Here is a 71,703-nt window from a genome sequence, read left to right as displayed (position 1 = left end):
GTGTGCAGAAACTTGTAGAGACAAGAAGAAAGCATCTGGCCCCCTGGAACTGCCATGTCAGTGCTGGGGACCAAAACACAGCTCCTCTGCAAGAACAAGTGTTTGTAACTGCTGAGCCATCTCCCCAGCCCTTTTGTTAAAAGACATACTATCAATACATATACTGGGCAAGAACTCAGTGTGTAGCTGAGGAGGGCCTTGAACTTCTGATCTCCATGCTTCTGCATCTCAGGTATTGCTGTGGATATCGCTCTGTGTAAATAAAGTTCTGATTGGCCAGTGGCCAGGCAGGAAGTATAGGCGGGACAAGAGAGAACAGAATTCTGGGAAGTAGAAGGCTGGGGAGGAGACACCGCCAGCTGCCACCATGAAAAGCAACATGTAAAGACACTGGTAAGCCACAAGCCATGTGGCAAAGTATAGACTAACAGAAATGGGTTAATTTAAGATAGAAGAAGTAGATAACAAGAAGCCTGCCACGGCCATACAGTTTGTAAACAATGTAAGTTTCTGTGTGCTTTCTTGGTTGGGTCTGAGCAACTGTGGGACTGGCGGGTAAGAGAGATTTGTCCTGACTGGGCCAGGCAGGAAAACTCTAACTACAAAGTATTGAGATTATAGGTGTACACAGTTCTGCTCAGCTGTTCCGCATTTATTAAAATGATTTATATAATTAAGTGCTTCTAAAATTAACTTTACTAAAGTGGCTGTTATGGTTAAAAGACCATACTACCCAGATTAGACCAACCTCCTCATATTTTCTTTCTCTCTCTTTCTCTTTGAGACAGGTTTTTCTCTGTGTAACCCTGGCTGTCCTGGAACTCGCACTGCAGACCAGGTTGGCCTTGAACTCAGAGATCACCTGCTGAGTGCTGGGAATAAAGGCTGGGGCCACCACCATCCTGCTTATTTTCTTCAAACAAACAAACACAAACCCACCGCCTTTCAGCTAGGCAGTCATGGCACATGGCTTTAATCCCAGCACTTGGGAGGCAGAGGCAGGAGGAGCTCTTTGAGTTCAGGGCCAGTCAGGTCTACACATAGAGAAACCCTGTCTTGAAAAACCAATCAACCAAACAAAACAAACCACCCCCCCCCCCCCCCCCGCCTTCCCTTACTTAAGTGGCAAAGTGTCTTTAGAAAGTAAACTTATTTGAGATTTATTTGTTGCTGAGGACAACCTTGAACTACTGACCCTCCTGCCTCTACTTCCTAAGCACTGGGATGACAGGTGTATACACGCCTGGTTTTATGTCATTTGAGGGATCAAAACAGGGCTATATGTATCTAAGTAGGCACTTGGGCCATCTAGTTTTATGTCAATTTGACACAAGCTATAGATATTTGATAGGAGGGAATCTCAATTAAGAAAATGCCTCCATCCAGCACTCAGGAGGCAGAAGACAGGTGGATCTCTATGAGTTCAAGGCCAGCCTGGGAAGGCACAAAGCTACACAGAGAAACCCTGTCTTGAAAAACAAAACAAAACAAAAAAGAAAAGAAAAGGTAGCACATGCATTTAATCCCATGGATTATCTTAATTTGTGATTGATGGATGAGGGGCCAGCCCATTGTGGGTGGGGCCATCCCTGAATATGTGGTCCTGGGTTCTATAAGGAAGCAGGCTGAGCAAGCCACAAGGAGCAAGCAGCACCTGCCATGGCCTCTGTATCAGCTCCTGCCTCCAAGTTGAGGCCCTGTTTGAGCTCCTGTCCTGACTTCCATGATGAATAGCACTGTGGACATGTTAAGCCAAATAAACTCTTTCCTACCCAACTTGTTTTGTCATGGTGTTTAATAGCAGCAACAGAAACCCTAACCAAGAAAGCGCTCAACCCAATGAGCTACTATGCCTTAGCCCCAAATTATCTTCTCTCTCTCTCTCTAACACACACACACACACCACACACACACACACACACACACACACACACACACACACACACACTATTTTTTGTAGACAGTATGGTACTGTGTAGTCCTGGCTGACTTGGAACTTACTAGATAAACCACCAGCTGGACTTGAACTCAAGAAATCTTCCTGACTCTACCTCCTGAGTGCTTGGATTAAAGTCGTATGCCACCAAGCCTAGCCATATGTATATACTGATTGGGTTTTTAAGACAAGGTTTCTCTGTGTAGCTCTGGTTGTTCTGGAACTCACTTTGTAGATCAAGCTGGCCTTGAACTTACAGAGATCCACCTGCCTCTGCCTCCCAAGTACTGGGACTAAAGGAATGTGCTATCATCAGCTGGCATTTTTATATGTTTAAAAAATTTTCACCTGGGGGGCAGAGCCAGGCGCATCTCTGTGAGTTCGAGGCCAGCCTGGGCTACAGAGTGAGTTCCAGGAAAGGCGCAAAGCTACACAGAGAAACTCTGTCTCGAAACCAAAAGAAAAAAAAAAGTGTATTTTGCTTACGTGTGTATTTTGTACAATATGCATGTCTGGTGCCTGTAGAGACCAGAAGAGAGCATCAGATCCCCTGGAACTGGAGTTAGTTGTTGGTTGAGATATGCCATGGGGTACTGGACATTGAACCTAGGTTTTCTCTAGGAACAGCACTGACCCAGCCCTTCATGTATACCTTTTTTAAACCGAAGCTGAGCCATGTCATAGCGGCCGTAGTCTCGAAGCAGCACCACCCCTCCAGGCTTCAGGAGTCTGCTTAACCTGCTGATAGCTTTCTGCATCCTGCAGTGCAGCAAGGAATGAAACTTAAGTCTCCCTAAGACAGAATTTCCTCCCCTACAGCACAAACCCCAAACCAACACACTTCCTAACTCTGACATCAATACTAAAAGCCAGCCCTGTGTGTCACATGGTGGTGGATATTCCAAGTACTAAATGGGGCTCACTTCCTCCTGGCCCTGTGATTGCCACGCCTGCCATGTGCTCCTATAGCTCTCCAGGAGCCCTGACCACACAGTGTAGGGAATACCCATGACTCAGCTGTCTCAAACTCTTATCAACTATGTCTTTCTGTAAAACGAAAAACTCTCTTTTAGAATTTAAAGCTGCGGGTGTGATGGTACATGCTTGTAAAGCTCTTGGGAGGCTGAGGCAGGAGGAATGAGTCAAAGGAGACAAAGTGTGTTGTGCTCTTAACTGCTGAGCCATCTCTCCAGGCCCCACAAAACATTTCAAAGCCTTACCATACTCCTGTGAGGCCAGAACTTTTTTTTTTTAAAGATTTATTTATTTATTATGTATACAGTGTTCTGCCTACATGTCTGCCTGCAGGCCAGAAGAGGGCACCAGATCTCATTACAGATGGTTGTGAGCCACCATGTGGTTGCAGGCAATTGAACCTTTGGAAGAGCAGACAGAGCTCTTAACCTCTGAGCCATCTCCCCAGCCTGAGGCCAGAACTTTATTGCTAATCCAGAGGAAATTTGGGCTAGCTCAGTTAGGCAACATCATTAGCTCCCAACAGGGAAAGCAGCAGCCAGTCCACAGCCAGCACGCTGCGGTTACAGGCTGAAACAGAAGGTGGATGTCTACAGTCCTGTGGCTTCTTCTGTCCTCAGACGTGAGGAAACCCTTTCTATTTCGGGCATAACTGGAACTTAAGGTCTTCACATTAAAGCGTCTTCTCAGGTAGGCACTGGCTAAGGGCCCAGAACTTACTTGCCTGGAACAATTGCTGAAAGAACAAATATAAGGACGATGACATCAAGACTGTCCTTGGGCACTGGGTAACTTTGGTCTTCATCACACAGATCATGAACAAAGGCGAAACATCGAGAAGGATCATACTCTGGATTTGTCTGTAGAGGTGAAGAGATAAATGGGTCAGAAAGGTGGACACAGCACAAAGAGAAGCTGACCTTGTTTCAGAGGCCTCTACTGTTACTCCCAGCTGAAGAATTTACCTCTAGTCCCCATGAGGAGGTTTTCCAGGGCACCCAGAGTATAAGAATCAGAATCAGTCATGGCGCATGTCTGAAATTCTAGCACTTGAGAAGCAGAGGATCAGGAAGGTTCATACAGCAAGTTCAAGGTCATCATGAGGTACATGAGATAGGACAAAAATGTTTGGAGATGGGGCTGGAGAGATGCCTCAGCAGTTAAGAGCACAGCACACTGCTCTTGCAGAAGAACTGAATCTGATTCCCAGCGCTCATACCAGGCAGCTCACAACTGCCTGTAACTCCAGCTCCAGAGAATCCAATGCCTCTGGTCCCGCTGACATACTCACACATACACATAATTTAAAATTTTTGCATAGATCTAGACGCCCGAGTTCCAGCTAAGGGCCAGAGTCAGCATTCTTGCCTGGCTCTGTATTCCAGGCTGCTTCGCTAACTTTCTAAATTTTCAGGCCACAGTAACAGAGTTAATGAACTGAGTTTTAGAAGACCCTCTTTCCCTTTAATTAGTGGAGATTACTGCAGGAGTCACTGTACTTACCTTGACCAGTTCAACAGCAGTGGCAGAAAAATCACAGCAGTACACAAAGAGGTTTGGGTTACTGAGACAGGCAGAAAAAAAAAACAATAATTAGGACACAAACTGGATTATGTCCGTTTGCTTTGTAGAGAAGCAAAGTCAAAGACAAAGAATACCATTCATCCAATGCCCCTATCAGTCACAACACCCAGCATGCTGGTTAAAATTCTGTGATCTTGTTTTAGGTCCTGTGGATATGGCTAATACTAAGTTCAAACCATCAGTAAGAAACCTTGTCACTTCTAAGCAAATATCACATCAAGAAGTGGGTTCCAGTAATCTTACTTAAATGGCACAGCCACAGTGGTTAAAGGTGCTTGCTGCACAATCATGAAGACTAGATAGAGTTCAGGTCCCAGCACCTACACAATTACAGACAGGTTAAAACACTCTCATTTGAAGAGTTACTGGGACTATGACATCAATTGCTCCTCAAGAGCTCAGAGAAACAACATCTTCTGGCCCCTCAGAGGAAGGCATCACAGATTAGCACTGCAGCTGTGCTAACTCTAATTTCACTGGACATTAAACTAAACCCACCCCTAAGTGGGTAACAGACATCTAAATCCCACATAGCTCATGCTTCCAGGAGCAAACTCTCACTTTTCCTCTTTGCTGTCATGCAAATCTGACAATATACTTACTTGTTAGTTTGTAAAATTGGAAAGACTGTATTTCCTACACCACAACCAACCTGCAGACAGAAACAAACCATTAGTCCCAAAAGTTGTTCATTAAACCCTTCCCACCTTCTTCTTTTTTAAAGAGTCCAGGCTGGTCTATCACTTATGGTTTTTCTGCCCCAGCCTCCCAAGTGCTGGGATTTTAAGAACTGTACTAGTGCCAGGCGGTGGTGGCACACACCTTTAATACCAGCACTTAGGAGGCAGAGGCAGGTGGATCTCTGTGAGTTCCAGGAAAAGCCACACAGAGAAACCCTGTCTCAAAAAACCAACACAAGAACTGTACTAGAAGAAGTATAGCGACCAGAACTAAAAAGGACCCATGGCAACTCCTTATCCCTCATGGATTATAATTACAGAGGACAGTAAAAGGCAAGAACACAGGCTTTCACTGGCTGAAGAAAGCTGGTCTAAAAAAAGGGCATGGGTTAGTTTTTACTTTCTGAGTTCTAGCAGAAGGCCCTACAGGTAACTATTTCCCTAAGGAACTTCACTACACTATCATTAGAAAGATGGGCTGCAGGGTCTCTGTGACCTCCATGGCCAGCAGAGACAATCTGGGAAGCGAGAAGCCAGTTCAGTTCAACACCACTAACTTTGGGAGTCTGACCCTGAGTGGTTTATTTTAGGCATATTTCAGCACAGCACAACTGGGTGGAAACTTTCCTGGTGACAATCCCACATGCACAATAAAGCATATATAAATCTCTTTGAAAAACAAAGTAAGCTAAAGAAAGATCCAACATGAGTACATTGAAACTCTTCGTAAAGTACTCACGACACATTAAAGATAAATTCTATAGTGAGAAAAACGAGCTCACGATATGGGTCAGGGGAGGCTCAGCGGTGGTCACCATGCTATTAACTACTTCTGCTCCCAGCCTTCTGGGCAGGTAACAGGTACTGCATTCCTTCCCTTGAAGGAACAACCCCGAATGCCAACATTCCAGGTTCCTCGAGTGCTTATCTGTGAGCATAAGGACCCCTTTGCCTCCACAATAGGCTGGGTTGAAATATTTGCATAGTAACACTGTGAAAATACAGTGCTTTCCGCAGCAATAAAAACTGTAAACATTTACCAGAGGGCTATGTGGCAGACATACTTCTTGGCCATTTTACATATACCACCTCTAAGTTCCTTACACCTACAAGACCAAGAGGCTCCCAATCCTCTAGGTGGGACATGTGCTATGGGATATCTCACAGGAGGTAGGTACTAAGGATTAGCTAAGTGGTGAAGAGCTTGCCTGTTTGAGGACTTGGGTTCAATTGCCAGCATGCCCCATGGCATTAGACTTAATTCTACCTTTTACTAGCTGTAGATTCAGCTTCCAGTGAAGTTGGTAGACACTATTTGTGCACTTCCCTTATAGTACCTGCCTAGGCATTTTCCCAGTTTAAAAAAAAGGAGAAACAATAAATAAATGAACATGGAGATGATTCCAGGCTGACATGAAGCTCAAATCTAGCCTGCTTCATCAGAAAGACGCCAATCTGAGTTATCCTTTCTAGTCTTACTTTGCATGTAAAATGGCCACCCTCACTAACTCCATTATTAGGAAAATACAGTTACCTCAAGTATTCGGTAGGTGGCTGAGGATCCAGGAAATTCATCAGCACACATTTCTAGGTGCCCGAGCTTCTGAATTACAGTCTCTTCCACAGGAGGTGGCTGAGAATGCCTGTGCTGCTCTGTTGTCAAGCCAGGCCCATCCTCGCTGCTTCCGCATTTAGAGACCTCACTCTTCTGCCTCTCCAAGGGTAAACCCGTCAGGTGATTGTGGCTAGGTGCCAGTTCAGGGAATTCAGTAAAAAGCCAGTGTCTATCCTTGAAAAATCCATTTTCATGAATTTTGTAGAAGTCATTCCAGTATCTATGGGCATTGACTTCATAATCAACTGTAAATATTATTTAAGAAAGAATTTTAAGAATCAGTCTCAAATGTTTTATTTATATCTAATGTCAATTGTCCTTTATCAAACGTCATTTTATCCTAAAAGTATCCTTAAGAATCAGTCTTGCCAGGTGGTGGTGGAACATGCTTTTAATCCCAGCACTCGGGAGGCAGAGGCAGGGGTACCTCTGGGAGTTTGAGGCCAGCCTGGTCTACAGAGCGAGTTCCAGAACAGTCAGGGCTACACAGAGAAACCCTGTCTTAAAAACAAAGAGTCAATCTTAGAACTGAACACCTTCTTAGGTAATTGTCTTGTTACCCATCTAGCATACATTAATGCCACTCACTTTTCATTCCCAAGGGTTCCCAGCTTTTGGTAGAACACAGGGAGTTCAGCTACCTATCATTTTCCTTCTACACTTTTGGATGCCCTCCACTACAGGAATATTGTGAAATTAAGCAAACACCTAGCAACACACACACACACACACACACACACACACACACACACACACATCTAATTGCTTTTGGTTTCAAGGTTCTATTTGTCAGGGATAAACAGATCCTTTGGTATATGCGGTAATTATTTCCCCTTGTAAATTTCTTTAAATTTTATTTATTTATTTATTTATTTATTGTTTTTTGAGACAGGGTTTCTCTGTGTAGTTTTGTGCCTTTCCTGGAACTCACTCTGTAGACCAGGCTGACCTTGAACTCACAGAGATCCGCCTGCCTCTGCCTCCTGAGTGCTGGGATTGAAGGCTTGCGCCACCACCACCTGGCATAAATTTTTTATTTATAAACTGTCTCAGGTTCTTTGGACGTTCATATAAATTCAATGCATATCATCCATGCAACTCTTTGGAAGGTATGTTCTTGCTTTAGAGTGTGGAGGCCAGGAACAAATCAAGATTATTAATGAACACTAGAAATGGAAAACAGCTAAAAGGAAACTAGATAATGCAAAGCTCCTTTCCTGAAATAAGTCCCAATGAGCTGGAGGAGAGACTAGTACTAAGTGCGGGCTGTTTCTTGGCTTTTTGCCAACATGAAAACCCTGACTTGAATGAATGAAAGAATAAAAATCTAAGAAATGAGATTCTACCACTGACTGCTTACCTCTAGGCAAAGCACTTAATGCCCTGTGGTCCAAGTGTAATTTTTTTTTTTTTTTTTTGAAGACAAGATCACCCTGTTGCCCAGGATGGCCTCCAATTCAGTGATCCTCCTGCCTCAGCCTCCCACGCAGCTGAGTCTATAGGTATGCACTTGGCTAACCGGTTCTTTAACTGTAAAAAGAGGATATCGGGCTATGTGATTTTCAAAATCCCTTTCAGCTCTGTGTATCTAGTCTTTGTCAAACAAGGCAGAGTGCCTATTTTGCAACTGGCATATTTATTTTTGACACAGGACTCATGTAGCCCAGGCTGGATTGGAACTCTACATAGCAAGGATGATCTTGACCCGACTGGTCCTCTGGCCTCTACCTCGCTAGAAATACCACTTCTACATCCTAGGAGGTACATGCCTGGTCTGTACTGGGACCTTACTACTACACAGAAACTCTTTCAGTTTTACTTTCAAATGTCTCTTAGAAATAGAGGCAACCAGTTTTAATTTTAGACATACTTTATAATGAAATTATTCTTGTCTTCAAAGGAAGGGCCTCTTTTTCTTTGACCAGATTCATTTCCACTCCACTACACTCATCCTTCTTTGTCAGAAGTCCCAAATCCCCAAACTTGTCACCTCAGGAAAAGGTGTATCCGCCACTAATCCTCTCCTCCAACAGTATTTACGGTCTGACCACCTCAATCTAACTCTAATGGAAACTCCCCAGCAGAATGTCAACTGCAGAAGCTACACTCAACTGAACGAAAGACTGTGTGGTTGCCACAGGCCAGCCATATCAACATGATCTAAAAACGTAGACACTAGAAAATAAAACAAGAATGGTTCACCTCCGAAAACAAACCGCAAAGACCTAGAAAACCCAACCCCAAGGCCCACCAAGATTTTCTTAGAAAGCAGCCCCTTTGCCTCCTTGCTCGTCCCCTCCCGGTCCGGTTCTATGCCGGAGTTCTTCATCAGGCCAGTAGTAACAAGAGGTCCTGGTGGCCGCACTTCCTCTTTCCTCTCCAGGAGACGCGTCCTGCACTGCCGGCTGTGGATACCACCGAGGGAAAAACCGAGCGCACCTTGCTTCTCCGGGCTCACCCGCTGGGAACTGTTCTCCTGCACTTTCCTCTCCGCCGCCGCGGCTTGCTCCTCTGACCACTCCACATTATCCCTGTGGAAACCAAACGGGCAGCTTAGAGCCCCCCTATGCGGGCTGCGGCCAGGGTGAGTCGCTGGCCCGGGAACGTCTGTCCCCGAGAGGCGAGAGCCGGCCTCCGAGGGGCAGGGCAGTTACCAGGCATTGTAGTGGAAGACGCGCGCCGGGTCGCTCAGGAACCGGTTCCCGAACTGCCGTCTTTTCCCGTCCTGGGTCTCCGGCACGCCTTCAGAGGAGGACGCCGCCATGACACCGGAGACGGAAGCGCCTTCTTTTCCATAACGCGAGGACTTCCTGTGGGCTACGCCCCCCTCCGGAAGCAGCGGTGTCTGCGCGGGAAAAGCGGGAGGCGGGGCGGGGCGAGTCGCGGGGCGGGGCGAGTCGCGGGGCGGGGCGAGTCGCGGGGCGGGGCGAGTCGCGGGGCGGGGCGAGTCGCGGGGCGGGGCGAGTCGCGGGGCGGGGCGAGTCGCGGGGCGGGGCGAGTCGCGGGGCGGGGCGAGTCGCGGGGCGGGGCGAGTCGCGGGGCGGGGCGAGTCGCGGGGCGGGGCGAGTCGCGGGGCGGGGCGAGTCGCGGGGCGGTCGCGGGGGCGAGTCGCGGGGCGGGCGAGTCGCGGGGCGGGGCGAGTCGCGGGGCGGGGCGAGTCCGGGGCGGGGCGATCGCGGGCGGGCGAGTCGCGGGGCGGGGCGAGTCGCGGGGCGGGGCGAGTCGCGGGGCGGGGCGAGTCGCGGGGCGTTTGACGAAAGCCCTCGCCTAGGAGCTAGGGAGCCAGAGAACGGAGTTGGCCGGATTCCAGGAGTCGTTCGGTGCAGACGGTGGTGGACGTGCAGGACCGGGAGGAAGTGAGAGCCCGTCCACTTGAGCCCGGTTCAGGGCTGGAACCCCAGCAAGCACCCCCAGTTTCCCTCCAGGAAAGCCTTGACAGTGAGGAGACGGTAGCAGACTCACTGGTGCTGACAGCCAGCAAGACCACAGTGGGCCCGGAGGCAAGGCGTGTGTGCGTAGTGGGTTCTGAGAGCATGGACGTGGTCACTTTTTTTTTTTTTTTTTTTTTTTAATGGAGCTGAGGACCGAACCCAGGGCCTTGCGCTTGCTAGGCAAATGTTCTACTGCTGAGCTAAATCCCCAACCCCATGGTCACGTTTAAAAGGAATATATACATGACCATACCTTTTAGAAAAGCCAGGCTTAATTGGCACAATAAAGATTGTAATACATGCATACACATAGTTTGTAATATGTATACAATATTCAACTCATTTAAATGTATAATATACATTATACGTTTATATATTATACATATCTGGATCAATGTTTTTAATCTAATGGTAGATTATGGCATATAGCCTATAATTGTTCATTTTCAGGCTTATATTTCTATTTAAAATTTTCCCCTTTATGTGACTGGGTTTTTTTGCCTGCATGTATGTCAGCACACCACATACATGCAATGCCAGTGTGCTACATGCGTGCAACGCCCGTGGAGGCCAGAAGAGGGTACTGGATCCCCTGGAACTGGTGTTAGAGATGCTTGTGAATCACCATGTGGGTGCTGGGATTCAAACCCTAGGTCCTCTCGAAGAGCAGCAAGTGCCCTTAACCACTGAACCATCTCTCTGGCCTCTATCATTTTTTATTCTTAAATTATTACATTGGGGGGGGGCTTTCCTGAAACTCTGTAGACCAGGCTGGCCTCGAACTCAGGTCTTCCTGCCTCTGCCTCCCTGAGCTGGGGTTAAAGGCATGCACCACCATGCCTAGCTACAATTTAATTTTTTTCTTGTTTGCTTGTTTTGAGGCAGAGTCTCTACCCCAGGATCACCCAGAATTTACTTTGTAGCCCAGGCTGGCCTTTAAATCATGATGGTCTTACTGTCTCAGTGCTGGGATGGTTTTTGCAAATAATTTATTTTAAAGGTTTTGTACACACACACACACACACACACACACACATTGTAGGTTGGGCACATTCCTCTGTAGCCTTCTACCCTCCCTTTTCTTGGTCCTCCTCACTCCCTTTAGTCTCCTTTGATTCTACTTCACGCCATATATCCATACAGGAACAAATTGACCCTGAAAAGACTCTCGTAGGCCAGGCAGTGGTGGCACACGCCTGTAATCCCAGCACTAGGGAGGCAAAGGCAGGTGGATCTCTGAGTTCGAGGCCAGCCTGGTCTACAGAGCTAGCTAGTCTAGGATAGGCTCCAAAGCTACAGAGAAACCCTGTCCAAAAAAAAGAAAGAAAAGACTCTTGTAGGAAGCGTGGTGTCAATATGTCAGTGTGTTGGCTGAGGAGAGTCCGAGTGCTGGCTACTTGGAGAGAAGGAAGGAGATTTTAGTCAGCAGAGGTGGACACAGCCCAGGACATTCCACCCCAGATTCTATGAATGAAGGGCACAGTGAGGACCACAGTCTTCCCATTGAAGACATGGGACATGCTCTAAGCCCTTCCTAATCATGAAGATAAAGACATGAGAATAAAAAGGCAGTCAAGAGCTGGGCGGTGGTGGCACATGCCTTTAATCCCAGCACTCAGGAGGCAGAGGCAGGCGGATCTCTGTGAGTTCGAGGCCAGCCTGGGCTACCAAGTGAGTTCCAGGAAAAAGGCGCAAAGCTATAGAGAGAAACCCTGTCTTGGAAAAAAAAAAAAAAAGACAGTCAAGGACATTTATTTTATTTATTTTTATTAGTGTGCGTGTGCGTGTGTGTGTGTGTGTGTGTGTGTGTGTGTGTGTGTGTGTGTGTGTGTGTGTGTGTGTGTGTGAGAGAGAGAGAGAGAGAGAGAGAGAGAGAGAGAGAGAGAGAGAGAGAGAGAGAGAGAGAGAGGAAAAGAGGGAGGGAGAGAGAGAACATGATCGAGTGAGCATGTGGAGGTCAGAGAACAGCTAGCTGGAGGTTGTTTTCTCTTTCCACCATGTGAGTACTGGGGATTAAACTCGGTCGTCAGGCTGAGCATGTGTCTTCAAACAGAACATGTGTTCTGTTTGAAGACAAAAATACATCATTCAATCACATAGCATCTTGAAAGACTCTGAACAGGAACCCATTTCCAAAGAGCAAGGACAATGTTCAAGGCTGGCTGTGTGTAGATAGTTGACTTCATACTTACAAAGATCATTTTTATTACATTTGTTTAGTGTATGTGCACATATGATCGAGTGAGCATGTGGAGATCAGTGACAACTTGCTGGAGTGGGCTCTCTTCTGGGGGTCTAATTCAGGTCCTTAGGCTTGGTGGCAAGCAGCTTTACCTGCTGAGCCATCTTACCAGCCCGATTATATTTATTTATTATTGTTATTTTTGTTTTTTGAGACAGGGTCTATATAATTCTACCTGGCCTCAAGCTTGCTATGCAGTTCAGGCTGGCCTCAAACTCTGAGATCTGCCTGTCTCTACCTCTCAAGTACTGGAATTAAAGGTATCCACCACCACATCCAGCTACATTTATTTATTTTTTTATGTCATGCTCTTCAAGAGCCAAAAAACTTCATTAAAAACTGTTAGTGATCACATTCAACAATCACACTATATAAATTTTGTGAGTGCAGAAAGCTCATTGTCCTTTTACTTGTTCCAGTAAGTGAGCCATTTGAAACCTGTGGCTGTTGGTGTGTGTGTGTGTGTGTGTGTGTGTGTGTGTGTGTGTGTGTGTATAGGTCAGAGGGATATCAGATCACCTTGAGCTGGAGTTATAGGCAGTTGTGAGCTGCCTGGATGGGTGATGGGAATCAAACTCAGGTCTTCTTGCAAGAACATGTGCTCTTAAGCACTGAGCCATCTCTCCAGCCTTCTAAATTAGTTTACACATTATATTTTGTTGGCCTGTATAACATATTTTTCTTCAGTGTTTGAAAATCTCTTTGTTTCTTTTTTTTTTTTTTTTTCAAGACAAGGTTTCTCTGTGTAGCCCTGCCTGTCCTGTAGTCCAGGCTGGCCCCAAACTCAGAGATCTCTGTTCCCAAGTGCTGGGATTAAAGGCCTGTGTCACCATGGCCAGGCTCATCTAACATTTTTTGAAAGGCGTTTGGAAGATGTGGCTGCAAGGTTTCTGCCTGTGGTCAGAATACATTGAGAATTTTGTTTCAGAAGAGCCAGGGGCCTTTTGAGGGAGAGCAAAGAGCACCCCCTTATTCAGTGGATGCATTCAATACTTGCAAAGGCCAAGGGCAATTCAGGAGAAGTTGTCCTGAGTGTTACCCAGGCAAGGCAGTTGATTATTCCATGCTCCCTCCGCCTCCAGCTATAGACAGTGTGATTTCTGGGCCATTGGGTATGAGCTGTGGCATAAGAACTTCCAAGGAAGAGTCCTGGTGTCTCAGCGCATGGGCAGCCTTTCAGCTGCTGAAGCTATTTGTATAAACTGATTTAACAACCTCTTTTTGTTTTTCTTGTTTTTTCTCTCTTTCATTTTTTTCTTTTAGTTTTAGTTTTTTGAGACAGGGTGTTTCTATGTAGCTCTGGTTATCCCAGAACTTATTATGTAGACCAGGCTGACCTTGAACTCACAGAAATCCCCCTGCTTCAGCTGCTAGCCTCCTGAGTGCTGGGATTAAAGGCATGAACCACCATAACTGGTTTCTTTTGTTTGTTTGTTTCTTGTACGATAGCAAGTGCTTTTCCACTGAGTTACAGCTCCAGCCCTGTTGTTTGTTTGTTTGTTTTGGCACTCTAATATTTTTGCATGTTTGTTTGTGCATGTGTGTATGTACATTGCTATGGGTGCCAGTGTGCAAAGTGCTTGTGTAGAGTGTAGAGAACCTCCCATAGGAGTTGGTTCTCTCCTACCACCATGTGGGTCCTGGGGATTGAACTCAGACTGCCAGATGTGGCAGCAAGTACCCTGACCTGCTGAGCCGTCTTGCCAGGTCCTTTGTCTCAGTCAGGGTTCTATTGCTGTGAAGAGACAGTGGTAACTCTTATAAGAGAAGGCATTTTACAGTTTCAGAGGTTTAGTCCATTCTCATCATGACAGGGAGAATGGCATGCAGGCAGATGTAGTGCTGGAGAATTAGCTGTTGAGTTCTACATCCAGATTGGCAGGTAGCAGGAAGAGTTCTCAAAGGCTTGAGGTTTTGAAACCCCAAGGCCCACCCCCAGTGACACACTTCCTCTAACAAGACCACACCTACTCCAACAAGGCCACACCTCCTAATCCCTCTCAAGTAGTGCCACTCCCTGATGACCAAGCATCCAATTATGAGCCTGGGGGTGGGGGCATTCCTATTCAAACCACCACACGGTTTGTGTTTCTTTAGACACGGTCTTGCTCTAGCCCTGCATGACCTGAGACTTGAGAGTTCTGTCATCTGCTCCTAAGTGCTGGGCATGTGTTACCATTCCTGGCTTCATTTTTCCTTATTAAAAAATAACTATAGCCAAGCATGGTGGCACACAGGGTGGCCTTTAATCCCTGTACTTGGGAGGCAGAGGTGGGTGGATCTGTGAGTTCAAGGCCAGCCTGGTCTACAAAGCTAGTTCCAGGACAGCCAGGGCTACACAAAGACACTCTGTCTTAAAAAAACAAAAACAAAAACAAAAATGTATGTACAATATTTAGAAGATATTTTAAAAAATGCTATGCTGTGGAATAATTCTTCTGTACACTGTGAAAATGTGTTGCTCTCACTGTTAATAAAAAGCTAATTGGCTGATAGCTAGGCAGGATTTTGGGGCAGAGAGAACCTTGGGAAGAAGAAGGGCGGAGTCAGAGGAGTTTTGAGCCTGATGCAGAGGAAGCAGGACGTGTAGAAAATTAGGTAACAAGCCATGAGCCATATAGTAGAACTTAGATAAGAAATATGGGTTAATTTAAGTTGTAAGAACTAGTTAGTAACAAACCCAAGATATCAGCTGAGCATCTATAATTAAGCGTAAGCCTCTGTGTGGTTATTTGAGAGTGGCTGCTGTGACAGAGAAACTTTGCCTAAAATGCTATGTCTCATTTGAGCCACCATCAATTTATCCACACTTTGTCTTATATTTTCCTAGTCTTTTCATTAATTTGTTTACACAGATAACTGACTTGAGGTGCTCTATGTAGCCAAGGCTGACCTGGAACTTGAGATCCTCCTGCCTCAGTTGCCTGAGTGATGGAGTTATAGCCATGTTGCCACATCTGTGCCCCTAGCCATGTCTTAAGCACCTTTTTAGCTTATTTTAACTTAATAAAAAGTTTGGGGAAATATTTCATTGCTTGAAACATCACTGTAACAAACTTCTGGTCTTATTTTGGATAACTGTAACAATTTATTGACATTTAGGCTAAGTTTCTTGCTATTAAAAATTCAGTCTGGCTACAGTGGTATGCACTTTTAGTACATCTGCTCAGGAAGCCAAAGTGGGAAGATTGCTTGAGTCTGGAATGAAAGGCTAGCCTGGACAACACAGTGAGACCCTTATCTATTAAACGTTCAACGTGATAAAACCTTTGTAACTTATTTTGTATATTCATGATTATTTCTTTAGGATTAATTTCTAGAAATGACACTGTTGTGACAATTTCCTATGAACTGGAACTTTCCCTCCTGGAGGAAGGAAGGAAGCTGCTAAGACACAGGAAGCTTAGGAAACAGAAAACTCACATGCCGCTTCTCCTGGGTTATAGCCCCAAACAGCTTCTGGGAGAGAGGAGCCATCTCTGGTAACAATGCTTGAAAGAATGGCAAGGAACTCTAGGGATGCAGCTTTTGTGGGTCCTTACTCATGCTGGGTGGGTTTTTCAGTGATGCAATTGCTGAGTCACCCATGCATTTCCTCACTCATGAGCCTGTATAAGTAGCTCCAATACACTTACTGATTCATCAGGCAGAATGGCTTTGGTCATTTCCCTACTGGGCTGACTAGATGTTTGTTCTCATCTGTCCTGAAAAAGTCACCACCAAGCATTGCTGAGCCATTGGTTATAATTAGATCTGTTACTAAGCCCTGTGGAAGTCAGGAGTTTACTCTGCTACAATCTAGATTGTAGAACAGGGTCTGGCATACTGCATGCAATTCAGCAAGTTGGTGAGTGAACGGGATAACTGTCCCTGTATGTATTCCAACAGAGAGATGTCAGTTGATACTACCACCTGTAGTATACAGCAGAGTAATAGGGAGATGAGATTGCAGCACGATTTACATTTTTTCCATCAGAAATATTTAAAAGTATCTTGTCTTATTATCTCACTGATCCAAAGAAACACTGCAGTAATTCTAATATTTTGGGTGCTATCTTTTCAGACAGGACCTCATGTAGTCTAGGCTAGTCCTAAATTTGTCACAAAATGCAGTATGATCTTGAACTTGAGCTGAGGATCAAACCCAGGGCCTTGCGCTTGCTAGGCAAGTGCTCTACCACTGAGCTAAATCTCCAACCCGATCTTGAACTCTTTATCTTTTTGTCTCTACTTCCAAAGTGCTGGGATTACAGGCATGTACCACTATGCCTAACTCATAATTTGGCATCCAAATTCTATATTCCTAGACACATAGCTATATAAAAATATTTTCTCAAAGCTACTAATTTTACCTTCTGGTTATAAAATATGGCTACTTATGGATGTTTTCCTCAAAATTATAACTATAAAGAATAGCTAATATTTATTTTTAATTAAAAAATTATGATTATTTATGTAATTACTTTTTATTTACTTACTGAACATGCGAAGGTCAGAAGGTTTTGTCCTACCATATGGATTCTGGGATTGAACTCAGGTTATTGTTCACAGTCAGTCAATATCCTCAGAGAACTGAGAAGGATAGCTTATTTCTTCATTATCCTTAACAATTTATAGTTAGTTAGTAGCTTTCATAAGACTAGGACTTTATGTTCCATCCCTGTTAGGTTTAACCTTAAAATAATGATTTTGGCCGGGTGGTAGTGGCGTATACTTTTAATCCCAGCACTTGGGAGGCAGACGGAGGCAGGTGGGTCTCTGAGTTAGAGTTCAGCCTGGTCTACAGAGCAAGTTCCAGAGAAACCCAGTCTTGAAAAAAAATAATTTTTTAAATTGAAGTTCTTCTAGTATTAAAATAAAACTTTTGATCATAGGCACAGTCCACAGAGAGACTGGTAACTTCACCGATCTTTCTAGAGTGCACCAGGGATGGAAATGGACTTAGTAAAGAAACAAAAATGGCTGCTCCGTGGGTGAAGGGGGAGTTCATCCTAACTGCCAAGGCTGTCTCCTAGGAGAGCAACAGGGGCAAGGTTTTCAGGGTTAAATGGGAAGGAGGGAAGGGGACTCGTGAGCAGGGGCTGGGGGCGCCTAGAGGGTAGTACTGACATGGACAAGTCAGTAGGCTCCACAGCCACGTGTTCCTCTTGCCACAGATAAGGAGAATGACTCCCTTTTTTAGCAAGCAGGGACTTTCTTCAAGCTCCTGAAGGAATGGGGGCTTTTGCCTAAATGCTTGACATTGGGGAAAGGACTTTCTTGGGGGCCCAGACACACCATTACAGAATGTTGCAGGTTTTTTTATATAGCTTATCTATACAAATAGCTAAAGCTTAAGTGAGTAATGACAAAGCTAAATAAATATTACTATTGTGAACTTGAGTAGACCTTAGGAATTTATAAATCTTGATCATCAAATATATGCTGTGGAATAATCCTTCTGCACACTGTGAAAATGTGTTGCTCTCATTGTTAATAAAGAGCTGATTGGCCGATAGCTAGGCAGGGTTTTCAGGGCAGAGTCTGAAGAGTCCTGAGAGATGCAGAGAGAAGCAAGTGAATATGCTGTGTTGAAAGAAGGTACAGTCACATGGGTAGATAATATGGGTTAATTTAAAATGTAAGAGTTGGCTAGTAGCCAGCACTTATAATTAATAACGAGTCTCTGAGTGGTTATTTGGGAACAGCTGCTGAGAAACAGAGAAACTCCATCTACAAAGATGCCTTATCAAACATGTTACTTACCTAAATTTTTTATCAACTTGGTGTTAAACAGTTAGTGAAGACATAAGTAGTTAGACATACATCTTAAATCAACTTTTGTTCATCTGAATAGACCTTTATAACCTTAAAAGTTTGTCATCATATAAAGTATATTCTAAACCAGAGTTGAATCACATATATAGTATGTTGTAGCAAATATAACCTTAAATTTTTATCATCAAACAAAAAATCCATACTAATCCAAAATATTTGAGACTTGTTGCTTCCTTAGTTTAAAAAGATACAATGATAAACAGAGAACTCATTTGGACCAAGAAGTTTTATAATTGTTGCTTTATGTCATGTGTCCATCTTAAGACGGTGAAGTCACATGGAATGTACTCTTTTTTTTTTCTTTTCTTTCTTTTTTTTTTTTTTTTCCTGAGACAGGGTTTCTCTGTGTAGTGTTGGAGCCTGTCCTGGAACTCCTTCTGTCGACCAGGCTGGCCTCGAACTCACAAAGATCTGCTTGTCTCTGCCTCCCAAGTGCTGGGATTAAAGACATGTGCCACTACTGCCCAGCTCTCTTATTATATTTTCATTTGTTATGTTTTGTTGTTATCTCTTAGAAGCCTTTTCTTTTTTAATGAGAGACAGAAAGGAGGTGAATCTGGATGGAAGGGAACTGGGAGGAGTAGAGGCAGGGAAACTAATCAGGATATATTTAATGAGATAAGAATCTATTTTCAATAAAAAGAGGAAGGAAGGAAAGAAGGGAGGGAGGGAGGGAGGAAAGAAGGAAGGAAGAGAGAGAGAAAAAGAAGGAAAGACAGACAGACAGAAAGGAAGGAAGGAAGGAAGGAAGGAAGGAAGGAAGGAAGGAAGAATTAATTACTGGGCTCAACTGATCCTCCTGCCTCAGCTCTTAAGTAGTTAGGCATATAGGCATGTGCCAGTGTGCCTAAATGGTGAACAGATTTGGACTTTGGTCCTAAGCACTGCTTCTAGGGTCTTGCACATGCTAAGTGAATGCTCCACCACCGAGCCATGTCACCAGCTAGCCTTTTGAATACTCAAGGTAACAAAATTATTTCAAAGCAGCTTCAGTAATGGTTTTGGGGCTCTTACAGTCTTCACCGCCTTTTCTTGGCATTTTACAGTTTATAGTTTAGCCTGACATGGAGGCACACAGGAGGACTGTGCATGCAACGTATAATGAGCACACAGCTCACAATGAGGGTCCTTCTGAAGAAACAACACAAACTCTTCACACAGTCCTCTGTTTTCAACAGTGCTGAATGTGTCTTTTACATCTGGTCTGAGGTAGGGTCTCTTATGTAGCTAGCCTAGACTGACTTTGAACTCCTGCAATCCTTCTGCCTCAGGTTCCCAGTGAGTTGGACTTACAGGTGGGTGTGTGCTGCCATGCTTGGTTCCTTCTTTCTCTTCTGGATCAGGTTATTTTCTAGAATAATGGCTGAAGAATCTGGCCTGCATAGCAATTGGGATGGTCTTAACAACACACCTCCAAAACAGTTTCTTAGAAAATCCTTGCAGAGAGTTGATACCTTTTATCAACTTGGGATGATGATTAGGGAAGAGCTGGCCATGATGGCACACAGCTGCAATCTAGCTCTTGGAGGTCAGAAGTATGGGGGCTGCTGCAAATCCTACACACATGTGTGATCTAGAAAGTGAATTCCAGGTCAGCCAGGGTTACAGAGGGCGGGTAGGCAGGGGGAGGCAAGAGGATCAATATGAATTAACGGGATTTCAGATGTAGCTCAGTTGGCAGAGTGCTTGCCCAGCATGCATGAAGCCCTGATTTTGACACCCAACACCACATAAACTGGCCATGGTGGAGTACACTTGTTATCTCCACACTCCTGCCACTCAGGGGTTGAAGACAAGAGGAACAGGAAATCCAAGGCCATCATTGCCTATTTATCAAACCTGAAGCTAGCCTGGGCTAAATGAGCCACCCCTGGAGGTGGGGGGAAATTGGCAGAGGAAATAAAACACCTTTGTCAACCTGATAATAGAGCAAAAGGTTAATGCAGATTCAGTGTTTGCAGACTCCCAAAGCTGTGTGCCTCCCTTTGATAAACTGTCAGAACCCACAGAATGCCAGAGGAAGAGCTACAAAAGTGGGTCTGAGAGGAGTAAGAATGATACACAAATGTTTTTAATAATTTTTAAAATTTTTATTTTATGTGCATTGGTGTTTTGCCTGCATGTATGTCTGTGTGAGGGTGTCAGATCTTGGGAGTCATAGACAGCTGTGAGCTGCCATGTGGGTGCTGGGAATTGAACCTGGGTCCTCTGGAAGAGCAGCCAATGCTGTTAACTGCTGAGCCATTTCTCCAGCCCCCCACTTACTTATTTTTAAGATGGTAAATTCTATACAGTTAAGTTTTTTTGCTTTTTTTTTTTTTTTGTTGTTGTTGTTCTTTTTCAAGACAAGGTGTAGCTTTTGCCTATCCTGGATCTCTGTAGCCCAGGCTGGCCTCAAACTCACAGAGATCTGCCTGGCTGTGCCTCCTGAGTGCTAGGATCAAAAAGGCATGCACTACAGTTAAGTTTTATCACAATAAAAATCATGACTTTCCAGCATGAAGAGATAGGTCAGTGGGAAAAATGCTTGCTGTATAAGCATGCTGACCTTAGTTCTAACCTCCAGCATCCATGTAGAAATTTGAGGGCAGTAGTGTTTAGCATTGAGTTGGAGATGGCAACAGGTAGTTTCTGGAGTCTAGCAGAAATGCTGAGCTCCAGGTTCAGTGAGAAACCCTGACTCAAAAAGCAAAATGGAGAAGTGATTTCGGAAGATGCCTTGACATCAACTTCTAGGCTCCACACACACCAGCATGGTCAAGAACATCCAAGTGCACTCACATGTGCACACTTGCAAACATAGCAATGTGGGGCAAGAGTTTCCACCTAAAACCAGAGAAAAAAAGATTCTAAAACAGAGCTAAAAACAGCTTCCTAGCTGTCTGTCTCAGCAGCCTGCAGGTTTGAGCTACTCTATGGCATGCAGGCTTGACCTAGGCTATGTTACACAGGTGTCTCCAAGCTGTACCCTATGCTGTGTGTTGGATATAGTTTTTGCTAGTTATAAAAAAGAGGTTTCTGGGCTACACACTGCTTTGATAGAAGCATAGAACCACTGTTTCTAAGAGTTGATGGCTCCCAGAGCTGGTGGTAAATGTACCACCGCCATGTTGGGAAGCTGAGGTGGGTGGAGCCACCAGCCAAAGCTGCTATTTTAGCCCTAGTAATGCTGCAGTTTAAAACAATAGATTCACAATAAGACAGATTCAGATGGAACAAGACTTTAAATGCTTTACAATGTGTGTAAAAATGTACGAAGGCTTGGAAGAGAGAGAAAAAGGATATATAGTTATATAAAGAAATACATAGTTTTTAAAAATAAAGTCTTTAAAGAGACAGTAAAGGTAGTATAAAAAATAAGCCACGTAAAGATGGATATTACACAGAGACTCTGGATTGTGTTGTCTTTGGGATTTTTAACTGCAGAAAAAATTTGATCATAAAAGCTGTTGAGTTAAGCCAATATATATATTTTAAAGGTACCTTGACGTCAAAATTTGGATGTAAGGATATGTTGCTTTGGAAAGGAGGCTCTGCTTTTGTTTCCACAGAAAGCCAGAGGCTATGGATTTGTTCCAGATTAAGATACATCACGTTTGACCAGTCAAGAACCCCTGAAAGGTCTCCGATGACACCATGGCCCAGATGATCCAACATCCAGAATGGTTTCAAGGCGACTGGCTCAGATGATACACTCTCATGGACTATTCCATAATCCTAAAATTTTCTTTGTGTCCCCATAAGATACAGTGCCCCCATCCAGCAGGAAGTAGTATGAGAAGCTACACCCAAATTCCCAAATATATCAAGCTGGCTTTGGAGAGAGAATTGGCTCATTCCTTCTCTAAACCCAAGCATATTACTAAAAAAAAAAGTGACAGATTCTTTTGTCCCATATCAGAAGAGCCCTCTGTCTGGTGTGGGACAGAGCAAAACCAATATATTTATTTAAATCAGGTTGATTATAAATGCGATCTCTTTCTAAAGAGGAAAAGGGGATATGATAAATATGACAGGATGAAAGGGTAGATTATTAAATCTACTTATAAGAGCAACTTGTTTAAAAATGTTTTATATTGCTATGGGTTTTAGTTTATTAATACAAGTTTAAACTTAATTTTGTTATACTATATATATATATATATATATTTCTACTCTTGTTGGAGGTATTATGTTTATGTAACTCATTTAAATTACAATGGATAATTAAGAAATACAGATTAATTTGTCTTCTATGATAGTCAAACTTGTAGCATGTTAGTTAAGTTTTCTAGGTATACATAGATATATTTCAGATAGATAGGTAATTTTCAAACACTTCAAAGACCTACAAAATATGGCATTTAAAATGTTTTAAAAATTTAGACTTTCTGGACAATGAGACATGTATACTCCTGGCAGCACCAGTTTACTTCAGAGAGGAAATGGGCATCAAAGACACTCTATATAGAGTTTATCTTCACCTTGGCAAAAATAGCCATTTGGTCAAGAATCTGTTCTTGTGTGGACTGCTTGATCAACTGGACATGCAGGACCCATAGAAAGGTGACCACTGAACTTTGTTTGGCAAAATGGCCCTTCAGGTTCCTGATTTGCAGAGGAAATTGCCAGACGTTTTATAGGACCCAGAGAAAAATGATTGGGAGACTCTGGACCTATGGGTTGAAGACAGATGCCCCAACTTTACAAAGAAACATTAGGTGACTGTCCAGGCTGCCAGCTGTCTCTGTCTACCCTGCAAGACTCCTGAAAGTTGCTTGCATCCTTCTCCTGTTTCTCAGGTAATATTATATCCTTCTGTGGTCTTTGATGTAGTTGAAGACTAGATAGTTATAATTTTCCTTAGTTATGATAAAAGATAAGTTAGATATGAAACCTTAGACTCACAAATATAAGATAGATAGGATATCTTCTTTAATTTTTGCCAAATACAAATAGACTAGATATTATAAATAGGCTAGATATTGTAACTGTAATTCTTGCTTGATAATTGTTTTGTTATATGTAATTTTACTATGTGAAAGTTAAAACCTTCCTTTTTGAAAAAAAAAAAAGAAAAGGGGAAGTGCTGTGGATATCACTCTGTATAAATAAAATGCTGACTGGCCAGTAGCCAGGCAGGAAGTATAGGCGTGACAAGCAGAGAGGAGAATTCTGGGAAGTGGAAGGCTGAGGCAGAGAGGCACTGCCAGCCACTATGATGAGAAGCAGATGTTAAGATACTGGTAAGCCACAAGCCATGTGGCAACTTATAGATTAATAGAAATGGGTTAATTTAAGATATAAGAACAGATAGCAAGAAGCCTGCTATGGCCATACAGTTTATAAGTAATATAAGTCTCTGTGTGTTTACTTGGTTGGGTCTGAGTGGCTTTGGGACTGGCGGGTGAGAGAGATTTGTCCTGACCGTGGGCCAGGCAGGACCAGGAAAACCTCAGCTACACACATGCATAAAACAAAATATTATGATATCTCCACAAATTTGTGATATAGTTATGTGTATATTTGTCTTTTCACTTGAGACAGGGTTTCTCTGTATAGCCCTGGCTGTCCTGGAACTAGCCCTGTAGACCAGGCTGGCCTAGAACTCAGAGATCCACCTGCTTCTGCCTCCCGAGTGCTGGGATTAAAGGCGTGCGCCACCCCTGCCCGGCTATTGTGTGTCTTTAACATAATGGATGAGATCTATTATTTGCAGGACAGGCCAAGTGGAAGTTGTGCCTTAGGAGTTCCTAAATTTCCCAGAGGTTCTTCGCGGTGGGGTGGAGGGTGTGCTGGTGCTGTGCCTTGCAGTTGCCATCCTCTAATGCTAGGGTCTTTCACAAACATTCAAAAGCCCTTCTCATTTACAATCACCCCAAACTCAAGTGCTTCTTGCATGGAGGGCCCTTAGAAACCCAGGCTAACTTTTCCCTTTCTGCTGCTGTCTTGGCTGTTTTAAGCTGAGTGGGAGTGGCAGAGAGTAACTGGCTCTAATAATAGGGTAGCTGCTTTTAACTAGCAAAGATTTGGGAAAGAGAAACCATTCTATGATTTGAAGGTTTTTACTGGATGGAATCCAAAAGATGTCAAAATTTTCACCTGCTATGACTGTAGTAGATAAAAGCAAGAAATCATAATTTTGATAACTATGGAAAGCAGCTTTCGAAGTGTTGTTTAGAAAATGTAGACTTTTCATTGCCGAAATCCCCTGAAACCTTTCCGCTTCCTTTTCCTTCCTGTCTCCAGGTCACACTCACTGAAGTCTGATGGGGAAGATAGTCCGGAATTTCCCGAGGAGTTTCTGTTGGCGTAGGCATCATGCAAGCGCAAGTCCTTAGGGGAAAGCAGTTCTTGGCAGACATTCCAGGACCACGTGTACGTAGAAAAGGTGTTGTAAAAGGACTCGTTGTTGGTTTCAATCCCAATCAAATCCCCTCGGATCTTTTTCCAGAGATTCAGCATTTCTTTCCGGTGCTCAAGTGCAATTCCTAAGTTATAGGTGTCCGTGGCTCTCTTTACCTGCACCAAGAGGGCAGGTATTAACTTAGTGGAGTTACCTTAACTATCTTTGGTTTATAAACCATAATCATTGGTGACTTGAGAGTCACACATGAGCTAGGAGGTGGTGGAAATCAAAATGTATCACTTGAAAGCCAGGTATAGTGGCGCACACCTTTAATCCCAGCACCCAGGAGGCAGAGGCAAGTGGATCTCTGTGAGTTTGAGACCAACTCGGTCTACATAGTGAGTTCCAGATGAGAAATGTAGGTCTAAATATATAGGTATGGGATTCAGCCTGAGACAGGGAGAGTCAGCAGGGAGAAGATGCTGAGCTGAGCAAATCCTTAAGGATATTAAGGCTGAGGCTTCGAGGGGTGGCAGGAAAGAGTCCCAGGAAGAAGAGGCCACATAAACAAGTGCTTGAAGACACTCAACACCCTGGACTTGGCAGGGGAGCTGGAGCATCTTGGTGTTGCCAGAGTGTCGGGGTTAAAGTGAGAGGAGAGAGTAGTGATGGAGGAGTCGCTGAAGGTTCAGTGTAGTGGAGGAGAGCCCTTTGCAGAAATCAGGTGGTGGGAGCAGTTTCTGGGGGAAGTGAGATAAATCCCTCAGTTGGGTAGAGCAGGAAACTGCCAGCACTGGGGGAGTCTCAGTAACCCGGGCTGCCTTGAGTTTTTGTGCAGCACAGGCTGCTCTTCAACTTGCCACCCTGGTGCTTCTTCCACCTCTAGAGTGCTACTTGGAAGCATTTACTGCACCCATCCTTCTTAGCCCCCAGAACTGGGACTCAAACCTAGGGCTTTGTCCGTGCTAGGCAAGATTGCTACCAACTGAACTATACCTTCAGCTCAAGCATTTACCGTTAAACAGGACAATGGCTTGTCTGGATCTTCATGTTAGATCATTTAGTAGCTGTGTGGGAAGTGGCTGGGATACCAGATTAGAGGCTGTTGTCCAAGCAAGTCTCATGGAAGAACTCAACTCAGGCAGAGAGAACAGGGATAGAGTGAAGGGAGCAGACTTGGAACACATCTCAGAATGAGTTGGACTAGATTTGGTGACTGGTGGAGGCAAAAAGCAATGTTCAGGGTGCCTACTGGCTTTCTAGCTTTAGTGCTGAGTAAATGATGGTGTCAACAACTGAGGTACAGCATTGTCGGGGAGAGCCAGGCTGATGCAGGAGATGATGAGTGAGAGTGGGACATGCTGAGCGTAATGTGTTATGAGACGTTGCACATGGCGGGGAATATCGATCAGATGGTGAGTGAGGTAAGGCCAGTGTCCAAGAAAGAAGTCTAGGCTGGGGCAAATGAGTTGTTAGTATGTGGGTGGCTATCGCTAAACGAAGGAGGCAGACCTGACACAGAGGTCCCTGCTGTTCTCCTATGGCTGAGTTATAGGGATGCTACACTAACAATCTTTTCAAGCTGCTTAGCCTGTCGGGCAGCTGGTGCTGGTGCTGGTGCTGGAGGTCTCTGGCCACAGGCAGCCTCCATTTACTTGCGTGTTTACGTGCTAATGGCGAGACAGGAGTCAGCTGCCCATGGCTTTGTGTTCTGAAGTTCCACACATCTCAGCTCATGGCTACTGTCCACTTCCTTCTCTGTGACTGAGCCCTCACCGCAAGCTCTCTTAGAGTAGAAACTGGTTTTCTCTCTATGGTGTCTCCTAATCTCACACTCATGGATCCACACTTACAAGCGAGTGTATGAGTGGACGTTATGAGAAGATTGGCTGTGGGAGTAGAGAGCTGGGAGTGAGGGCATCAAGAGTGTGATGATTGTCAAAAGAAAAAGAAGAAAAAGATAGACTACAACAGCTGAGGCTGGCCTCTGGCACACGCATGATCACACACTTGCACACACACACATCAAGGCATGGGCAGAGAGGCTCCAGAACGCACACTTTCACTGGCTATGGCCTAACTTCTAAGCAACTTCACAGAGAAGGACAGGATGGATTCACGCTATACCACTCCCTGCCTCCACATTTGATGCTAATCATCATGCTCTTGAAGCTTCTTCCCCCTTGGCCCTTACAAATCACACTGGAGATACTTGTAGTCCAGGTCTTCTCCTCTCCTCTTTCCTGAACCCCCAAGTAATGCTGGCTAGTCTGGGAGCAGCACAGGCATCTTGTCTCACTCTGAGGTGGAGCTTTTGTTTGTTTTTGGAGGCAGTCTCCCCAGCAGAAGATCCCTTTGGCAGTGCAGTCTGGGAAGGCATTGGACAGGGAGTACTCACGTGCTGTTTGATAGCCGCTGCATCAGATACTGTCCAGTGATGCTTCTTCTTGAATAGATGGTCAATGGCTAGGATGTCATCTGAATAGCCTGAGGCCGACTTGATAGGTTTTACAGCTGCAGCCTTTATGGACATTAAAAAAAAAAAAAGATCAGTAAAACAGTTTAGGTTGAATTATATAACAAAGACATAATTATACATATGTGTAAAATGCCACAGTGAGACCCGCTGGCCTTGAACTCACAGAGATCCCCCTGCCTCTGCCTCTGGAGAGCTGGGATTAAAGGCGCGTGCCACCACCTCTGGGTCAGACTTTTTTATGAGAGGATTTGTATGTGATTATAAGGTTGTCGCTAAGCCATTTGTCAGTTGCACTGGCACACTTAGCATGGTACATGTGTAAACGGGCATTTAGTAAATCCACTGTAATAGTAATAATAAAGCCTGCTTATAAGACAAGCACTGATGGATGTTTCATGTGTGGAGGGTAAGGAGGGTAGAGAGAAGCCAACTCCATGCTGACCCAGACTTCCCAAGCTATTAGGAAGGTGCCCTCCACAGAGTGCAATCTCTGTTGTTTCCAGACTCCTGGAAGGAAGCAGCATTTGTTTGTCCTGTTGCTGGGCTGTTGAACAATGCTAGGGGAAGTTAGGTAAACACACTGCTCACTTTCTTTGGACATGCTTACTGACTAATCTCCAGACCCTCTTCGCTACTACTTGGCATTCTTAGGCTCTTCATTCACTGTTAACATTCCAAGCGGCTGCTGGAAAGCCAGATTAACTGCATCAGCTCCTGATTTGCTCTCTCTAAAGCTATCTAGTATGAATGTTCTTAACTCTTCCCCCCATTTTGAGATTTCTCTATCCTTTAATCCATCGTTTTCCTCCCAGGTGAGTCTTTTGTGATTTCCAAGACCAAGTCTCCCTGTGTTCTTTATATAGTCTGCTCTGGGATCTCTCTACGTTAATTGATATTAATTGATTGATTGTGCGATGTCTGTGTGTCTGTGCATGGCACTCATGCAGAGGCCAGAGGACTTTATACTGTTAGTTCTCTCCATTCCTCACATAGGTTCTGGGAATTGAGCTCAGGGCATCAAGCTTATGCTGTAAGTGCATTTACCACAGGGCTGTCTTGCCATCTCTCAAAACGTTTTTGTTTTTATAGTATGAACTATGTAGCTCAGGATTTAGATACGCTTATATTTGTGTCTTGTAGACTTCCTAAGGTTGAAACTTATTTTTTAGAATAAGTGCACATGCCGCTGGGCGGTGGTGGCGCACACCTTTAGTCCCAGCACTCGGGAGGCAGAGGCAGGCGGATCTCTGTGAGTTCGAGGCCAGCCTGGGCTACCAAGTGAGTTCCAGGACAGGCGCAAAGCTACACAGAGAAACCCTGTCTTGTAAAACAAAACAAAACAAAACAACAACAACAACAACAACAACAACAACAACAAAACAAACCATGCCTGTTTAGGGGTTGGGGGTTTAGCTCAGTGGTAGAGCGCTTGCCTAGCAAGCCCGGGGTTCAGTCCTTAGCTCCAAAAAAAAAAAAAAACAAAAAAAAAACAAAACCAAAGACAAGAATAAGTGCACAGCTTGGAGACTGCATCCAGTGTGGGAACTGTGAATCCCAGCTGCTTACCATGTTTTCTTAAACCTCAGGTTCCACATTTTCAAGGAATCCTTCCTTCTCCATTGACAGCTTCTAGCAGGTTGAACTTGTACCTTGAGCTGAGCAGTATTTACCTTTCCTCTCAGATTCAGATTTTTTTTTAGAGGTTTTAGATTTAAAATTAAACCTAAGTCTATTTTTTTTTTTTTTTTTTTTAAGATTTAGCTCTAGGTATCCACATCTGATCCTGAATTGTCAGGCCAACCCCTGTCGCTAGCCATCAGGTCTAAGTACCTCCATGTGACTTCCTGCCTCTCTTTTCTGTCAATCCCAAGGGTCATTTTATGAGCCTGCTGTTTTGGCTTTAGGGTCTCTCTTGTTTTTTTTTTTTCTCTCCAAGGGAAGCTCTCGCTATATAAACCAGTCTGGTTTTGAACTCACAAAGATCTGCCCGGCTGTCTTGCTTTTTGAAATATGGGCATTTTGCTTGCATTTGAGGACATTTTTGAATATTCGACATCTCATTCAGCAATTTTTTTGTTATTGTTCTTTTTTTTTTTTTTTGATACAGGGTTTGTCTGTGTAGTTCTGTATAGCCGAATTTTAAAGGTCTTATTAATAAAAACAAACCCAGAGCCAGGTATTAGGGTGAACACTGAATGATCAGAGAAACAGAACTAGCCACATTCAACTTCACCTTGCCAATTCCTCAGCTGATCTTGTTTCCTCAGACTGGAAACCTCTGAATCCTCATCTGAATGGATCTCAGCTGAACTGCTACTAAAAGCTAAAAGCTTAACCCGCCTAGTTCCTGGTCCTCATGCCTAATATTCCTTTCTGCTTCCTGCCATCACTTCCTGAGATTAAAAGCGTGAGTCACCATGCCTGGCTGTTTCCAGCGTGGCTTTGAACTCACAGAGATCCGGATAGATCTCTGCCTCCAGAATGCTAGGATTAAAGCTGTGTGCCACCATTTTCTTGTCTCTATGTCTGTCTAGTGGCTGTTCTGTTCTGTGACCCCAGATAAGTGTATTAGGGTGTACAATATCCACATAGCAGTCCGGGAATTCATTCTATAGACCAGGCTGGCCTCAAACTCAAGAGTCTTGCTGCCTCTGCCTCCCAAGTGTGGGGATCAAAGGCATGTGCCACCACTGCTCAGCTTTTCATGCAGCATTTTTTTAATGGGGACATACAGAGTGGGGTAGGTCATGAGGACTGGGTTGATAATGTGTATCTGGTTATTTTCATTCTGATGCTTAAGTCCTAATTTTTGGTTTCAACTAACATTTGTAAATACATAGAATGTTGCGTGAGTATATATTAGCTTAGACACAATACACCATGTAGTATATTATATCTTATGTGGTATACATCTAATGTTCTATATATTTATACATATCAAATGTATACACATGAAATAATAATAATGATCTGGTTGTGTCTGGGAGTGTGCTCCCCTGTGCATGTGAGTGAGTAGGCCAGAGGCTGACTTCAGGTATCCTTCTCTCTCTAGCTTTGCTGTATCTGTTAAGACAGGCTCTTTCACTGGACCAGGACTCACTGTTTGCAGCTAGCCTGGCTGGCTCCAGGTCTACTTGTCTTCCAGGTGGTTATAGGAATGTGCCACCAGGACAGCTTTTACATGGGTGTTTGGGATCTGAACTCAGCTCCTCATGCTTGTGCAGCAAGCACTTTACCTACTGAATCATCTCCACAGCTATATATATATATATATATATATATATATATATATATATATATATATATATATAATATATATATAATATACATCAACATGCATCAATATTATATCTATTTTATACATTAATATATCAATATTATATCTATTAATAGGCACTTGTGTGACAGGAGATATAGCACATTATCATATTTATAAATGTACATTTAATATAGTAGGTATAGATTATAATGCACTGTATCTTTTTTTACATATAATAAATGTGAATATGATACCTGAGGTATAACAATAGATGGCAACATATGTTATAGAAAAATTAGGGAAGGGGGTAGGGTATTGGCTGTTATTTTATTAAAATATATTTTAAAAATTATGCTTAATTGTGTGTGTGGTTATGTACACTTGAGTGCAGATGTCTGTGGAGTTCAGAGGCATCAGATCCCCCGGAGCTGGAATTATAGACAGTTATGAGCCACCCAATGTAGGTGCTGGGAACCAAAGTTGGGTCCTCTGTAAAAGTAGCATTAAGAAATGAGTATGGGCCCGGTGGTGGTATTGCCTGGTCTACAGAGCAAGATCCAGGACAGGCACCAAAACTACGCAGAGAAACCCTGTTTCAAAAAAAACAACAACAACAAAAAAAAAAACAAAACAAAAAAGGAGTATGGCCTTTAATTCCAGCACTCAGGAGGCAGAGGCAGAGGCAGAGCAAATCTCTGTGGGTTTGAAGCTAGTCTTGTCTACAAAGTGAGTTCCAGAGCTGTTACACAGAGAAACTATGTCTCAAAAAAACCAGAAAAAAAAAAAAAGAGCATGAGCTGGGTGGTAATGGACACACCTTTAATCCCAGCAGACGGCAGGCAGAAGCAGGTAGATCTCTGAGTTCAAGGCCAGCTTGGTCTGCAGAGTGATTTCCAGGGACAGCCAGGGCTGTCCTCAAAAACCCTGTCTCAAAAAACCAAAACAAATAAACAAACAAAAAACAGAGTATGACTGAACAATAAGTGCTCTTAACCACTGAATCACTTCTCCAGCCTCTAAAATATATATTTAATAGATAACTTACTGTTGGTCATGGTGGTACAGGCTTATAAATCCCAGCACTTGGGAGGCTGAGGTAGGAGAATTATTGCAAACTGAAGGCCTGCCTAGGATACAGTATGAGATCCTATCTCAAAAATCCAAAATCAACCGACTGTGGGAGAAGTCCATAATATAAAGTGACTGAAATGGCAGAAGTTCATAACTTACAACAACTATTTGAAGTGAACACTTGAGTGGCATTCGTTGTGTTGACTTGTGGGAAACTCCTGAAGTGACAGTTACAAGAAGACCCATGAGAAGCAAGGAAGAGGGCTTTTTAGACACACAGGGAATGGCGTGCAAGCAGAGGGACAGCGGGTATGTGTGTGAGGGTCTACTCTGGTGATATCCACAGAACGTCCTGCAATGATGGAGATGTTCTATATGTTTGTTTGTGTGTGTGTGTGTGTGTGTGTGTGTGGTTTTATTTTATTTTATTTATTTTTTTAGTTTTTTCAAGACAGGGTTTCTCTGTGTAGCTTTGCGTCTTTCCTGGATCTCACTCTGTAGACCAGGCTGGCCTCGAACTCACAGAGATCTGCCTGCCTCTGCCTCCCGAGTGCTGGGATTAAAGGTGTGTACCACCACCGCCCAGCCCTGTTTGTGTGTTTTAATAGGCCAGTTGAGCACTTCAGTTGTGGGTAGTATAACTGAAGAACTGGATTTGTGATTTTGATGAATTTCAGTTATTGGAAGGCTCAGGTTTATTACTGTTATTATCTAAGACATGGGTCTCACTATATTGTGCAAGTCATCTTTGAACTTATGATCTCTTTGCCTCAGTTTCCTGGGTGGTGGGATTATAGGCATGCACTACCATGCCTGGCAGACTCTTAGGGTTAGGTCATTCAGGACCTTGTAAGTAATCATGAAGATTATCCTTTTCTTTTTCCTGAGTATCTGAAAAGTTCAACTGGAGGATTTCAAGTCGATTTGAACAGAGCTGTTTTGGCTGCTATTTGTATAGTGAGAACATATGTAGAAGGGGAAAGTAAAAGCAAGTAGATTACTTAGGAAGTCACTGATGCCATCGCTGCTAAAATGAGAGACAATCTGTGATGAGGACAATCTAGCATATAACGTGCCCTCAGTAAATAAACTGAACTGTTTTCTTTTATCCAAAGGGCATGGGGTGGAGCTCAATGGTAAAGTGCAGAGTTAGTATCTGGGTTCCATCCCCAATGCAAAACCAAGCACAAACAAGAATATTGAGTTTTCTGTGAGCCAGGCTCGGCTTTGTTTATTTGTTTTTTTGAGACAAGGTCTTATTGTATAACCTGGCTGGCCTGGAACTATTGTGTAGCGTAGGTTGGCCTTGAACTCACCCTCTCAATGCTGATATTACAGGTGTGAACTGCTATGCCTGAATCAGGCTCTATTCCAGGTAAATTTCAGTCCTGCTGCTTACCCTGGGAGGCTTAGAGCACACTTGGGGGTAAGGCTAGAACTTCCTCAGAGAATGTCTGGAAGCATGAGCATACCTGGGCATCCTTGTAATTCAGGATAGTAATGTACAAGCAAACGGACTAGAGGCCACAGAGTGACACAGGGCCAGGAGGTACAGTGGGATCACAGGCAAGGTTCTAGTGAGGGGCAGGGTGGCCCCTCCATCAGAGCACTGCTCCATTGATGTGGGTCTGGCCCTCCCCTCCCAAGACATCTGTCCAACCTGGAGCTGGCTGACAGTTCAAAATGCAGCTCCAGCTGGAGTTGATGGGAAAGCAACGAAAGTAGATTTGAGACCTTTTAGTGTTTTACCATTTTTTGGGTCTTTGAGACAGGATCTTGCTATATGTATTAAGATAGCTTTCAATTCATTTGCTTCAGCTCCCTGAGTGCTGGGATTACTAGGCAGATGCCATCAATATGCAGTCTGCTGTTGTTTCATTCTTGGTGGCTTTTTGTTTTTCGAGACAGGGTTTCTTTGTGTAACAGCTCTGGCTGTCCTGGAACTTGCTCTGTAGACCAGGCTGGCCTCAGATTCACAGAGATCCTCCTCCTTTTGCCTTCCAAGTGCTGGGCTTAAAGGTGTACACCACCACCACCTGTTTTTTTTTTTTTTTTAATACAAGAGCCCACTGCAGTTTAAACAGGTGTGAAACTCAATACTTAGCCCAGGCTAGCCTTAACTTCTTTACTGTCTTTTGCTCTGGCCTTCTTCATGTTAGAATTACAGGAATGAACCACCATATATAGTTTGTTATTGTCCTTATAGTCTTCATCCTAACCCCAAACCAAGGTCTATTATCTTCAGTAAATCAAACTATTTTGTTGAAATAGTTATACCTAAGTTCAAGGTCCTTGTTGGCTACACACAAGTTTGAGTCAATCTAGGCTACATGAGACCTTGTTTCTAAAAATCCCAGCCCCAAAACAAAAAAACACCTCAAAGCAACTACAATCACCCAAGATGCTGTACAATATTTGTAATGAAAACATGCTTTTAGTCTTGGGTTGGGTTCTTACACGTGGAAGTATTTAAATTAGCTAATATGACAGATTAAAAATCACCTGTGCTTTCCAATCTCTTTTATGGAAAAAATAGTCCTCAAAGAAACTCAGTGGTTCCTTTCTCCTTAGCATCTCTAATTTCTGTATGTCTTTGAATGGCCTTCCCATCACCATCCCGTCCACATCGGGGAACAGTGGAAAGATAGGTATTTTTGAGTACGGGCTACCTGTAGGGAGATCGCACCCTGGAAGGATAAAAACAAAAATGGCATTATAAACGATGTAAAAATGTCCCAGAATGACAAGCACGCAGAGCCTAAAGCACTTTCGTCTGCTCCGGTGTGGCTCCCTGGCTCCTCTGCCTCAGTTGCACGTTCCTACCCCACACCCATGCCGCAGGCTTCACTCAGGTGTCTGAGGGCTCAGGCAGGGGGACTTCTGCTTCCCAATGGTTTCTGTGGGACGGAGCGCAGTTACTTCAAGAGCCCGGGGCCCTGCTCTTGGCCTCTGGTGTTTATTTCTGAGCAGCTGCGGGGAAGTCAGGCTGTAAGGGTGGAGAGGGAAAACGGCTTACGCTTGAGCGCTTCTAGAAACTTGTACAGATCCCTTTCTTTCATGATGGAGATCCTGGCTGAGTTGGCAAAGGCAGCGGTGCTTGAGCGTGGAGGAGTGCACATGTCTGCCCTAAAGCCCCTTCGAGGACTCCACAGTCGTTCTGTGTTGCTTTCCTGGAACTTTTTTCGGAAATAGCTTAAAGAGAAAATACAGGTAATTCAGAAATGGAATAAAGAATTGTTAGGACAAAAAGAAAATCAAACTGCAAGCGATAGATGTCGATTATGTTTATTTTAAATCTATTTAAAGCTTATTGGCATGTGTGAATCATACATGATAGCACCAGGCTTCATTATGGCATTTCTGTGCGTCACATGTATTTTTATCCTCTTCACTCCATTACCCTCTCCTGTTCCCCTCTGGCTCCCCTTTCTCTTTCCACTTTAGCCTAGAGCCCTCTGTCCGTCTTTCTTCCTTCCGTTCTCATTCTCTCCCCACCTCCTCCTATCTTACGTGTATTCTCATTTTCTCTCTCTCCTCCCTCCCTCCCTCATCCTACCCCTCGAAAACTCAATGTGTATTTTTAGGGTTGCTTACAGGGTCCTGGGTGAAGGATTATTTACAAGAGCATGGACTCCTTACTCGTAGCTACACCACTGAAGATGCTGCGTATTAGTCTGTACTGGTTTTTATTTATTTATTTATTTATTTATTTATTTATTTATTTATTTATTTATTTATTTATTTATTTATTATGTATACAGTGTTCTGTCTGCACGTATACGTGCAGGCCAGAAGAGGGCACCAGATCTCATTACAGATGGTTGTGAGCCACCTTGTGGTTGCTGGGAATTGAACTCAGGACCTCTGGAAGAGCAAGCAGTGCTCTTAACCTCTGAGCCATCTCTCCAGCCCTGTATTGGGTTTGAAATGCAGTTTTTTTCTTCTTTGAGACAGGGTCTCACTTTGTAGCCTAGGGGGCATTGTACTCATGGTGTCCTTTCTGCTTTAGGCTCCAGAGTGGTGGGATCCCAGCCTGTGCCATATGCCTGCTTAGAAAGTTATGTTTATTTGTGTCATTTGAATGTTTTGTATGTTCTGGGATCAAACCCAAGCCTTTGTGCATGTTAGGTAAGTATTCTACCACTCAGCTACACAACTATTCCTATTTCCTCTTTTTAATTTCTTTTAGAAAGCTTATGACTAATTTTTCCAGTGTGGGGGACCAAACTCAGGACCTTATAAATGCCAGCCTCAAGATGCTGAGCTGCAGCCTCAGCTGTTATTTCCTCTTGCTAAACTGATTCCTTAATCATTTATGTAAGGACCATCTTGGTCTCTTTTTATTATTTATTTTTTTCCTTTTTTTTTTTTTTTTTTTCCGAGACAGGGTTTCTCTGTGTAGTTTTGGTGCCTGTCCTGGAACTCACTCTGTAGACCAGGTTGGCCTCAAACTCACAGAGATCCGCCTGGCTCTGCCTCCCGAGTGCTGGGATTAAAGGTGTGCACCACCACCGCCTGGCTTCTTTTTATAATTTTTGACATTGTTACATTTCTTAATTTTTTTTGTTTGTGTTTTGTTTTTCGAGATGGGGTTTCTCTGTGTTGTAACAGCCCTGACTGTCCTGGAACTCACTTTGTAGGCCAGGCTGGCTTTGAACTCACAGAGATCCACCTACCTCTGTTTCTCATGTGCCTGGTTATCTTCTATTTTGATATCCTGGAGATGGTTTTTTTTTTTTTTTTTTTCACTGTATCTAGTAAGGGTCTCATGGCTTCCTGGATCTTCCCAGGATTGGGAAATTTTTCAGCAGTTAAAGAACCACATTTGAGTATCATAAGAAAACCAAATAAACAACCACCACAATCCACTTCAATAAAAATAGCAGTGTTAGGGTTGGGGATTTAGCTCAGTGGTAGAGTGCTTGCCTAGCAAGCGCAAGGCCCTGGGTTCGATCCTCAGCTCCACATAGAAAAAAAAATATCAGTGTTAGCGAAGGTGTCCTGTCCACTTAGTAGGATTGAGAGGCAGTGCAGGAGGACATATGTTAGCACAGATCACTGTGCTAACCTCAGCACCTCACTCCTGGGCAAGCATTTGATCAGCTTGCCGGACTCTATTAAGTAATATGCAAATCTTCTTTCTCTGTTCTGTAAACTCACTAAGTGCTGGGCTGTGTTGTTCTGCATCATCCCATGACTGCCCTGTAGGCAGGTGTTGAGATCACCACTTGGATTTTGTAGGTGAGGGAACAAAGACTGAGAAGTAAAGAAAAGGGCTAGCCTGTGCACCAGCAGCTCGTTCTTGGGTTAGAAATGGCTAGCTCATGTATATGTGTGTGTGTGTGTGTGTGTGTGTGTGTGTGTGTGTGTGTGTGTGTTTCTTTATGTCTTATACCCACATGGAGCCTCAGCATAGTGTGAGCTCAGTCTTATCATTTCAGAACCACGAGACAGTGTTGCGGCATGTAGCCTTTTGCCCAGACCCTTTCTTCTGTTTCGGATTGAACTCTGTAGAGTGGGATGCTGTGACACATCCCTAGTAAGCCGCCTCCCCCTCTTCCGGGGCCACTTACCTTACTAGCTCTATTATATCCTTTCTGTGCAGGGCTGACGTCTCTACAAGTTTCGACAGGATTTCAAATAATAAGATCCCTGGGTTGTTAGCTAAATCTAAACACAGTTTCTTTTCTGGAACTATAGAGGAAACAGAAAAGAGAAATTTCAAAATGTCTTCTAAGCAAGCCATCTATTAAAAATTTGCTGACAATTTATAACAATATTAAATCAGGGACTAGAAATACAGTAAAACATTAAAAATGTTTTATTTGAAGAAAGGTCATTTTGACTACTGACAGAAGAATCATAGTTCAATGACATCTAAGTAAATATGGTAGTACTTTTAACATCTGCATCATACTATGTTAAAGACGATCGTCTTGTTCTTCTATGAAAGGGAATTAACAAATATCTCTAGTTTGCAGAGAAGCTCTCATTTATCACAGAGTTTATCTTTGGACAGTCCACAGCTTAAGAATGGGTATGTTTTCAAAGCCACTTGTGGGGTTTGGAATCTGGAATTCTAGAGCATGTGATACAAATAGTGGTTGGATTTTCCAAGGCAGCCTGTTAAGTTTAGAAACAGCATGAGAGACTGATGGTGCTTCGAGTTTGCACAGGTTGATGGGCACAGGCAAGAGAGCATGCTCTGTAACCTCCCCAGCCTCTCACTGAGGGCTGAGGCTTCATTAGGGTGTGGAAACAGTAAGTCATTCATGCTCTAGAAAACTAATTTTTTTTTTTTAAAAAGGAATACTTTTAGTAGTAGCACATGTACTTGGTTAAGAACTAAAACACTATAAAGGGAAAACAAGGGTCTGGAGAGATGGCTCAGCGGTTAAGAGCACTGACAACTCTTCCAGAGGACCTGAGTTCAATTCCCAGCACCCACATGACTGCTAATAACTATCTCTAATTCTAGTACCAGGGGATCTTATATAGACATACAAGACATCTATGCACACAAAATAAAAATAAATTAAAAAAGGAAAACTAAACTCCCTGCACCCATCACTTCCTTAGTGTTCTCATTAGAGACAAGAACACTATCTCCCAGGTGGCCAGGAGCTGCTTGATGTATTTAAATTGCAATTCTGATATTATCAGTTTGTTTGATATTATTTTGTAGGCAAAGTACAAAGAAAAATCACACTTCTGGATTTGTCTTCTGACAGGAGGCCTAAGGGATAGTGTTTTCTGTGCAGGGCTGCCCGGCTGTCATCTACTCACCCACAGCCTTGAGGAAGAGTTTCTTATCTGTCAGCACCTCTATAAAGTCAGAGAAGTTGATCTTACCGTCTCCTGCAACAAGAAGCTGAGCTCAGAGCAAGCAGATTGCTAAAGGTTTATATAAATATACAATTTGTATATAGAGTTGAGAGAGACAGAGAGAGAGCGAGAGAGAGCGAGAGAGCGAGAGCATATTTGTTATATATAACCTAGACTGGCTTCAAACTTGAAATCCTTCTGCCTCATTCTCCAGTTTGCTGAGATTACAGGTGCCTGCTACCATGCCCAGCTAGGATATATTTGAATTCTTTAATGTATGTTAAGTATAAAAGCTAAAGTTGCCTGAGTCATCTAATACTTAAAATCAGCATACTCAGGGCTGGAAAGATGCTCAGGGAAACTTTGGTTTCCTTTCCCTCCTTAAAGAGATTATTGTTGGTAGTGCCTCCCTATGTAGCCCATGCTGGTCTTGAACCTAAAATCCTCGTATTTACTTCAGTCTTTATGACAATCTACAGTTACATTCATCTCTTCTAGCCAACAGAAGCAATGACAAGGTATGAGCATTCCACAAAACCTGTTAGCTACTGTTGTCCTTTGCCAGAGAGTGTCATTTTCACGAGGAGTTTATCTACATGTCCCACTTGCACCCCATTGCCTCTAAAATTAAAAGACATCAGGAAGTAAAGGCAGTTGGATCTCTGTGAGTTTTAGGCCAGCCTGGTCTACTGAGAGAGTTCCAGGGCAGCCAGAACTACACAGAGAAACCCTGTCTCAAAAAAAACAAAAAACAACCAAACCCCAAACCAAACAAACAAAAAGACAGTAAGTACTACTAGAGGATGTGTGTATGTACTTGCAAGAATAAAATAACTGTTAATGGAGTTAATGGAAAGAAGTGATAAGAAATGATCTGGTGACCTTGCTTCACTGGCAGCTGAGTAACAAGAGGCAAGAGAAAATTATATGCTGCAAACATTTTCCACACAACGTATTAGATTGGACTCCAGGCACAGGCTGTAGCACTTGAGAGGTAGAAACAGAAGCATCAGTGGTTCAAGGCCAGCCTTGTCTAAATAGCAAGTTAGAGGCCAGGTTGGGATATATTAAGACCTTGCTCCAAAAAAAACTCCAAACCAAATAGTAACAATAAATAGCCCCAAGGAAGAAAACAGATTCCATGACCTGTATGCTTTCAAACACTAACAAAATTTCTCTGGCATTTAAAATTTAGTGGGTTCTCAGGAGACAAGGGAGATTTTATATGGTTTAAATGCAAACAGTAGGCTTGGATTTTCTTGGTGTTCTGCTGTTTGTGAAGCTGTTTATGCCATTGTACCTCTCAGCTACTTCAAGACATCCTCTAAAGTGAGCATCATGACAAATACGAATTTGGTATTGAGAAGGGACAGTCACTCTTAGTTTCCACACAGGAATTTTCTCAAATAATTCATTTTTTTTTAGCTCATACATATACTCCATAGATAAAGAGAAACACATACAAACACTGTGGTTCTTTGTCCACAGGGATATGGAAGTGACATTTCAAGACCTCTAAGCCTTAAAACTTTGGCTAGACCTGAGTGTGGCGGTTCATATCTATAATCCTAGCCTTTGGCAAGATGATGGGCAGTAAGTTTGTGTTTCAATGAGGTCTATGTATGAGCTAAAAAAAAAAAAATCTAATATTTTGAGAAAATTCCTGTGTGGAAACTAAGAGTGACTGTCCCTTCTCAATACCAAGTTCAAGTATTTGTCATGATGCTCACTTTAGAGATTGTCTTGAAGTGACTGAGAGAGCTTTTTGGTTGGTTTTGTTAGGTTTGGGGACTATTCTGAACCCTGAATTTACTATGTTTTTTCACATACACATATCTGTGATAAACTTTATCTGATACATTAGGAATAGAAGAGATTATCAACAACAAATTATAACAATATACTGTGTGTGTGTGTGTGTGTGTGTGTGTGTGTGTGTGTGTGTGTGTGTGTTTGAGACAGGGTTTCTTTTTTGCAGCCTTGGCTGTCCTGGGACTCACTATGTAGACCAGGCTGGCTGGGAACCCACAAAGATCTGCTTGACTCTGCCTCCTGAGTGCTGGGATTAAAGGTGTGCATCACCCTGCCTAGCCTCAACAATATACTATTATAAAAATTTACATTGCTACGGTCTTTTTCTCTCGAAAGAGTTTAGATAAATACTCATATTTTTGGACAACAGTTGACCAGTTAATTGAAACCATGGAAAGTGAAATGTAGATCAAGGAAGATAATCTTACTTTTGTTTAGAGGTATACTTTTGGTAAATAAGGGAGAGTTATTTCTTGCACTTATAGCATAAATGGTAGCACAGATATTCATAAAAGTATTTGATGGGAAAATAATTAGTCAAAATACTCACTGTCAAGATCAGCACATTTTAATTCATTATAGATATCATATGTGTTTAGATTCATCCCCAGTTTAGCTAAGGTGCTCATCAATCCATGTGAATCAATACAGCCAGTTTTATCCTTGGTGAAGTAGTTGTAAGCATTTTGGAAGGCTGAGGAGATGGAATTATGTTAGTCAGGACAGTTATTGAAGAAGAAACACAGTCAGGGATGGTAACTTCTGTCTACAACCCCAGTACTTGGAAGCTCTAATGGGAAGATTATCTGATGACCGAGGCCCACTTGGGCTAAACAGTAATGGCGAGGTCAGCCAGGTAGAGGTGGAGAAGGGGAGGGAGAAACATATATGCTAACAGGGCTAGGAGACATCATACAGCCAATTGTGTTCTGAAAAAAAATGTGGAGAGAAGAATGAACAATAGATTTTTTTTTTTTTTCTGTGTAACAGCCCTAGTTGTCCTGGAACTAGTTGTGTAGACCAGGCTGGCCTTGAACTCACAGAGATCCGCCTGTCTTTGCCTCCCAAGTGCTTGGATTAAAGGCATGTACCACTACCACCCTGTGAATAATAGATTTTTAAAAGGACAGAAGGCTGTCGTTTCTTGGGATTTGAACTAGAATCAAGTAGAATGCGTAGTAACTGGTAGGAAAACCAAATGTAGAGCCAGGTATAGTGGCACATGCCTATAATCCATAATCCATAGTGAGTTTGAGGCCAGAATAGGCCACATCAGACCCTGTGTATCAAGAAAACAAAACAAATACACACACACACACACACACACACACACACACACACACACACACAATATATATATATATTTTCCCTTTTGTTGCCATTACTTGGTCATTTGTCTCTACTTTGTGCTAACTATTTAATTATTTTAAATTTTCATTCTTTTTACAGTACTGGGATTGAACCTCACACATGCTGGCAACTGCTCTGCTACTGACCTATATTCCTAGTTTCATTGTTTATTTCTATCAGTATGGACTCATAGATTTATTTATTTTATATTTTGGGTAAACATATCATATGTTTACTTTTGTTTCTCAAATTGTTCAAATAAGTAGTGGAAGAGAGGGAGTGTGTGTGTGTGTGTGTGTGTGTGTGTGTGTGTGTGTGTATGCATGTATGTGACAGTGCATACATAGAGGTCAGAGGACAACTTGTAGGAGTCAGTTCTCTCCTTCTACTCTGTGGAACCTTGAGGTAGACTTCAGGTCTTCAGCAGACAAAGGTGCTTCTCTCCCCACTTCCTCCACCTCCTCTTTTTTGGGTGTGAATGTGGGGTATCTCTGTGTGTGTAGTGTAGTATGGGTATGCTCACCTCTGAGTGTGGTGTATCTGTGTGTGTGTGTGTGTGTGTGTGTGTGTGTGGTGTATGCACATGTGTATGTATAGGTATGCTCAACTCTGAGTGTGGTGTATCTGTGTGTGTGTGGTGCATGCATATGTGTAAGTATGGGTATGCTCACCTCTGAGTGTAAGGTATCTGTGTGTGTGTGGTGTAGGCACATATGTATGTATGGGTATGCTCACCTCTGAGTGTGGAGGCCAGGCATCCTGCTCTATCACACTCCACCTTATCCTTTGAGACAGGGTAAAGCAGGTTTTCTTGGACCGCCAGCCCCCAAATCATTTCATGGAGACCCATTATTGATGACGAATGCTTGGCCTTAGCTTAGGCTTGCTTCTAGCTCGCTCTTTTTTATTTTAACTTAAGTGAGCCAATTTCTGTTCACCTATGTGCTGCCCTAAGGCTTGTTTACCTCATCTACCTACTGTCCATCCTGCTTTCCAGCTTCCTCTATGTCTGTTTGTCTGACTCCTTTTCTCCCTGCCCACCAGCCCCACCTAGCTCTCCTCTGCCTAGCTATTGGACATTCAGCTTTTTATTAGACCAATCAGGTACCTTATACAGGCAAGGTGAAACTACATCTTTACATAGTTAAACAATTATTCTGCAGCACAAACAAATGTAACACATCTTGACATAGTTAAATATTCTAATCCACAACAACAGTGTCTTTTATGGAATCCTGGCATCCAGCAAGCTCCCGCAATCTTTCTGTTTCCCCCACCTTGGTACTGGGGTGATAGTCATGCACAGTGTTTTATGCCTGGGTCTGAGTTCAGCTCCTCCCGCTTGCATAGCAGGTGCCCCCACCTACACAGCCATCTCTCCAGCCCCCTGCAGGTTTTCTGGGGCATAATATTGTTCCTTTTTGTGGGTAGATTCTGTCCTTTCCCTGGGGCACTCTTCTGCACTCTTCCTGGACTTACTCCTTCAGCTTTCCCTGGACTCCCTTCTTTGCCTCCGAAGACCAAGGTGGGCCACTACGCCATGCTCCCACAGCACTCTACACTTCTCTCATCTCTCGTGTCACCGATCATTTTGTCTTTTAACTGTATTTTCCCTACATACTTCCTTCCAGGGCAGGAACAAGTCTAATGTTCTTATGTCTGGAACACTGTTGGCTTAAATAGATATTTGCTGTTTGGATCAATGACCTGTAGACAGTGTACCAAATTTCATCATTATCATTTTTTTGTCTGTCTCTAAGAAATCCTGGTATTTTATTTCCATTTTAATTTAATTTGGTCTTTTGAGAACAAAATTGACTTGGCTTGTCAAACACTATGTAGACCAGGCTGTTCTCAGACTTGTGGTCCTCTTGCCTCTAGAGGCCTCCCTAATGCTGGAATTACAGACACGTGTTACCACACTGACCAGTCTTGAGACTCTGTGCTTATACTGCTCAATTTGCTGATTGATATGTGACCTTGGATTTGTTGTTAACCCCCCCTTACAAGTTATCTGGATAAGAATATTTGACCTATCCAGGTGGTGGTGGAGCACACCTTTGATCCCAGCATTCAGAAACTCTGCCCTGAAAAACCATAAACAAACAAACAAACAAACAAATAAAATAAGTGGATATTTGACCAAGCCTGTTTCAGTTCTTGAGAAATGTCAATTTGAAAGCTATCCTCCTTCAGTCTAGCAAATAGTTTATTTTTTTATTTTTGATAGGTCCTAATATGTAGGCCAGACTGGCTTTGAACTAAGCACCAGCTTCCTGAGTTATAGGTGTGTACCATCATGTCTGGTTAAAAGGTTTATTCCTCCCCTGCACGTCCCCTCTCTTAAACGACAGGATGACACAGATTCTCCGTGAGATCTCATCTGTGCGTTAGAGAGAGTCAGTATGGGAGCTAGCTGGGTGCAATGGCACACGCCTTCCATGCCAACACTTGGGAGGCTGAGGAAGGACAGCTATGAGTTCCAGGCCAGCCAGGGCTACACTGTGAGTTCCAGGCCAGCCTGAGATATAAGAGTAAGAGCCTGTCTCAAAAATAAGTTCACAGACACGTGGAGGGGGTGTATTAGATCCTTTTTTTTTTTTTTTTTTTTTTTGAGACAGGGTTTCTCTATGTAGCTCTGGCTGTCTTGGATCTCTCTCAGTAGACCAGGATGGACTTGAACTCACAGAGATCCACCTGGCTCTGCCTCCAGTGTGCTGGGATTAAAGGCATGCGCCATCCCTACCCTGGCTGTTGTTAGGCTTTAACATTTAGGATGGTTTTCATTACCTTCCAGTTGTGAAGGGCTCAGCTTCGATTCTTTGTGTTGTAAATAACCTGGAAGATATGCTCTATCTCTGAGAAGAGACACAAAAAGCATAGGATTTAACACAGGAGTGAAACCTTCTAGTTTTGCTGATGATAATGGCGGCAAGCATCACAGTATGCCCAGAGTCACAGTGCTTAAGCAGAGCTGTCTCTCACTATTATCTACTTGAAAGGCTGAGAAGACAGGACAACTGCAGCCCACCCTGTGTTTTCCAGCGCTCTTACCTCTCCTATAAAACAAAACAAAACTACTTGATTTCCCTCAGTTTACAAAACAGACATTCTGGGTGTTTAAACATCTTGTCCAAAGTCAGGCAGGCAGGTAAGTGTGAGAGGAGGCTCTGATTGCAAAGTTCCCGGCTGGAGACCTGAAGCTATTACTATTGTTAGAAGCTCGTTGTTTCAAAGGTTGATTTGGAAAACAAAGTTGTGCTGACTACCTGTGTAGAGAAACTTGTGCATCTATCACTTTATAACTTTAATCGCCAACATGTATGTTTAGTATATATGAGAGAGACTAAGTAAATGATAGAGACAGAGACAGAGGACACTTCTGGAAAGTGTGGAACTCTGGCTGTCTTTTTACATCCTCAGGAAAGTGAAATCTGGAAAAGGAGGAAAAATATTAGCACTTCTAGGAGGCTTTGTGTAACTTTGCAATAATTTATGAACACACACAACTAGCTTTGCTTATAATACAGCAAGTGGAATGTAATTATTTTTGATTAAGTATAATTTAGTAGCAAATTAAATAATCATAAAAGTTTCTGAGACAGGATCCCATCCATGTAGCCAACATAACTGAGGATGATCTTGAACTCCTTATCCTCCTGTCTCCATCTTCCTGCATACTGGGATTATAGGCATGTGCCACTACACCTAGCTCCTATAAATTTATTTTAGAAGTCTTTAGTTTTGATACTAATAACAAAAGTTTTAAGAATACGGAATCTCTTACTTTTGTGGTTTTGTTTTTATTAAAACATTGACAAAGATTCATTCTATAATTTTATGTATATGAATGTCTTGCCTGCCTGCATGTATGTATGTGCACCATGTGCTTGCTTGGTACCCAAGGAAGTCAGAAGGGGTATTAGGCCTGCCATGTGGGCGCTGGGAACTGAGCCAAGGCCCTCGGGAAGAGCAGCCAGTGTTCTTAACTGGTGAGCCGCCTCTCCAGCCCCAGTTTTTGTGGTTTTACAAGAAACAGTAAATACAGTAAAACTAGAAGGAATAATAAATACTATGGTGAAACAATAAAACCATTATGGTTTACTTTACACCCACTAGAACATTAGATTCAATTTATTTTTAGAGTAGCCTGGGATAGAAGAAAGTGGTGAAGTCTTAAGATGTCCTGTTTGCAACTTTTTGGCATGAAATTGTATCTTATTTTATTTTCCCAGCTTTTACTAACACGATTTATTTGTGTGTGTGTGTGTGTGTGTGTGTGTGTGTGTGTGTGTGTGTGTGTGTGTGTGTGTGTGTTCCCTTTTCTTAACTTGCCCTTCTGCAGACTCAGGTCTGCCCTTACTAAGGTTACTATCTATGTGTTGCATTTCCAAATAAAAATAGTTTATTTTGTATGTTGTAAAAGATGTAAACAGACACAGAAATATGTTGTCCTCAAAACTCAAAGCCAAGCAGAAGGCCAGGTGGACAAAGACTTTTGTTAATTACAAGTAAAAAATACCCGTGGAGCCAGGTGGTGGTGTCACATGGTTTTAATCCCAACACTCAGAGGGCAGATGCAGGCAGACCTCTCTGAGTTTGAGACCAGCCTGGTCCACAGAGAAACCTTGTCTCGAAAACAAAAAAACAACCAACCAACCAAACAAAAAACCCCAACAACAAGAACAAGAAAACCCATGGAACCATTTCAAACTTCATCGTGGACTAAACCCCACAGAAAGTCTATTTTATACTGTTTCAAAGGATCATGGAACTTCCCATTTGAAACAAAACTAGCCTCACCTGTCACCTACTGTGGGCATTCCATTGGCCTGAGGTTTTAGTCTTTGCTGGATTATTTTCAATGTCAAAGAGCTCACCATTTCAGAAGGAGACAGCGATAACAGAGTTTTGGCTATTATGAGGTTATTTTCCTACTTCTTTCTTTGAAAGTGTCAGAAATTTATTGCTTTAACAGTGGTAAAGCTGAAACACTCTCAAAGTGGTAAAGAAAATGGGCAGTTGGGAGAGAGGGGTGTTTTTCCTTTTACTGTGTGACAAAATGTATCTTGGGCTCTCACTTTCAGCCAATTAGTGATTATTTATTAGAATTTATTGGCTGCTGATTGAGAAAAAACATTGCTACTAACAGGAGAATCTCCCTTGTATCTTATTAGGGCTGTTCACGTCTAATTTACTGGACTTCATTTGGGAGAAAGGGAAGGAAAATTCTGTTTTTCTAACCAAAAAGAATGTTAATTTTTTTTATTGCAAAAAAAAAAAAATCTTCCCATAAGCCAACAGAATGGTTCAGTGGGAAGGTGCTTGCTGCCAAGCCCAAGGATCTGAGTTTGATTCCTGGGACACACAGAATGGAAGGGGAGACCTGACTCCTGCAAGCTGTCCTCTGACCTCCATTCCATATACATGCTGTGGTGCATGCATGTGAGCACACATATAAGCTGTTCTCTGACCTCCATGTGCATGCTGTGGTGCATGCACGTGAGCACACATACAAAAGAAATAAAATATAAGAAACTCTTTACTTCAGATGTTTTAAGTAACTTTAGCACAGAACAGAATATTCTAACTTGTCTCATCATAGTCTCTGTACTGTAATTTATACATTCATTACCTGAAGGTCTGCTCCTCACCCTTTATTACCTACCTCCTGTGAGAGAGAGGTGCTTTCAGGGGCTTCAGCTTCAGGGTTGATTTAATTCCTGAAACTGCCATTTGGCCAGAGACTCTTTCTGGAATTCAGAAGATACAATAAAGAATCAATCCACAGATTCATTCATTTATTCACTCATTCATCCATTTATTTATTCCTTTCCTTTTTTTTTTTTTTTTTTTTGAGACAAGATCTCACTTTGTAGTTCTGCTGGCCTAGAACTTAGTCTTTCCTGTCTGAATCTTCCCAGTACTGGAATTGCAGGCAAGTGCCACTATATCTGTTTATTCATTCATTTCTTTGCATTCTTTCCTGCTTAAGGCCTGGGGCTAAAATGTCTAGGGTTTCAAAGCATGGCATCATATGCGAATCCAAGCTAGAATTATATGCAAGACTGGAGGGCTGTGTGGAAAGATCCATAAGCAAAATTTCTTGTCATAGCTTGACCTTTCAAATAATGTCTCTTTATTTAAAAATAAACGTAGGGGCTAGAGAGATGGCAGCTCAGTAGTTGAGAGCTCTTACTGCTCTTGCAGAGGACCCAGATTCCCAGGCTACATGGCTGCTCACAACCATCTGTACAGTCCAGTCCCAAGGGATCCAGTGCCCTCTTCTGGCCTCCACGTGCATCTGCGCGCGCGCGCGCACACACACACACACACACACACACACACACACACACACACACAAGTAAAAACATAAGTCTTTAAAAAAACTAAATGCTAAGCCAGGTATACAAAGAGAAATGTTTTCTCACTTGCATGTAGAATCCAAAATAGTCAAATCCACAGAAGTATAGAATGGTGGGAAGGGGGTGTATATAGGAAGAGGTTGGGTAAGGCGCACAAACCTTCACTTATGCAAGATGAATTGCTTGTAAAGACTTAATATATAACACCATGGCTAGGCGTTATATATACACTTTTCAGAGTACTTGAAATTTGCCTAGGTGCCTTGCCCCATAATAACTATGTAAAGGTGACTGGTATGTTAGTTTGATTGTAGTAATTATTTTACAATGTGTACATATAACAAATCATCAAATGGTATTCCTTAACTGATTAAAAAATAGCATAGGATACAAAGCATGTAGAAATATACAGGAAAAATGAAAGACAAAATTTATTCTGAAACATTTCATGTCCCAATCGGCCAAGAAGAAAGTATTAAAGTATCCCTGAAATACCTGCTTACTTGTTTCGGCCTCAGACAGTGTGGTAAGTACATTTGCAGAGGCTTTCCTTCTGGGACCCATACCCCTGCCCACTGCTCTCTCAAAAAAGCAGAAAGGACAGCCTTTGAACAGACTCTTTCTTTTGATACTACGGCTTCCCCAGTCCCCCTGCAGAGTCTGAGAACCAGGCTGCAGACCAGGGGCTGGGAGGCGGTCATCCCCTTTGGGTTCTTAATCACTCCAGTTAGCTTTCCAAACTACAGCCTATATCAGGAAGCTCACTGACAGGGCTAGCAGACAGGGCTGCTAGCTTGGGAATAATGAATCACCAAGTACTGTTAAACCAGGAAAAAAAGAAAAGACACATTTCAGAATGTTTGGTTAGAATTCATTCTCCGCAGGCCATTCTAAAGAACTCAGTTACACAGTGTTCAGAATCTAGAACCCACCCTAAAGCTGGGAACCTCAGAGGCGCTCAACAATGTAGGCACTGGAACGGTGCTTTGAAATTGTCCCCATGGCTCAAAATAATCATTACTTAAAAATAAATACCTTCGATTTCTTATATAGTTGATAAATATTTTTTTAAAAAAGAACTCAGCATAGAATCATACAAAATTCTGACATTTACCTACTTTTGAGCTGTGCTACTAACCAACATTAGCAACCAACCAACCTTATCTGAGCCTTCAGATCAAGAATCCAATAAAGGGTTTGTTCCATCATACAGCTGTGACCTCATTCACTGCTCAGGGAGATGGTGACCCGTAGGCCCCTCCCAGGGTTAGAGCAAATGTGTACTCAGTGGGGTTCACAGCAAATGTGTACGCAGTGGGGTTCACTCAGTACCCCAAGCGGCATGAGGAAATGAATTACAGAATCATAACAATTTGAGCCTGTTGAGACTTTAGAGGAGTTTTGTTTTTTTTTTTTGGCCTCAAATTATGTATTGGTATATTTTCTTTAGTCTGTTAAAACTTAGTTAAATAAAGCATTTTACCCAGGTCCTTTGATTGGGGAGTAAATAAAAAGCATTTCATTAATTTTTTAAGTCTAGAAAGGGAGAAAAAAAAATCTCATGTGCTTATACTCTTCTTTTTTAAAGTTAAAAGTTTTTAATACCTGTATATGTGTGTCTATGCACGTGAGTCCAGGTACCCACAGAGGCTAGAGGCATGGGATCTCCTGGAAGTGGAGTTGCAGGCAGTTGAGAACCATGTGATGTGGGTGGTGGGGCTTGAACTTGGGTCCTCTAGAAGAGCACTGAGTGCTCTTAACTGCTGAGCCCTCGCTCTGGCTCGCTTGCATTCTTTAATAGTGAGAAAAGTGAGTTAAATAGAGCAATTAAAATTGCCAGGCATGGTGATGTGCGCCTATAATCTTAGTACTTAGAAGGCTGAGGCAGAGGATTGTGAGTTTAAGATTCTGTCTCAAGCTGGGCAGTGGTGGCACACGCCTTTAATCCCAGCACTCAGGAGGCAGAGGCAGGCAGATTTCTGTGAGTTCGAGGCCAGCCTGGGTTACCAAGTGAGTTCCAGGACAGGCTCCAAAGCTACACAGAGAAACCCCTGAAAAACCAAAAAAAAAAAAAAAAAAAAAATTCTGTCTCAAAACAAAAATGAAAAAGGAAAAGCTGACAATCAGGCAGAAACTATAATACTCATGTTCTAATTTTTCTCACAGCATTCAAACCCTCGAAGGTGGTGGTGGCCCATATCTTTAATTCCAGCACTCGGGAATCAGTCAGGAAGATCTCTCTGTGTGTGTGACCAGCCTGGTCTACCTAGGAAGTTCTAGGCCAGCCAGTGCTACAAAGTTAGACCTCATCTTCAAAAACCAAAACAAAACTAAATAAACCAAACCAAAATTTCCCCCCAAACAAGTAAACAATAACAACAACAACAACAACAACAGCAGCTCTAGCACAGGGGTTAGGGGCCTGTAATCCACAGTGGATAAGTACAGACTCTGGCTTCAAATGCTTCAGGCTTTACTCAGTGGCAGTGTTTCTGGTTGTTTCCTATTCTAGGTCTGACTGTTTATTATTTAATACCAATAATTATTGAAAATAATTATTTATTTTTATTATTTTATGTGTATGAGTGTTTTACCTGCATGCATATTTGTGTACCACATACTTGCCTGGTATCTAGGAGGTGGTGAGCCTCCATGTGGTTGTTGGGAATCCAACCTGGATCCTTTGCAACAGACAAGTACTCTTAACCACTGAGCCGACTCTCCATCTCCTACTTTATTACTTTAGGATAACCCTAAAAATTACTTTATGTGTATAGGTGTTTTGCCTGAATGTGTGTCTGTGACATGTGTGCTTGGTGCTCTGAGAAGCCAGAAGTGGGCATCGGACTCCCTGGAAGTTACAGATGGTTGTGGGCCACCATGTGGGTTCTGGGAATCAAACAGTACTTTTCTAGAAGAACAGTGTAAGCTTTTATCTGCTGAGCCATCTCTCCAGCCCTAAACTGTGGTTTCTTTAGAGAGGAAACCTCATTATGCTTTCCTAGGCTGGCTTCAAATTCCTCCTGCCCCGGCCTCATGAATATTTGCCTAGATAGAAGTAAAAACTCCCAATTGTTATTTATTATTATTATTATTATTAATTGTGCTAAAATCTATATTATATGGAAGCAACTACTTTCGGTTCCATTTGTGTGTGTGCTGGGATCAACACCGGGGTCTCATGCAGGCTAGCAAGTGCTCTGCCTACCCTGAAGCTACACCCCTGTTCCTAGATGAACAGTTTTAAGTACATAGTTCAGTATTGTCAATTATGCTCATTTTGTTACACACCAGCTACTGAATGCTCTCCTCTTACAAGGCCCAAACTCTATGTTCATTAAATAACATCTCTCTCCCCGCTCCTTCCAACTCCTCATAACCACCCCATATTCTATGTCTGTGAATCTGACCACTCTAGAGATCTCCTATATGTAGAAGTATATAGTAGTTATTTTTTGTGATTGGCTTATTTCACTCAATAATATCCTTGAGGTTCATCTGTGTTGTGGTGTGGGTCACAGATAATCTATGTGAGCACCACATTTTGTTTCCCCATTCATTACTGATGGACACTTGCATCTTCTGACTGCTATGGACACATGGACCATGACTTGCTCCTCATAGGTCAACTTTTACTTTTTATTTCTAGATAGGGTCCTGAATTTAATCCTGGCTGATCTGGAACTGACTCTGTGGACCAGGCTGGCCTCAAACAGAGCTTTGTCTGTCTCTGCCTTCTAAGTGCTTGATTTATTCTTGAAACAATGATTGAAAAACAAAACAAAACAGGGGGCTGGAGAGATGGCTCAGTGATTAAGAGCACTGGCTGCTCTTCCAGAGGATCTGGGTTTGATTCCCAGCACCCACATGTTGGCTCACAGTCATCTGTAACTCCAGTACCGCAGGAGATCTGACACCCTCTTCTGGCCTCTGGGAGCATTGCACACTCATGGTGCACAGACATAAATGCAGGCAAACCATCTTTACATATGAAACAATTTTTTAAAATGCAAAAAATGTTCCTAGCATCAACTTTATAGCAAATCATAACATTAAATCATCTAGCTTATATTCCACAAACTAAATACTATGATTTTTAAAATAATATTCTTTATTTTTGAGATTATATTAGAATCACATCATTTCCCCCTCCTTGATCTCTTTCAAATTCATGGCCTCCTTTTTCATTAATTATATGCATAATGCATATGTGATTTTTAATATTTTTCTTCTGGTAATATTTGAGTATGTCTATTGTTATCAACAAAGATAACACACAATTTTACAATTATCTCACATGTTTAATGAGGGCCTCATTCTCTTTACATCTTTAACACTTGTTATCTTTAAAATATTTTTAATTAAAATTTTGTTACATTTATTTGTTGTGTGTGTATGTGTGCTCACATACATCACAGCAGGTATGTGAAAGGCAAAGAACAAACTTTGTTTCTTTGTTTAATTTCATTTTAAGTGTATGGGTGTTTTGATGGCATGTATGTCTGTACACCACATGTGTACCCTCAGAGGCCAGAAGAGGGCGTCAAAGGCCCTGAACTGGAGTTACAGACGGTTGTGAGCTGCCATCATGTGGGTGCTGGGAAGTGAACCTAGGTCCTACAGAAGAGCAGCCAGTGCTCTAAGCTGCTGAGCCTTCTCTCCAGCCCCTGGAAGACACTGTTGTGGAGTCAGTTCTGTCCTTCCAGCATGTGGGTCCTGGGGATAAACTAAGGCAGTTGGGCTTAGTGGCAAGTGACTTTACCAACCAGCCATCTTGCTGCTCATGTTGCCTTTTTAAACTTTTAAATTTTTTTAAAATTTGAGATAGAGTTTCTCTGTGTAGCCCTGGCCATCCTGGAACTAGCTCTGTAGACCAGGCTGGCCTCAGATTTAGAGATCCTCCTGCTTCTACCTCCTGAGTGCTGGGGTTAAACACTCAGCTTTCTTCTTTTTCAAATGCATCCACATTAGAGAGTGTCAAGTAGTATTTCATTGTTGTTTTGTGTTCCCTCAGTGAATAATGATGTTTAACATCTTTTCACCTGCTTCTTTGTCATTTTAATGTAATCTCTGAAGCAATGTCTATTCATACTCTGGCCATTCAGAAACCCTGGGTTACAGCCGTCTCATCTCATCCTCAGATGATATGTTCAAAGATCCTCAGCGGATGCCTAAAACCATGGAGGACACTGAAACTTATCTCTACACTGTCTTTCTTCTACGCACACATGTTTATGGCAAAATGTTAATTCATAAAGTAAGCATAGTAAGAGGTTAAAATTAGGAGCTAATATTATCTTGTATTGAGCTGAATGAACTCTTCACCTTCTCATTTGCTGGAAGCACTCCCTGGTTTCTCTTGGCAAAGCTGAATGGTCACCATCACTATTCTTGTGTTTTTAGGGTCATTATTAAGTAAAATAAAGGCTATACAAGAAATACAGTGCAGTGCAGGGGCAGTTATCTGGTAACTGAGATGGTTACTTGGTGACTGATGTGGTGATGTGTATAATGAGTCCATATTCTGCACAAAGGATTGGTTCTTGTCCTTAGCTCAGTTGGGGGAGGGCAGTGCTACATGTTATCACATTACTAAGAGTAGCATATAATTTAAAACTTATGAACTATTTATTTCTGGAATTTTCCATTTAATTTTATTTAGACAGCAGTTGACTGTAAGTGTAACAACAGAAAGTGGAGTTGTCTATCAGAGAGAATGACTATATTTGCTTTTTGGTGCATGTGATCCTGGAAAATGAATCTAGGGTCTCACACATGCTAGACAATTGCTCTACCATTAAGCTATAGTCCAAGCCCTACATCTACACTTTTCATTATTGAATTATAAGGTCTCTTTACATATTTTGGATATCAAACCCTTACTAGTATATCATTTATAAATACTTAACAAACATTTTCTCTTGTTCTGGGCCCTTTTATCCCCACCTTAATAGTGTCCTTTCAACCTTAACAGTTAAAAGTAGAATTTTAAAGCCAAAAGAGAACTAATAGATCACTACCCAAATTCACCTCTTTTGCTTTACTGATATGGACAAAAAGTCCAATAAACTGAATTGCTTTCCTTAAGACTAGAATCAGGAAGTTACTTTATAAACTATATGGTGATACCAGAGACATAATGTAATTAAAAATATCATTGAAGACATTAGAAAATGATATAAAATATCTGATAAGCAAGGTGATACAGTGAGACATGGACTATAAAGGCAAAGTGAACTTAGAGAACTAATCGGAGGACTGATTAGCAGACAGAAAGCAGAGGCGATAAGACAGTTCTGGACAGTAACGACAGGATTAAAAGCTGTAACCTACCGTTAATACCACTGACAGTTCTTAACAACTTGTGCAGACTCATTATTCCTTTCGCTGAAAGACAAGGTTCAGAGTCAAGATTATATACAGTCGTGAAGCTGACTAGGAGAGGGGAACTGGAGAAAATATCCAAGTTCATATGTTTGAATTCATATTGCTTGCTGCTTGTGGTGTTTGAATAAGAATGGCCCTCATAGGCTCATGTATTTGAATGCTTGCTCATTACGGATCAAAGATTAGGACATGTAGTGTGGCTGTGCTGGAGGAAGTGTGTCACTGGAGGTGGGCTTAGGGATTTCAAATGCTCAAGCCAGACCCAATATCTCTCCCTTCCTGCTGCCTGCCGATCTGGACATAGAACTCTTTTCTTTTTTCTCATTTTTTTTTTGTTTGTTAAAAAATATTTCTTTCCTTTTACATACCAACCCCTGTTCCACCTCCCTCCCCTTCTTCTGCTCTCCCCCACCTGATCCCATCCCATCCCCATCCCCTCCTCATAGAGGGTAAGGCCTTCCTTAGGTAGTCAACACAGGCTGGCATACCAAGTTGGGGCCAACCTAGCCCCTCCTCTTTGCATCAAGGACACAGAACTCTTAGCTACCACTCCAGCACCATGTCTGTCTGCATGCCACCATGCTTTCTGCCTTAGACTAAACCTCTGAAACTGTAAGCCAGCCCCAATTAAATGGTTTCCTTTATAAGAGTTGTTATGGTTGTGGTGTCTTTTCACAGCAACAGGACAAGTTTACTACCTAAGTAAAAAACTTGGGTCAGAACTGAAAACAAGGTTAGCCACATATCATTTATTATCTTTTCTCATAAAAATGTGGGTTAATTTTATTTCTTAAACATGAGGAGATAAAGTCTCAGAAGAAAGTGGACATAGGGTTTAGTTTTCTGCGTTTGACTGGGTTGGCCATGGCCAGACAAGCCAATTTTGTACTCTTCTAACACCAAGAAAGATCTGTGGCAAGTAATGGAAGCCTACAAAGTTATGGTGGTTCTTTGTGGCCATGGAGGTACCATGCACAAGGTAACCTGTTACTCAGAAGCAGTATGCAAGTGTGGGTAGAAATATCTTCTGATATTAATATATTACCTTTTGATACCTTCAGAGTTAATCCTTTGATGTATGCATAAGGGATAATATGGTGATAAAGTTATGGATTATTGCCAGAATGCAGAACTAATAAGATTATTCATTTTTCCCTTTGAATAATTTATCTTTCTGAATACATACATTTTCTATAATGAATATACACTACCTTGATTTTTCAGTGTTGGTGCTCATGATTTGTGCATGCCAGTCAGTTGCTGTACCACTGAGTGCACTCCTAGTCCATGTACTACTTTAAAAATTATTGTTTGCAGTATATTTCAAAAGTTCATTTTTTCCATATATATATATATATATATGTGTGTGTGTGTGTGTGTGTGTGTGTGTGTGTGTGTGTTTCCTGCATGCATGTGAATCATGTATGTCCAGTGCCTTTGGGGGCTGGAAGAGGGCATCAGATCCCCTGAGACTGGAGTTGCAGGTGGTTGTGAGCCACCATGTGGGTGCTGGGAACTGGAGCTGGGTCCTCTAGAAGAGCAGCCAGAGCTTTTAACAGCTGAGCTGTGTCTGTAGCCCTCCATGTATTACTTTAACAACCAAGAAAACACATATGGTATCAACTGATCAATTTTCAATTGTCCTGTAAGTTCATACTCACGTTTAAGTTTCTTCAGGCCCTCCATTATCGATTGTATGGTGACCTTCCCACTTCCTGTAAGACATTTTATTCAGACACAGAGGCAGCCACCAAAAACTCAGTAAGGTTAATAAAAGTTGTGAAATTATTAAAAGCAAAGTATTTCCTGTCACCTCAAGCACCCCCTGCGTCCCATAGGCTGAACTTGTCTGTATTTGCTTTGGAATTTGGATTAGCTTTTCTCTCGGCTGATACAACAAATAATGATTTCTGTAGGGAGACAAATGTCTCTACTTCTTCAATGTGGGTCCTTTTTCATATCTCATTGCAGATGGTTGTGAGCCACCATGTGGGTGCTGAGAATTGAACTCAGGACCTCTGGACCTCTGGAAGAACAGTCGGTGCTCTTAACCTCTGAGCCATCTTTCCAGCCCCAGGTCCTCTTTCATAGTTTCAAGAATGTGGTTGATAATTACAAGGTTACAAGTGAGAAAGGGGAACTGCCAACAGAGTCTGCCTTCAAATCTATATCTTTCCCAACAGATGACAATAGATATATATTTTATTTACATTTTTTAGTTTGTGTGTATGTGTGCTTGCACAAGTGTGCACACATGCATGCATGCATGCACGAGTACCATAGCATGAATGTGGATATCAGAGGACAACTTGTCTCAGAGCTGATTGTCTCCTTCTACCATGTGGGTTCTGGAAATCAAACTCAGGTTGTCAGGCTTGGCAGCTAGTTCCCTTATTGCTGAGCCAGCTCACCGGAATGCGCATATATATATATAATATATGTAAAAGTGAAGATATAAAGAAAAATATGTTGGCATATGCTCAAATGTTAGAATAGGGAGGGAAGGACATGCTCTTTGTTCTGACAAGTCTTTCTGAAAGTTTTTATTAGCATGTATTAGTTATGCATAACAATGGATTTCATCATATCATCTTCATACATGTATTGCTGTATTTGACCATATTCACACCTTATTACCTTTTCTTTCCATCTAACTCCTGCTAATCCTTTTCCTCTTTCCACTAGCTCTTCTATTTCCATATCTTCATTCATTTTTTTGTGACCTGGAAGTCCTTATTGAGAACCACTACAAATGTGCTTTGCTACAGTAAGGACGCAGTCTGTCTCCGACTGGAAAGATGCCCCGCAACTACTAAGTCAGTCTCTCCCTGAAGACTCCTTCAGTCTCAGCCATACGTTCTCTCTGCATACACACACACACACACACACACACACACACACACACACACACATTATATCACATTATTTTATGTGCTTCTTCCTCTATTGGACCAAAAGCTTTTTGAGGACAAGGCTGTGATTCATTCCTTTTTGTGTCCTTAGCATTTGACATCAGACTTTTTCTTTCAAGAACTTTAAAGTTTGTTGGGAGATCACAGAAGTGTGTAAAAAAACAAAAACAAAAACAAACAAAAACAAAAAACAAAAAACCAGACAGGAGGTATGTATTCTGTCTCTAACAAAATCCTATCAGAATTCAGAGAAGCAACAGTGCTATTTTAGTTGAGGGTGAATGGTGGAATAGGAATCATAGAATGCAAAAGGGGGCCTGGGACAGTCATGAGCACACTGTGGGATAGGGATGGAGTAGAGGAGGAAAATTCTAGACCAAGTGGTAGTTAAGCTAAAAGACAAAAGGAGGAACAAAGCTGCTTTAGAGAATCACAGTTCAGTGGTTTGCGGCACAACACGGTGGAAGTAGTGGAGGAGAAGGCTGAGGAGTACATGTGTACTTTGCTCTAGGTTTTTTATTCTTTTTTCACTTGTTTCTCTATGACATGGTTTCTCTGTGTAGCCCTGGCTTTCCTGGAACTCACTCTGTAGACCAGGCTAGCCCTAAACTCACAGAAATCCACCTGCCTCTGCTTCTTGAGTACTGAGATTAAAGGTGCTCACCACCACCACGACTAGCTTTAATTTGTGTGTTTTTATGGTGCTAGAATTCAAACCCAGGGCCTTACCCATGATGCTAGGCCAGTGCTGATCACTGATCTGTATCTCAGCCAGTAAATGATCAATCAGCCCCAAACTCCTGCTTCTCCTGAATCTCTGCTACTGCTCATTTTTATTTCCTAATTTCAATCACTCTGATAATTTTGTACTTCCTTTTTGGATCAGAATCATGCCCTCACACACATTGGCTTATTTGTTTTATAAAGGAGATTTTAAAAAGGAGACCACAGGCATAGTCTCGTCTCTTTCCTTTTTAGATGCTCAGTAGTCAAGATGTGGTCCATGGTGCCACATTGGAGTTTGTTAGACATGCAAGGCTTCACCCTAGACCTGAACCCAAGCCTACATTTCAACAAGATGTGAAGATGTGCTGGCTGGTCTCATGTCAGCTGGATGCACAAACTAGAGTTATCTGAAGGGAGGGATGTAAGTTGAGAAAATGCCTCCATAAAATCCAGCTGTAGGGCATTTTCTTAATTGGTGATTGATGGGGGAGGGCCCAGCCCATTGTGGGTGGTGCTATATCCCTGGGCTCATGGTCCTGGGTTCTACAAGAAAGCAGGCTGAGCAAGGCAGGGGAAGCAAGCTAGTAAGCAGCACCCCTCCATGGTCTCTGCATCAGCTCCTGCCTCCAGGTTCCTGCCCTGCTTGAGTTCCTGTCCTGATTTCCTTTGATGAAGAACAGAGATATGGAAATGTAAGCCCTTTCCTTCCCAACTTGCTTTTTGGTTGTGGTATTTTGTCACAGCAATAGTAATCCTAACTAAGACAGAAGGTAATTCACACACACACACACTCAAGTGCTTTAGGTGATACAGAACAGATAATTTCTGAAGATCTTCTATGCTGGTCACAAAAGCACTTTTAGGAAGACACCACCTTACATGCAGAAACCCTCACCGTTAAATTCCAGGTAAGGCATCAGGTTGTTCATCTCGTCTTCTGTGAGCTCAATCCCCTCATTTGCTAGAAACTTGCCCAAGTTTTGGATGTCAATTACTTCTCCTTAGAAAGGATGAGAAATGGGGTGCAGATTTATTATAGGAACAGTTTTTTTTACAAAGGATGACAAGCTGTGTGTGCTCATGTAGACTGTTGCCCTGCACATCTGGCAGGCAAAGGAGCCCCGGGAAATGGAAATCCTGTGTCTACAGTTCTGCTTTGGTGCGACAGCAGGCGGTGACAATACCCCAGATTGGAAACCCCTGTGGGCTGTGCAGAATCCACACCAGACTGGGTTATGAGCAAGGTTTATTTTAACTTTTTCTCTTCCTTCCGCCCATATGAATATCCCTTTTCTCTATGTACCAGCCTCCTTTCTTTTTCAAAAGGTCTCCCTGTCTTGCTCATGTTGCCTTTGTTGCCCAAGCTGGCATCAAACATGCAATTTTCCTGCCTCAGTTTCTTAAGTAGATTGGGACTACAGGTATATATCATTGTACCTGGAAATACACACCAGTGAAAAATTTAATTTTTATTTACATTTGCCTGTAATATGCTTCTTTGGTCACTATGCATTCCACAATTCATCTCATTTCAACACAAAGGACAAAGTTTTTCTTAATAATTTTAAGAGATTTATCTACACTAAAGGCTACTATAAAGGGCTGGTAGGGGCAAGAAATCCCACTACCTTACCACAAAAACAATGATCAGTTTTTCTTTCTAATCTTTGATAATGACTGTATTTATATAATGTGAAAATCTAATTTAAATATGATTTTGTATTTTATCTTACTATGAAGACCAGGCTGATCTCAAATTTGTGATTCTCCTGCCTCAGCTTCCTGAGTGCTGAAATTATAGGTGTGTGCCAACTTGCTTGGCTTGTGTTTTGCTTTTTCAACCTAAAATAATTTCTTTATAAATATTTTTAAGGCACTACATAATCTTTTAAAATGTTAACACTTTTTAAAATTGTTTTTTAAGTCAGCATACAAAATAACAGATTTTATTACAGCGTCTTCATGCATATGCCATTTTACTTTGGTCTGCCTTTCATCACTCCCCCATCCCCATCTCTAACTGGCTTCAAAATGGCCTCATCAAAAAACATACACTAAAGGATGTGGGGAAGAAGGAACACTTATTCATTGCTGATGGGGATATAAACTCATGTAGTCAGTATTGAAGTCAGTCCTCCAAAAGCTGAAAGTAGAACTTCCATATGACACAGTTATATCAGGGTAAATACTAGCAAGACTCCAATCAATTACCACAGAATACTTGTACATTCACAATAGCCAGGAAATAGAACTAGTCTAGATGTCCATCAAAAGATGAATGGATAACACAGGACAATGGATTTTTTTGAGAAAGGGTTTCTCTGTGTAACAGCCCTGGCTGTCCTAGAACTCGCTCTGTAGACCAGGATGGCCTCGAACTCACAGACATCCACCTGTCTCTGCCTCCCAGTGTTGGGATTAAAGGCATGTACCACCAGACCTACCTTATGTGTTTGGTTTTTGTAGTTCTTTATATATCTTGAATTTGTGTATCATCATTGTGCAGGAACCACACTAACCTTATGTGTAGTCTTCCAGTTGTAGTAAATATGCAGTCAAGTGAATACTCCATATAATTTTTGTAGTTAGTGTTTTAATCCATGCTATCACACTTAATTAACATTGTATTTTTAATTTTTTTCAGACAAAGTCTTTATGAAGCTCAGGCTGATCTCAAGTTTGTGACTCTCTTACTACGTAATGGCTTGTATAATGATTCTCATATTACAGTTCAATATTTCTAATCTATTACAGTTTCTTACTACTTATTATGAGAACAAAAGTCTTGAAACAGGATTTTAAATTTTACCAGTAAAGTATTCCTGTAGGATACTTTTCTAGGAGGGGGTTGTTTGGGGTAGAGGGTGGAACTGGTTCTATGGGTTTTGGTTTCTGTGTTGGCTAGTCTTATGTCAACTTAACATACAAACTAGAGTTATCTGAAGAGAGGGAACATAATTGAGAAAAATGCCTCCATAAGATCCAGCTGTAAGGCATTTTCTTAATTAGTGATTGATGGGAGGGCCCAGCCATTGTGGGTGGTGCCATCTCTGTGCTGGTGGTCCTGGGTTCAATAAGAAAGCAGGTTGAGCAAGCCATGATGAGCAAGCTAGTAAGTAGTGCCCCTCCATGGCCTCTGCATCAGCTCCTGCCTCCAGGTTCCTGCCCTGTTTGAGTTCCTATTCTGACTTCCTTTGATGATGTATGGAAGTATAAGTCAGATAAACCCTTTCCTTCCCAACTTGCTTTTTGGTCATGGTATTTCATCTTAGCAATAAAAACCTTAACCAAGACAATATCTGATTCTATATTGGAAAATTTCAGGAGAAATGTCACATATTACTATAAGTATCAGTATAAATACATGTTATGGTTTACTTGAATTCAGTGAATCCACAGAAATGGAAAAATGCCATATAAAAGAATCTAAAATTTACCCATGGTGGTATGTGGCTATAATCCCATCACTTTGAAGATAGAGACAGTAGGATTGGAATTTCAAGGTAATCTTTACTTGTATAGTGGGTTTCAGTAGCCTGGTCTTCATGAGACCTTGCTTCCAAAAAATCCAAACCATAACAAACCAAAGAGTCTCTCAACTATCCACCCCAAACCATCTACTAACCAATCAACCATTTATCTAACCAACCATCTAACCAACCAACTAGCCATCCAATCAATCAACCAACCAACCACCAACAAACTACTAACTAACCAACCATCCAACCACCCAACCAATCACCCACTAACCAACTACTTACTAACCATCCAATCAACTAACCAACGACCAACTAACCAACCAACCAACCATCTAACCATCCAATCAACCAATCACCAATTAACCAACCAACTATCCATCCAACCAATCATCAACCAACCAACCAACCACCCACCAACTAACCAAGTAACCAACCAACCAACCAACCAACTACCAACCAATCATCAACCAACCAACCACCAACCTGCTGTGGGATGTCTTTCTCTATGCTATGAATATGTTTTTATTACCATTGGTTAATAAAGAAGCTGCTTTGGCCTATAGCAAGACAGGATATAGCCAGGTGGGAAATCCAAGCAGAGATAGTGGGAAAGGAGAGCAGAGCTGGGGAGACACCAGTGAGTTGCCCAAGAAGCAAGATGTAAAAGTACCAGTAAGCCACCAACCACATGGCGATACCTAGATTAATAGAAATTGGTTAATTTAAGATATAAGAACTAGCTAATAATAAGCCTGAGTCATAGGCAAACAGTTTGTAATCAATATTAAGCCTCTGAGTGATTATTTTATAAGCTGCTACAGGACCAAGCAAGACAGAGAAAAGGCTCTGGCTACACCAACCAACCACCAATCAACAAATAACCAATCAACCATCCATCTAACCAACCACATAACCTACTAAACAACCATCTAACCAAGCAACCACCAACGAAATACCAAGCATCCAACTAACCAACCAACCAATCAATCACCAGCCAACCACCAACCAATGAAGCACAAACATACAAAAACAGAGCAACCTTTATGAATGGTAAAGATACTTGCCCAGTATTAATTGCTAAGTATTTAAGATGCTATTTATAAGTGTTTCCTATTATGACTTGAAACTTACCCTTGATGTAACTGATGACATCCATCAGATCATTCAGATCCACTGTTCTGTTACCTGTAAGTTAAGGGAAGATGATTCCATGTTTCTAAGATTCATACAAGTTATACTCCATTACCTTCTGAAATTATAAAGAACCTAAGAATTTAGTGACTTTTTTTCTAGATTTCCTTAGCATGTTATGGGTTTATCCACAGTTAAGAGTGTTATCTTGGAAGCAAAGAAAGCTTATACTGTGAAATGAATAATTATTATACCATCTTTCCCCCCATTGTTTTAGAAACCTCTAGAGTCATCTAAGTTAAGAAATGATTTAGCATTGTTATGCATAGGGAGAATCTGATCTTATAGATTTTTATTTTGTCAGTTAATTACCAAATACAGAGTACTTTCCTTGTGCTGGGTATTTTGTGAGGACTTGTGGGTGCTAAAGGGAGCACCCTTAAGGAAGAGGATGAGTTCTGAGTGTACAATTTGGGGAGGAAGACAAGCAATGAACACACAAACAAAGAGATAATTTTTCACTACCAAAACCAAAATAGGACCCTGTAATAAAAAGTAATAGAGTATAGGAATGTTTTAGACAAGGAGGGTAGGAAAGGCCTCTCTGAGGAGAGTCAGTTGGGTTTTTGACTGAATGATGAGAAGGGTTAGCTATGTGAAGAACTGGGGGGAGACTATTCCAATAGAAGATTATGATATACAGTTGTACTATGATGGGAATGAATGTGACATGAGATGAAAGGAAAATATGAAAGGCCCTGATTCAAATCCACAGGAATAAGGGTCCCAAACAGTGAGATGTTGAGGGGAAGGATTGGAGATGAGAAAATAAAGAAGACAGCTCGGATAGGGAGGTAGGCATGAGCTGATGACTCATGCCACCAAATTTATTAAGAAGTAAAGCCTCTTGTACACTGTTTGAAGGGGGAAAACTGGAAGGAAGTCATCAGGAAGCTAATCAAATGTTACACAAAGGGAATACAGTATATCTCAAGTGCACCATAGGCTGAGCACCCAGCAGCCCTGGAACTGATTAATCCTGATTAATTAAAGGGAGAAAAGTCTAGTTTCCAGGTATTGTGGGATATTTATGTACTATGTGAAGATGTTGTGCTGTGATTGGTGTAATAAGAGCTGAATGGCCAATAGGTAGGCAGGACTTCTGGGCACAGAGAAGACTCTGAGAAGAAGAAAGGTGGAGTTGCCAGCCAGGGGTGGAAGAAGCAGAATGGGCAGTATAGAGAAAGGTAACACCACTTGGCAGAATGTAGATGAATAGAAATAGGTGGAGGCAGGGCAGTGGTGGCATGCGCCTTTAATCCCAGCACTTGGGAGGCAGAGCCAGGCGAATCTTTGTGAGTTCAAGGCCAGCCTGGGCTACCAAGTGAGTTCCAGGAAAGGCGCAAAGCTACACAGAGAAACCCTGTCTCAAAAAACCAAAAAAAAAAAAAAAAAAAAAAAAGAGGTTGCTTTAAGTTATAAGAGATAGTTGGAGGCTGGGGAGATGGCTCAGAGGTTAAGAGCACTGACTGCTCTTCCAGAGGTCCTGAGTTCAATTCCCAGCAACCAAATGGTGGCTCACAACCATCTGTAATGAGATCTGGCTCCCTCTTCTGTATACATAATAAATAAATAAATCTTAGGAAAAAAAAGAGCTAGTTGGGGAAAAGCCTAAGCTAAGGCCAAGCTTTCATAATTAATAATAAGTCTGCATGTCATGTTTTGTGCCCTGGCAGCCCGAAGAAAAAGCCGTCTACACACAAGAACTAAAACATTAACTTCCTTGAGGTACTAGCTCTAGCCCCAGCTCAGACTTTGCCAAGTCTGCTCCTGGGCAAGAGTATAGGACTAACATTCCCTCTGTCCTTCAGTCAGGGCCTCTTTGAAAGCCTTGCATCATCCTGGCTCCCAACAGGCTCCAGTCACACAGGGCCTTGTAAGCTACGATGAAGCTTGGCTTTTATTCTGGTTGCAGAGTAATATAGCACTGTAGATCCTGAAGACAAGGAATGTCTTGATTTGATTTCAGCTTTCAAATGGTTACTCTGGCTGGTATGTGCAGAATAAGGAACTTGGAAAAATGGAGACTAGATAGATTTCACTGGCTAAGGAAAGAGATGATGATGGGTGGGGCCAGGATAGCAGAAATGGAGGCAATGATAAAAAAGGATGGATTTAGGCTGGGCAGTGGTGGTACATGCCTTTAATCCTAGCACTTGAGAGGCAGAGCCAGGCGGATCTCTGTGAGTTCGAGGCCAGCCTGAGTTACAGAGTGAGTTCCAGGACAGGTGCAAGAAACCCTGTCTCAAAAACAACAACAAAAATGATGGGTTTAGAACATGTTTGTCAGGTAGAGATAGATTTGAATGTGAGTTGAGGAAAGGGAGAGCAGAGGAATGATGTCTTGTCATCCACACTCTCCAGTCATCAGGGTGATGGGGAAGGATGAAGGCTGGAAGAATTAACTAATAATTTCATTGAATTGGTAATGTCTTCCAGAAATCTAAATGGAACCATCAAATGGATAATTTTTATATACAATTCCTGACTTAGATTGACCTAGAGAAATACATTTACTTAATCAGCTGGGAGATAGCATATGACCCAATGGCACTGGATGTAATCACCTAGGAAGGTGTAGATGAAAAGGGCACTCATGGATCCAGCCCTGCCACTGTGTTATTTGGAGATCTTGTATGAAAGGAAGAGCTAGAAAGGGAAATGGAGACAAAGATAGTGAGTGAATAAGAATATCATGTGAAAACAGGACCTCTCAAGTCTGGAAAAGTTTTCAGAAAGGGGTGGCCACATGTGGCAAGTGTTGTAAAGATGCCAAGTGAAGTGAGAACAGCTTTGACCATGATCCTTGGCAAAGAAAGGTCATTGATGATCTTGTTGAGACCTGGGTAAATGTGATGCTGAGGATGAAAACCTAGTTAAGAGTGTTAAGGAGTAGAAGATGAGGAAGCAGAGACAGCCTGGCCTCAGACTCAGTATGTCATTAAGGATTACCTTGGACTTCTGCCCCCACCTCTCAAGTGCTGGTACTACAGGAGTGTACCACTTTTTGAGTAGTCTGTTGTCAAGAGGAACTAAGGACAGGATGTAACAGGAGACAAGTGTGATAGACTAGCATACCAGTATCAGTGGCAACATGCAGAGAGAAAGTATAGTGAGGAAGACACTCATGATACAGGCGATAAGAGGGGAGCACTGTAGGAACCAGGTCTCTAAGACAGCAAGAAGAAACAGGATCCATGCACAAGTGGAAAAGCTGGTTCTTTGTGGAAGTGATTCTTTTCCTTTTATAGCAAGATAAAAGGTAGGGCATATGACCTTGGGTACAGATAGCTTCTAAAGAGGAGGGAAGGAAAACAAGGACCTTCTTGTCTAATTGCATCTATTTTCTTTATGAAATCTGAAGTGAGGTCATTATCTAAGAGGTAAGGAGAGAAAGTGCTAGAAATTGAGTAGAGAAGGTGTGAAATTATCTCTGAGAGTAAGATAACAGTCCTTGGAAAATGTAGCAGAGATTTCCTTGGAAGTGTTAGGGACTGTCTTGGAAATCTGTGACTGTTATCTGAAGTGAATTCTATTATCCTGGTTTTATGATTCTCCATCCCTCTTGAGTTATTCAAGGGTAATTGCAGAGTAAGGAGGTGGCTTGGTTTTTGCCAAGTACATTTGGTAGGAGTTCTGAGACTTTGTAATGTTATGTGATGTTAAGCATGGAATCTAAAGAAGGAAGATGGCAGTGGTGAGTGGTTACCTCATAAATAAAAAGTCAGAGGGAGAGGTATAAAAGTCTTCATGATGGAGAGAAGCTGGAGTTGGCATTTCATTCTCTTTTCTCCCACAGCATGTGCTTCAGTGGCATCAGGAAACCATGTTCAGTATGTTTACAGAACAATGGCACAGTAATATGTTTTAGTCTATATATAATTTTTCCTAGTCAACAGTGCCATTCTCCAGCTCAGAGCTCTGCTTTCATCTACATCATTTCAAGGCCTATTTTCATCTCATTGAATATGGGTCTGCATGTGTATACATTTTTTGATTATGTGTGGGTATGTGCACATGAGCAGGTGTCCATGGATACCAGAGGTGTTTGATGCCCCTAGAGTTGGAATTACCAACAGTTGTGAGCTGCCCTACATGGGTTCTGGGAATCAAACTTGGGTCTTCTGCAAGAACAGTATTTATTAACTGAATTATGTTGTGGAATAATCCTTCTGTACACTGTGAATATGTATTACTCTCATTGGTTAATAAAAAGCTGACAGGCCAGTAGTAGTGAGGCAGAAAGTTAGGCAGGAAAGCCAAACTGAGAATGATGGGAAGAAGGAGGGTTGAGTCAGGACAGATGCCAACAGATGAGAGAGAGAGCAAGATGAGCACGCTGTACTGAGAAAAGGCCACATGGCAAAACATAAGTAGAAATATGAATTAATTTAAATGTAAGAGTTAGCTAGTAACAAGCTTGAGCTATTGGCTGAGTATTTATAAGTAATATTTAATATTAAGCCTCTGTGTGGTAATTTGGAAGTGGCTGCTGCAAGAGGAAAATTCTGTCTAGAGTTATTTCCTTGTTTAACTTGCTTCATATAGTCTCCATTATTGCTTGGTTAGAGTACTGCTTACATGGAAGCCAGGAACAGGAGGTGAGGATGACTATCAGGGGTTCTTTTTTTTTTTTTTTTTTTGGTTTTTCCAGACAGGGTTTCTCTGTGTAGCTTTGTGCCTTTCCTGGAACTCACTCTGTAGACCAGGCTGGCCTCGAACTCACAGAGATCCTCCTGCCTCTGCCTCCTGAGTGCTGGGATTGAAGTCGTGCACCAACCACCACCCAGCTCTATCAGGGGTTCTTAACCTGATATTAAAGCAGTGATAAAATTCAGGGATTTCTTGAGCTTGAATGGGAAAAAATATACACTTATTTTCACTAACCACTAACTGAAACTTAGCATTTTTTTTTTTTACAGATTCTTCATACAGCAAACCATAGACAGCAGAATCTATAACTTTGTCACTAACATAAATCCCAAGGTTCATGTCAGTGTTATTGTTGCAAATATGTTGAAATGTTGCTTATGCCCATCTCTATTTTCAAGTGACAACAATTAGACCTGCTAGAAGAACTTAAGGGCTTTAAGAAGTATTAACCATTTGTAACATGAATGTTTTGATAAACCATATTTTAGTATGAATTGTTTCTTTGTAATCTTGTGCCTCAAAAAATTTACTTAGAAGGATACTGTTATAGCAGATGTAGAAACAGGTGCATGGCACAGAAAGGTTAAAACACCTAAACTACAAGACATTGTAATTCCAAGAGGAGGAACAGGAGCGGAGGAGACAGAATTGGGGTGCAGAGAAGGGCTGTATTTCTCTGACTAATAGGGTAGTAGCTGCAATACTCACCATCAGATGGTAGCTGGGCCATTAGTTCTTCAAGTTCTTCATCTTTGATCTTAATTCCCAGGTTTTCCAAGAGAGATTCCATCTTTTTTATTTTGACCCGTGGCCCTTGGGAAGGAAGAGCATGGGATGAGAATGTGGGTACTGATTCTTATGAGTGAAAAGCACTCATACATCAAAAACTCCTACTGGGAAGTTAAACACTAGAGCCCAAGGAAACTGTTACTGCATGCATGTCCAAGATTTAGATATATCTGTTAACAGTAGAAAAAACTGAGGGAAATAAGCATTCACTCATTAATAGTATTTGTTTTTATTGGAAGGATTACATTTGTGGAAGACAAGGAGACTTTTGCTTTTTTTTTTTTTTTTTTTTTTTGGTTTTTCGAGACAGGGACAGGATATCTCTGTGTAGCTTTGCACCTTTCCTAGAACTCACTTTGGAGACCAGGCTGGCCTCGAACTCACGGAGTCCGCCTGCCTCTGCCTCGTGAGTGCTGGGATTAAAGGCATGTGCCATCACCACCCACCAACTTTTGGTTTTTTCTTTTGTTTTTTTAATAGAAGGAAGCATTTATTTGGCTTATGATTCCAGAAGGATAATAGTCCCCAGTGGGAAGCATGGTAGTAAGCAGCAGGCATGTTGGTTGTAACAGGAAACTGAGAGCTTAGGTCTTCAAACACAAGCACAAAGCAGAAAGGGTGGACTTTTGCCTTTTTTAAAGTGTGGGTGCTAGGAATCAAACAGAAATTACTCTGCCTGACATTTTACAAACTTCAAGAATATTTAAAAAATTAAAATATTGTCATATAAATTCCTCTATCCTCCTTCTCCTTACGACCGCTCCCAAGTCTCCCTCTCAAATTCATGATCACTTATTATTTAATTATTGTTACATATATATATATATATATATATATATATATAAATACAATCTACTGAGTTCATTTAGTATTGAACATATAAATTTATCTATCTATCTATCTATCTGGGATTGAGCACTTGGTGTTAGTATTGGATGTCAAGCTAGGGGACTCATTCCTAGGAAGACTAAGCCTCTTTCTCTCAGTAGTCATTGATGGTAGCTTTCATCTCGGGTTAGGACCACACTGGATTTCCCTCAACCACATTGGCATGTCAATTAGATTTATTTACTTTATTTTAGATATATGAGTATTTTGCCTACATGTATTTATGTATACCATGTGCATGTCTGGTGCCCACAGAGGTCAGCAGAGGGCATCAGATCCTCTTGAACTGGAGTTAAGGATGGTTGTGACTACCATGTGGGTGCTGGGAATTAAACATGGGTCCTCTATAAGAGCAGTAAGTGATCTTAGCCACTGAGCTGTCTCTCTAGCCCCTGTCCTGCTTGGCCTTTACTTTTCAAGTAGTTATTTTTCTTGAGTTGGAGAATTTTCTGATAGTTTTTCTTTTTCTTTGAGAATTGAATCCAGGACTTGCACACGCTAGGCAAGTACTCTACCACTGAGTTACACCCCCATCATGTCTTTAAAATTGTTTTTGAGGGGAGGCAGAGACAGGCTGATGTCTGTGAGTTCGAGGCCAACCTGGTCTTCAGAGCGAGTTCCAGGACAGGATCGAAAGCTACACAGAGAAACTCTGTCTCGAAAAATAAACAAAAACAGCAAAACAAATCAAAAAGAAAATTAGATGTTCTGGGGCTGGAGAGATGGCTCAGGGGTTAAGAGCACTGACCGCTCTTCCAGAGGTTCTGAGTTCAATTCTCAGGAACCACATGATGGCTCACAACCATCTGTAATGAGATCTGGTGCCCTCTTCTGGCCTGAAGTCATACATGCTGTATACATAATCAATCAATCAATCAATCAATCAATCAATCAATCTTAAAAAAATTGTTTTTGAGATAGAGTGTGACTAAGTTGTACAGGATGGCTTCAAACTTGAAATCCTCCTGTCTCAGCCTCTGGTAGCATTTTAAAATATAGTCTCCTAATTAAAAAAAACATCTGGGTGTGGTGGGTCATACTTGTACCCCAGTACTTAATTGGCTGAGATAAGAAGATTGCTGTAAATTGGAATCCAGCCTGGATTACAAAATGAATTTCAGGCCAGTCTGGGATACAGAATAAGGTCCTATACCAAAAAACAAAAAGAAAAGACAAACAACACACACACACACACAAAATTAAGACAGTGGTTTGCATAGAGTATATAAAATAGAAATAGGGTATTCCCTTTAAACCAATCCAGGGGTCTCCAGTATCCATGAGAAATCAACAGAGGAGAAGGCCAGTCTAATTAATGTCTTATGGTTGACACAGCCAGCCTATACAAATCTAACCAGAAAACTGTTAGGAGTTTAATACAGTATTATGGTACTTAACCTATGTCTCTCAAAGTTCATGCATTCAAACATGAGAAGCAAGTTATAAGTCATACTGATGGATCAATAAATTGGCAGGAAGCAACCTGGAACATTTTAAGAGCTAACACTAAACATGAACTCCTCCCCTGCCCCGATACAGGGCCTTGCTACATAGTGCATACAGATTTGAACTCACAATCCTCCTGCCTCAGTGTCCTAAGAGGAAGGGTTGTGGGCATGTGCCACTACACCTGGCCAAGGATTTTTTACTTGCTTTTCTACCACACAGCTCACTCACCTTTGAGAGCCGTCACATACTTTAGCAGTCGCTTCTTATATATCTTCCCACCAGCTGTAAGGTGAGATAGCATTCAGAATATCAGTTAACTGTTGGGAAGACTGACAAAGGCAGATGACACAGGACGGCATCCACGAGTTTAAGAAACCCCTCCAACTGCCTTCTGATTTGTTTGCAAGTTTACTTTTATCATCATATAAGAATGAAACCAAATATGAAGAAGTGAGTTATAAATATATAATTATTAAAAAGTCTTAATTTCCCCTTTCTCCCTTTCCTTTCTCTCTCTCTCTCTCTCTCTCCCTCTCTCTCTCTCTCTCTCTCTCTCTCTCTCTCTCTCTCTCTCTCTCTCTCCCTCTCTCTCTCTCTTTTTTAAACTGTAGGTGGATGTTTTGTGCACTACATGCATGCGGAACATGCAGAGTCCAGAGGAGGGTGTCAAATCCTCTGGAATTAGAATTACAGGTGGGTTTGAACTGTTTTGTGGGTGCTGAGAACCAAACCCTGGTCCTCTGCAAGAGCAACAGGTGCTCAGAATCGCTGAGCACCTCTCCATTCCTCTTCTTGGTCATCATTTAGAGCTGGCAGTATGCCCAGGGCAGCAGGAACACTTAAGTTTGATGGTAGAGGTTTGTGAGAGAGATTATCAACCTTCAAGAACAGGCAACAAGGTTTCTTCGACAGTGAGAATTGGTTTTTTTTTTTCTTCATGCGTTTTCCTGAATGCCGATGTATAATTTCCGAAGTATGCCCCTAAATCCAAGTCTGAAGGAGTGACTTCAGCACTCACCATAAACTGCCAGGGTTTTCTGCAGATCCTTGTATGTTTTGTCGGGGAGCTCCAGTCCCACTCTCCTCAGCACATTTTTTAGATCTTCAATCTCAACCTTCTTCCCTTTAGAAAGATGCAGAATTTTAGCAGTTAAGAATTTTAGCAAGGGATAAGTGATTTTATTTACTTATTGTGTATGGCTGTGCAAGCACTTCTGTGCACATGTGCATGTGTGCATGTAGAGGTGAGAGGTCAGCCTTTGATCCTCAGGAGGTGTCCATCTTTTTTTTTTTTTTTTTTTTTTTTTAGGCAGGGTCTCTCACTGGAAAGTGGGGCTTGCTGAGCAGGCAATGCTGATTGTCAGTGAACTCCAGGGATTTGCCTGCTCTGTATCCCTAGCACTTGGATTACAAGTTTATACCCAACTTTTTCTGTGGGTTCTGGGATTAACACTCAGTTC

General features: G+C 42.2%; 2 protein-coding genes and 1 long non-coding RNA gene across 3 annotated transcripts in view; all 3 read right to left on the bottom strand.

Annotated features, from left to right (window-relative positions):
* Positions 1-9,585, bottom strand: part of Mettl2a (methyltransferase like 2A) — a 13,633-nt gene extending 4,048 nt beyond the window's left edge. The window contains exons 1-7 of the mRNA XM_036196534.1: positions 9,445-9,585; positions 9,230-9,321; positions 6,710-7,035; positions 5,098-5,147; positions 4,415-4,475; positions 3,632-3,771; positions 2,589-2,695 (exon numbers count right to left, since the gene is read on the bottom strand). Coding sequence (XP_036052427.1) covers positions 2,589-2,695; positions 3,632-3,771; positions 4,415-4,475; positions 5,098-5,147; positions 6,710-7,035; positions 9,230-9,321; positions 9,445-9,554 — 886 coding nt within the window. The 5' untranslated portion in view covers positions 9,555-9,585. The remainder of the gene's footprint in view (positions 1-2,588; positions 2,696-3,631; positions 3,772-4,414; positions 4,476-5,097; positions 5,148-6,709; positions 7,036-9,229; positions 9,322-9,444) is intronic.
* Positions 9,586-24,454: 14,869 nt separating this feature from the next.
* Efcab3 (EF-hand calcium binding domain 3) lies at positions 24,455-58,742 on the bottom strand. The gene is made up of 12 exons (XM_036197760.1): positions 58,690-58,742; positions 55,818-55,871; positions 54,103-54,156; positions 47,073-47,157; positions 44,195-44,262; positions 40,605-40,748; positions 38,204-38,275; positions 36,991-37,111; positions 34,434-34,609; positions 33,920-34,104; positions 27,007-27,129; positions 24,455-24,781 (listed from the first exon to the last, which is right to left on the bottom strand). Exons 1-12 carry the CDS (start codon positions 58,721-58,723, stop codon positions 24,455-24,457), a joined length of 1,443 nt encoding a protein of 480 aa, XP_036053653.1. The 5' UTR covers positions 58,724-58,742.
* A 2-nt stretch (positions 58,743-58,744) lies between these two features.
* Positions 58,745-67,884, bottom strand: LOC118589993. Its single transcript, XR_004945698.1, has 3 exons — positions 67,826-67,884; positions 62,405-62,458; positions 58,745-58,794 (listed from the first exon to the last, which is right to left on the bottom strand). It is a non-coding gene; the product is annotated as an uncharacterized LOC118589993 (long non-coding RNA).
* Positions 67,885-71,703: the final 3,819 nt, after the last annotated feature.

Source organism: Onychomys torridus, chromosome 8 (genome assembly GCF_903995425.1).
Source record: "Onychomys torridus chromosome 8, mOncTor1.1, whole genome shotgun sequence".
NCBI classification, from domain to species: domain Eukaryota; kingdom Metazoa; phylum Chordata; class Mammalia; order Rodentia; family Cricetidae; genus Onychomys; species Onychomys torridus.
This window is presented reverse-complemented; position numbering and strand designations above follow the sequence as displayed.

Coding starts and splice junctions, on each gene's coding strand:
- Efcab3 (XM_036197760.1), bottom strand. CDS start 58,723: ATGAACAACCTGATGCCTTACCTGGAATTTAACG. Junction 44,263..47,072: donor GCACCTCTCTCTCACAGGAG/GTAGGTAATAAA, acceptor GTCTCTTCTCAG/AGATAGAGCATATCTTCCAG. Junction 40,749..44,194: donor GAGCCCTTCACAACTGGAAG/GTAATGAAAACC, acceptor CCATCTCCTCAG/CCTTCCAAAATGCTTACAAC.